Consider the following 72,089-nt stretch of genomic DNA (forward strand, 5'->3'; position numbering starts at 1 on the left):
TGGCTTAAATCAACAGGGCTTCTTCAAAATCCTGAGTCCAGGTTTTTTTCGATTGTGTGCAGAGGAGATACATGAAACCGAACGTGGTTAGCCTCGCATTGTTGCGATGAGCAGTTTACCACCAACCGTCCTCACCTCAAATGTGCTCACCATGTGTGTGTGTTTGTGTGTGTGTGTGTGTGTGTGTGTGTGTGTGTGTCTACAGTGCCCTGTTTAGCAAACTAAACCTTGTGGTCCTGATTTCATTTTGCTCTAAATCCCAGACGGGCCCGGGTTATTTGTTATGGTTACGCGGTCAGCATTATTAAAAGTGGCGGGGAAAAGGGGAACATGTAAATATTATTACCTGCAGGATTTAGTGTGTAATGCTTGGAACATAAACAAATATGTACAGCATTATGGAGCCTGCTCTGCCCTGCTCACCAAAAGATATTGTGTGTGTAATTTCATCAAATCCCTAAATGGCCTAAACGGCCTCCTGACAACCAGATTTGCCTGTTTTTCCCCAAATGAAAGTTGGGAATGTTTCTATATACATAAAATAAGCGATGTAGTGGTGACTGATCATTATTTTACACAAAATGTGGATGAAAAGGATTAAAATTGCCGTTGATAATCAGTCCTTTTGAAATTGAGCTTTCACTTGTTAAACATTTTGAAATTTTATTTGAAAAGGGATCAGTTCTCGTGGAATAAACAACAACTATATGAAGTATTTACAATATACATGAAACCTCCACCAGCTACAAATGTAAAATGCTTTTTAGGTTCATGAAATACTTTGAATTGTTCCATTTTGCCTGTTTCATTTTGAGTGTCTTTCCTTTTTCTATACTTGAAGGAGATGTTGCTGATAGTGAATATAGAAATGGCATGATCTCTTTTCGCAATGGAGTATTATGCTTTAGTTTTATTTATTTATTTGTTATTTGAGTTGGATGAGAAAATAAATACCACCATCATCTGTGTGCATTGAATGTATGGCTGCAGTTTTTGCCGCCAGTTGAAGTAGCACAAAGACTGCATTCACTTGGCTCTTGTATATCCTTACAAAAAAGATATAGGGCGGAGCAAGACCTGCCATGTCATATCGTTCAAATTATAATCATGTGCAACAGAAAGGGAAATAACGTTAAAGACAGGGTCTGAGCTGTAATTCCTCTTCTGACATTTGGGGAACTTGTACTGACACGATCTCTATGACTTGGTGAAACGAACTAAAAACAAAGACGCAAACTGTTCTCAGAATGGCTGTTATTGTGCCACCACTGGCACTGACATCAAAACAAAAACCCAGTATTATCAGTTCATTTTCATTCAAATTTGTCATTTGTGTCTTTGTGTCTTGTTTCGTAAATATATCACATAGGAATGCAAAGCAACAAAAGTAATTCAGGCTGATCTGTTTGTGACAAGATTAGCGCCAAGGCCAATCACAACAACGTCTTAACACTTAAAAGTTGGCTGACTTTGCGCGGATGCAGCTAAACTAACCATCCCGATGGCTGCAGCTGCATATAAGCGCATTTCCCACGACGTCAGACTACTCCTTTAAGAGAAGATCTCAAATTCTCGCGTTTGTTACTGTACCATTAATTCGCCGACCTAGTTTTACCCCGGCATGTCCTTCACAGCGCTGTTATCTGAGAGCCTGCAGCTCCGGGCCCAGAGCTAACGCGGCGGCGTCTGAGATCGAGGGGCAGGGAGGTCACCGCGGATACGGCGACGACAGCTCAAGTCAGAGGCCTTACTCCTGAGGGGTTCGCCCAGTCTGTCTGCCATGGGGCCCGAGGCACACAAGGAAGTGCGGAAGGTGAACGAGTGAGTGCTGAGAGCAAAGAATGTGACCACTTTGCTCTCTGAGGCTCCGGGTCCATACTTAGACTCGCGACGCGGGGCCTATCTCATTTGTTTTTTTGTAAACAGCAAAGTCTGTGGAAAGACGTGCAGCGTGATCTAATTCATTAATTTCATTTATTGACTCATACCCGTAAAAAGGATCAAATGAAACAGGCCTTTAGGTGAATACATTTTTGTCGTACTTGTGTTTTTCTTTTCTTGCGCTCACCTCCCCACTAAGTGCTCCGCACGGCGCTCGTGTGCGGCACTGACAGCGTTAAAAAAGCCCTCCGCCACAGTCTCCACCTTTTTTATGCAAATGCCAGCGTGAGTGAAGTGGGGACCCGTGCGCAGGGAGACAGCCCTGTGAATGGTGGCGGTGGCCGTGTCGGTGGCGGAGGAGAACACAAAAAGGGGAGGGGGGCGGGGGAGTTGCCTTCACGGACGCGTCGCTGCGCTCACTAGACGGGAGGCGTGGGGTCTCTCGTCTTCTCCCCTAGTCCTTTTTTTTTTTTTTTTTTTTTTTGTGCATCTTTGTGCGTCGGAGGAGAGGAGCGACAGAAAGTGTTCGGGAGTGGGGGGTGGGGGGAGTGGTCCGCCTTTCCGATGCGAACGTGTGCGCTCATGTCACGACCGAGCGCCGCGCCGCGCCACGGGAGCGTCCTGAGTGATCCACACCGGCGATGATAAGCGGACTCTGAAGGAATAAAACAATGGGTGGCCAGATAACGCGAAATGCCTTCTACGGTAAGGTTTTTCTGGTTGAGGTTTTATTTAAAGGGGGGGTTGGGGGGTTATTAAATTGTATACACTGTGCATGATTGGGCCTATGATGTCCGGCTGTGTTTATCATTCGGTTTCGTCTGTGCGTCTCATCCATTGACGTCCTGCTAGAGCTGCGCTCCCGGTCCAGGCTGTGGATCAGGTACCATACACTGATGCTGTAGCCTATTCTTCGGTCACACTTACGTCACCGTGGTAACGACAACCAGGGGGTCGCGAGACCCACTGGTCCTCTGATTATAACGCGCCGCCGCAACAAACGGGACGTCACCATCCACCTCCTCCTCCCCGCGCGCCTACGACGCGGCCGCGTCCCATATTAAAACAGTTATGGACTGTTTACATTGTGTGCGTGTGTGTGTGTGTGTGTGAGTGTGAAGGGTGGGAACTTGCCGGGGTTTCCCCTCTGCCCCCCCCCATTAATAAAGAGGCGCTCCGGGAAAATCGATACACTCGCCCGTCCACTTGCCTCCTCCTCCTGTAGTAGGCCAACGCTGAGGCCGGGCGCATCCATCTCACATGACGTTGCTCTGCAGGGCTGTGAGCGAAACAAAACGGCCAACTGGGTATTTTGCATAATGTCCTTTGTGTCCGAGATTCTGTGCGTGAACACAACACTGTGTTTTCTCTCTCTCCTCGTGCATCTCTGACCCCAGAGCTGCAGGACCCAGACCTCTCACTATTATTATTATTATTATTAATAACAACAACATAATTGTAATTTTATATATCAGTCTGGGAGAGATTGAAGCGGCAGTTGTACAACTGGCCTCTCTCTCTCTTCTCCCCTCCTGTCTGTCCTCTCTTCCCCATTTCTCTCCTCACCCCAACCGGTCGAGGCAGATGTTCCGCCCGCAACTGAGTCCGGTTCTGTTCAGAGATTTCTTCCTGGTGAAAGGCAGTTTTTTTCCCTACGCCGTCGCCAAGTGCTTTTTCTCTGGTGGGATTTGTTGGGTATTCCCTGTAATATTGTAATTATTGGCCTCACTATGTAAAGTGCCTCGAGACAATGTATTTTGTGATTTGGCGCCATACAAATAAAATTGAATTCAATTGAATTGAACACTGTAAATGCTGTGAGCTCCGTGATGGCTTTACTATCCGTGTGCTGCCAACCAGTAGCTACTCTGTAGGTCCACGCAGCTTCTGGCCTTGTGTGTCTCCTGTTTCATGCTCCTTGTGTTGAACCTTACGAACAGTGCCAATCGAATGACCCCTGAGCTCGCTCCATAACTCTGCAGAATCATCATTAAGCATGCTATTGTGATCTTATACAAGTGAACCTATGTACGTCCAGTCCCATGCTCCCACAAGCCTCTCCCCGGTGTTGACCACCTGATCGTTCTAATTAAAGCCCCGACATTAATCCAATTAGTCAAAGAGGGACAGGCTAAGAGAGCAGGAAGTGTGTCTACAGCACCTTCCCTCCGGGATCAAGGTCAAACACCTCGTGAATTTACTTTTTTTTGTAAGGTGCGCATTCGGTACACAGCAATACCTGATCCATTACCTGATGGCTCTCCCCCATGTACGCAATATTAAACCACAGAGGTATTTGCTAATGTAGCCAACAGGACGTGGCTGCAAAGCGATATGACTGCGTGATAAGCGCTGCATGCTCACATTCAGGAAAGCATTGTTTACAAGTGACGAGAAAAGAGTCTGTCACCGGTCCAAATGGGAGGAGGGGTTCAACAGAATCTTATATTACAAAAGTACAAAGTGTTGCTATGGTGACCCTACGGCCGTTGACTGAAAGCTTTTTGATTGCCTTTGCTGCTTCTTTCCTTCCTTTGGTTAGCTGTAAATTTAAGATACAAGAGGATCATATTCCAACACTTCCACTACGGCCGTGCGATGTGACCAAAGTCTGCCCAAAAGGATGAAAAATACGCAGCGAAATAAACAAGAAAGCATAATATGAAACAACAGTTTATTCTACTGTCACACCATATGTATGTCATGTTAAAGCCCCATATATTTCACTTAATTTGTGTGTTTTGGGGAAAATGCAGCTTTCAAAGAACTAAACATTCCTAAATTGGAAGCTGTTACCCAGAAAACTGCCGCCATTACTTACTCACCATTAAGAACGGTGTCAGTTACCAAGGAACAGCTTATGCCTTCTAAAGTTGCACCTCTGCAGGCTGTTGTTTTCAGGTGGGAAGCACCGGAGCACGTCCCAGCAGTGTGTTTGCATGGGCTGGTTGCATAATTGAGTCTGCCGAGTGTGTGGGAGCTCCGCTCCTGAGCTCCCAATTGACGGAAAGTGGGCCGGCGTCTGCGACTGCACAGGCCGAAGCGTTGGAGCGTCTGGCTCGAATTCGAACAGAACTGGATTCAGTATCTACCAAACAAAGAGACTAGATGAATATGCACTAGTGTGCAAGCCACCATCCCAGCCTAAAATATTCCCCTATTTATTCTTCATCTATCTCTTTTCGTTCTGTTTGTGTGAAGTAAAACAAAGGCTAAGAGGACAGAGCTGAAGAACTGTTGCTGTGGACTGACAGAAACATATGTTTCAGGGTCAGGTGGCCGAGTTAAGAGTGTGTGTCAGTGTCATCCATGTGATTGTTACTTTCTCTGACTCTGTTGAGGCAAAACCTTCTTTGACGACAGTCTGGCACCTATGAGTGCATTTTTCCAGCAAGCCTGTAAAATATGTATGTGTGTGTGTGTGTGTGTGTGTGTGTGTGTGTGTCTGTGTGTCTACAGAAGCTCCTTCCCTCCGCATCCTCACGACAGGTCCCCTTCAAGACAAGCGCCCACACAATGACTTCCAGCCAGTAATGAATAGCATCTTGGCCGCGTTCAGTCAATACACACTGCATATCATTACGCCTCTCCAGCAGCCTGCTCTCCTCCACTGCCAGAGAAGTGTCACCGGATTCCTTTGTGCATCATTGTACGAGGCCTGGCAATATTATTACTTATTGATCACCATTGTGTAATCAAGAGAGCGTGTGGTTCGTACGGGGGGGGGGGCAAGACGGACTAGTGGGCCGTTATGGGCTGTACGTGGGCCAGACGCCATCATCTCCGCTGTCTCACCTTTCACTGCCGGGTCATCACGTTGTGAATCATTGATAGCAGGGCTTCTCCACTGTAGGTTAAGCCCGGGATAGAAAACTCAAGCATATACTAGACTATTTTGTTTGTTAATGCAAACATGCGTCCATATACCGTAGAGGTCGGAAAGTAGAGTATTAACAGTAGAGTTGAAATGATTCGAGAATGAATCAACAAGGATTGTAATATTCATTTAATCTTTTGAATGTGAGTGTGAATGACTGTTTGTCTCTGTATGTGGCCCTGTGATGTTCCGGCGACCTGTCCAGGGTCAGCTGCGATTGGCTCCAAAACGTTGAACACATGACAATATAGTGAAAATATGAATTATTAACAGCCCTGCTTCAAAATCCAACAGTTGCACTTGTAGCTCAGTGCCAAACCTCTGAATCATCGCTAATATCTCTGAACTGTTCGGCAATTCCAATAGGTCATGGAGACGTCATCGTATTACATCATTTAATGTTCAAACAGCGGCTTTATTTACCCAAATGATAATTGATTATTTACCTTTATTCAGACTTTTGTTCCTAAATTCTTTATTAAGATCTATTTTTGTCATTTGCCCTGATCACTTTAGAATCATGTTGTTCTCTCCCTCCTTTTATTCTATTATATTTCTCTCCTCTAACATAAATACTTCCAATTATTCTACCTGCTCATTTCCTCAATCCAAGCTAAACTGAGGCGTACACAATTTAACACTTCCTGCACATTTTTCACTTTAATAGTCCTCCATTTGTCCTCGCCATGTTACAGACTGTTATGTTACAGGCTAAAGGTATTTTCAGTCCCCTCAAGGCTTTTACTTTATGAGCAACCCTTTTTTAAGATAATTTTTTTCAGGTAGCTATCATCATCCTTGAAAAAGCCACAGGAAATTGGATGGAGATTGGTGCGGCTGCACAGGCAGCAGATTTTATTTTCGGGAAAAAAAACAGCGACCCTTTAATCACCATATTGCTTTCCGTGTTTGCGGAAATCTGAAAGTTAACTGTCCCCATAACCCCCCACTGCAGTCTCTGCACCGCTGTCAAGGATACCAGCGGGAGAGAAACACCTCGCACTACTGAGCACCAACATAAACACCATGGGTTAATGGGTAAAGTAAAAAAAAAAGGGCAATTCAGTCTAATTATGTGTCAGTTACAATGTACCACAAGGCAAAAAAGCAGCCAACACACAGCATATCCCATTTAATCCGGAGTCGAGAGTTTTAAATTACGGGGTCACCTGACTGGTTTTCATTATGGAAAGACCCGCCGTGCAACATTACCACGGATACGAGTCATCTCTCCGCACATCAACGCTGAACCAATAGATTAGTCGTGATGTTGCCTAGCAGCGCGCCAGGCCCCTTCGGTTGCCACCAACACAATGAGCGGAGAGTCGGCGACGGGCTGCAGGTACGTGTCCCGAGGTGGAGTAGCAGCCGGAGATACAGTTACGGTCACTGCCACAACAGTAGTGGTCTCCCTTTGTCACCGAGCCACGCACTGACTATTGGGTTTCCACACACGCCGCCTGTGTCTGTGTAGCATCTGTCACACGTGAATAAAAATGCACATGTAAGGAACTTTGGAGATGAGCACGGCAGGGAAATGTAATACCCTGCGAACTGCACGCGCACAAGCGCATACAAGCGCATAAAGCCATCGTGGCTGAGCTGTGGCTTTAAGCGTCTAAGCCTTGAATGATCATGTGTGTAATTAATCGCCGCTTCTATTGTGTGTGATTCATTTCACAGTTGGTGTTTCATGTCAGGCCGACGCGCTTTCCTTGGTCACGAGTCGGTGGGAATGAATACATCATCCGCACGCTGCTATGTAAACATCATTAAGATATTGTTTGCCTCTTTCCCCCGAGGGCTTGTTGGCAGCGTTTGTAAAAGGCGGCGTCAGAGGAGCTGCCGAGAGCAAAATCAACTAGACGAGTTAAGCAGGAAGAGTAACTTTTTGGCGCCGGTAACCTCAGTGAAAGAGCAGCTTAAACAAAAAAGAAAAAGGGATGAAATAGGGTCAAAGAATAACACTCCGCTTGATGTGGAACTAACGCAAAGTAGGTTTTCTCAACAGATTGCCTTGTTGATGGATCCAAAGTACGGCGGCGCGCTCACAATACGTCACACTGAGGGCTACATCTGCTCGCTGTGATGGGTTCCGCTCGAAATGCCAACGCGGAAGAATTTGTCGGTTTTCATATGTCACACCCTGCAGCAGGTCTGCACGCTTGCTCTTTCTCACGACCGCCAGCGGCTGGAAGGTTTTACCACGCGAGGCCGTCGCAGGTCGACACGGGCTGTGTTCGCGCGCCGGCGCGCCCCTGTTTTCCGCCAGGCCTCGCATGCGGCAACAAGTGGAGGGAGTGGGTCTGCGCGTGCGCTGTACCTGTGCTTCATGAGCGCTGGTGGGCTATTGGGACTGAATGCTACAGACTCATCGCGTTTCCATGGTGCTAAAATTAGACATCAGGCTTAGACGCGGCGGTTATCTGGGTCAACGGTATCGGCAAATATATCCAGCGTGCACCTAGGAGACAGGTGGGCGGGATTTTTCCGCTCGGAGCAGTAAAGCGTGACAAATATTTGCATCGGCAGCGAAACACAAAAGCAGTTCAATACACTTTATCTGCACAACTCATCATCTAATTTTCTTGGGGGTGGGGAAAAACAAAATACCGCGCGCGCCGTCCACCCTGTTTGTCTGAGAACCATATGGTATAATTCAAGCTTTTTGCAGTTGTTTCCCTAGAACCAGGAAGTCATTTGCCTACCAAATGCTGAGCCAATACTTGAATGCTTCTCTCCCTCCTATAAAAATCCTGTTTGCACAGTAAAAACCGCTTAGCCGATGGCCGAGGAGGAGGAACACAAGTCCTCAGAGCGAACACACACTGCACAGAAACTGTCGTTCACACAAACACACAAACACACACACAAACACACACACACACACACACACACACACACACACACACACACACAAACAGCTCGATCACCTCTCGCTCACCGTCGTCAGCCGAAAATTTAATGGTGAGAGACTAGCTCAGCGCTCCACAGAGATGTGCAGCGGGGTGTGACAGGTATTAGTCACAAACAAGCCTGTGTATTGTGATGAGGAATTGGAAGTGTGTGTGTGTGTGTGTGTGTGTTTGTTGTTATTTAATGGTATAAAGACCTCAACCCTCCGGCGCCGAGGAACACAAGCCTTTCACACTGTTTGTTCATAATAAAGCATCCTTGACCTTTGGCAAAATGGCTCCTGCGAGGCTGTTAAAAAAAATGCTTCAGCCCCGAGATAACGCGGGCATAAAGTTGTGTGCACAAACGGGGGCTTTATGAGAGGCAGCTGTCAAATTGACGTCAACTAGTCTCAAACGGTCGCCATCGGGGAGTCACATCTCCGACTCGGAGGACACGAGCACACTCCAGGATTTGTGCGGCAGAGAGGTGATTAGAGGACGTCGGGCCCGAGGCGGCTTTGGTCCTGTCTAATCACTTGAAAACGGCAACGCGGGATTTAAGAGTTCTTTCTGACTCTGAATGTGTGTGCGGCGAAATTGTTCTCCCACCTCACAGAGCGCAAACAAAACAGCTAGCAGCTGAAGTCTTGTGCCCGTTCAGCGTTAGACTGCTCATCGCTGAGCAAACGAGCACGGTCTGAGCGTTGACTGCCGTTTCACAATATTCATATTGGGTTGTGTGGAGAAACAGTATCGACACGAACAATGTTCAATCCATCAGCGTTGCTCGCACAGACGCTAGAAGACTAGGATTGAACGGAGTTGAAGAGCACACACAAGTGGCGTGGCAGAAAGCAACAAGCCGAGACTATAAATATCACTTTATTGTGTCCCGAGTAAACAAAGGGCATCTGTCGTATCCTAGCCGATTGCCACGGATGGTGTTGATCAGGACCTTAAAATTCTAGGGGTTGCTAAGGAACGTTGAATTCACACACTGCCTGGTTCCCTCTGCAGCAGCTGCGCCTCTTTAGAGCCCCGGTAATGCATTCAGCTCAATCTGCCGAGGACCACGTGCGCCACATTCAACAACGGCTTCTCTGCGCCTAAGACAAAAGGCCTCGACGACGCTCTGAGGCTGGGGCCAGATTGAACGGGAGACACGCTCACGGGGCGAAAAAACCCGGAAGGGTTATAACGAGTTAAACGCAGGCGAGGGGGGGGGGGGGGGGGGGGGGGGCGCTGGGGGCAAAGAAAAGAGAGAACATAAAGCGCGCTCTTATCAGGGACTCCACAGGACATCTGCTGCTGTGTTCGGTTGTTTACACGAATCGGCTTTGTTAAAATCAGACAGAGCCCAAAGCCCCCGCAAACTAAATATTATTAGGCATAATTTCACTTTGACATTTTAAATTGTGGCCATTTTTTTTTTTTTTCCGTGAGCAGGCGACAGACTAATGGAAGGTCTGATGAAAATCGCGACACTGGAACGCTTTTAGAAGCAGAAATGCCAATGACGTTTCAGCTCGTTGATGTTTGTCTGAATTTTTCTTATCGCCGTAGATAGGTGGTGTTCGAATGTGTCCAGCTTAGATGACTGGAGTTTGATTGGAAGAAAAAAAAAAGGTAAGAAATAAACTAACACGTCGTGGGTTAACATTACTGTAGGTTCTGATGATGTGAGATACATCGTTCTTGGTAGAAAATCATACAGGGAGAAATCAGTGAACGAAGAGGGAGACTCGCTCATTTCTCCATGGACAGTAGCCTGAACAGTTAATAAAGCATCACAGCTGTGAGACATGCAGTACTTTGGGTCGGGAATGGAAGCCCGGGCCTCTCTCTGAACCTTTTGTCGCGAGCATCATTGCTTTTCTGGGCCTACAAGACGTAAGACCCAGCTGGAATTGCGAAATATCCTGGTGAGGGGTCTGTGGGAAATGTGGACCACTAACTGATGTTTAAAACCCCCCAGAAACAAACGACACATTAAACCGATCCAAACACGAACACCGAAAAAAAACCCTGGAAATCATTTACCACTCGAGAACGATAATACACCGGAGGAGTATCGGATTGTGGCCTCTCTTTTTTTGCGTTTCTCTGTCAAAGCCCAAATATTCATACTCGGTTCGACTTCAGAATAGTGATGTAGTCATTTCTATCTGGCGTTTACCAGCTCTGAAGAATCCGTGAAAAAGCTTGTTGTTTCTAGTGGCCGCTCAAGTGCTGTGGCCGCACCGCCCTCGGACACTCTCACCCAGACGACGTTCAGACACTTTTTACTGCCCGTGCATGTAATCATCAAGTCTGTCAAGCCCTCCTCTGCATGTCTTCTTCACTCTTGGCAAGCGGCCACAGAGCTGCCGGGTTTTTTTCGGGATGACACACATGACACGGCGTAATATGTGTTGTTTAGTCTTGTTAGGACCTTGTGATTGGATTGTCTGAGCGGGTTGGTATTTAGTGGGCCGCTTTTTCTTTTCTATGCAGGGATTATGTCTTGCTCTCGATTCGAATTCGGCCAAATAATGGATCGTGTTATTATGCGTTATGTAATACCGCCGAAACTACTCTTCCAGCCAGCACGTGGCTTTTGCTGAGGACTTGCGGTGACTGATGCCCCCCGCTTGCCTCCAAAGAGGTTCACAGAAGACGTGGGCCGACTTACCACATCCATTGGATTTTGTAAAGGGCTGTTTGTCTGCGAACGTTCGTAACCCGAGGAGCATGGTTCCTGTTGCAGTCACGACCTGCATGGAGGTTTGACTTTCACCCCGCAGGGGCCCGATGTGATTATAGCTGATAAGCTTATTAATCCACCGCTCGCGAATCATCAACACGCACCCAAATACAAGAACTCAGAAATCTTAGATTATGCAATAATATCCAATGGTATTTTTCTGTGATGCAATGCTTTTCATTCAATTTGAAACGAAAGCACTGATTATAGAGCTTGGAACCCAAACCTCCGGCTTCTTATTGACAAATGTTATATTACAGAGAAACTCATCTTTCTTTGTGTTCTTTTTTTCTTCTCCCTCTGGCTCACTTTGCCTCAGACTCCCTCGGTGGCCCGTTCCCATCCACATCACACCGATGCCACCACAAACCCAAGAGGTGCCTGCAGATCCAGTGTGGCGGTGTGAGTGGGCCCCTTCCCGTCAGCCCACTTCTCTTCCATCCGAATGCCAAGGGCTCCCAGATTGTCATGGACCTTGCCCAGAAGACAGTGAAGAGGCAGGCCAGCTTCTGCAACGCCATCACCTTCAGCAACAGGCCCATCGTGCTGTACGAGCAAGTCCGCCTCAAGGTATTTTGTTCTGTCAGGGAGGATCACTTGATCTCTTAAGAGTCTGAGAGCTTTTAAACTGTCAAAACGATTGGACGCTTTTTATCTTAGGTTGACACTCAAGGCCTTTACACACGGGGGGGAGGGGTTTTGTTTTGTGCAATTCATTGCATGTCAGTGTATTTTTAGAACTTCTTTCTAAAAATTCTTTCCCACAACTGGAAAAGTTATTGGTGAAAAATCGACTCTTTTTTTTTCGAAGGAGGTCGATTTCTGAGCTTTTGCACCGTATGAGTGAAGGGCATCAACCAAACCAATCACAGTGCACTATTGTAGTTTAGGTTATGCACCAACTCACCTCTGACAAATGCTAGACACTGCTCTGGGTAAATAGGACCCAGGTACGGCCCTTTGCCTCCTCAGATGTTTCTCCTATAACATCCTAAAATATGGGACTTCAGCTCAACTGTCCTTCTCACTGTCTACCTCCTTTAATCAAGTGACGAGGAGGAAAAGATCATCTTCATTGGATGAAACTGAAGTCATCATTTTTAATCTAAAGAACAAGTTTGGCTTAAATCTTTTCGAAACTTTTTTATCAAAAAAGTGTTGCCGTCTCTGATTTGTATCACGGCCGGGATGAATAATTTTGAGGCTGAATAGTAAAGACAGGTTTGCATTTCCATGACATTAATTTGTCAAGCCCCGGGTGTGTGAAGGCCTTGGAAATGATGATTATACTCCAATATACTGTCTGTATCAGAGTAAAATTGATATAGAGTCCAATAGGGAGTAGAATTTGGGAGTTTTGGGGGATTGAAAGTCCATTCTTCAAATATCAATCAGCTCTGCTTTCAAGGAATCTTTTTTTTTTTTTAATATTTCAAGTAAACCCACCTTGGCTCCTCTCTCCACAGATCACTAAAAAGCAGTGCTGCTGGAGCGGGGCTCTGCGTCTGGGGTTCACCATGAAAGACCCTTCCAGGATAAACCCCGACAACCTGCCTAAGTACGCCTGCCCCGACCTGGTGTCCCAGACTGGCTTCTGGGCCAAGGCCCTGCCTGAGGAGTTTGCCAACGAGGGCAACGTCATCGCCTTCTGGGTCGACAAGAAGGGCAGAGTGTTCTACCGCATAAACGAGTCCAGCCCCATGCTGTTCTTCAGCGGGGTCCGCACAGCCGAGCCCCTGTGGGCCCTCATTGACGTTTATGGGCTGACCCGTGGAGTGCAGCTGCTAGGTAAGATGGTTAGAGTTCAAATTGAAAATGGGAGACTGTTAGCTGATGGTTATTTGATCGACTGATGAATTTAAACTGTTTGGGAAGAGAAAAGTTTAAAGTATAACTATATGATAGAGAATATAATAGAATATGGCTTCTTGACTGGGTGTAGGTACTCCCTGGAGTCTCCTGTGATTGGCTTATAATCTTGTGGTGACTCACTGCTTCCAACCTCATCACAGTCCAGTGACTGCTCCGTAAAGCATTATCTTCTAGTTTTTACCCTTTGGGTTTTGTTTGGATCCAACAAACATGTTCATTAGCAAACATGTTAATGAGCAAACATGTTAATGAGCAAACATTCTAATGAGAGGGTGTTGTTTGTGGGTTAATTCGGCCCTTAAAAAAGTATTTTTGCAAAAGACACATTGGAGGCTTTCTTACAGAGAACCACCCCCATTTAAACAAAAAAAAAAATCCTGTCTCCAATTCTATCCCTGTTTTGGTTACATCTTCTTCGAGTCACTCTTCTTGTCACACGATTTAGTGCTTTCACTTTCCACACTTCTGTGGATGGCAAAGCGGATGTCCTTAGTGTCTTTGTGTTTACTGTTAACAGGTCTATTCTAAAGGTTGCCTCCCTCTCCCTGTGTACAGTAAAGCCCTTCCATGAAGTAATGGAATAGCAGTGAACAAAAGCTATCTTTATCTGACCAATATCTGCCCCCCCCCCCCCCCCCCCATGTTTACACCAAAGCAGCACGGGGCGGCGACGGCACACTGTGGGTTATGATCACGGTATGTCAGGTAGCTTAGCATACATACCATAAAGAATTGGACAGGGTAGTACGAGGCCAAGGCTTTGCAGGCAGAGAATGTATACACATACTTCTTTTCCCTGGAGATGCAGTGCTGTCATCCCCTCTGCTGTTGTAAAAATAGACCAGGGGTCAAATGTCCCAGAGATAGCACCTTTGATTGTAATTGTGAAACCGGTTGATTGACGGCGGTATCTCCAGGCTGGTGTAGGTTGATATTTCACAGTGTTAACTTTGGCGACTGGTTTTGACTTCAGTTTCAGCCTTTTGACGAAAATGTGTTTTAGCCGTGGTTTAGTCATTTGAATTTTTTGTTAGTTTTAGTCAAAAGACGTTTCTGTGCAGTGAGTTTCCATCAGGGGCATGTTGGTCTCTTGGTCTATTACCTCTTATGTCCAAAGCGCTTTTTAAGACTCCTGCTGTCGTAACAGTCCAGGTATAGCATTTCCAAACTGAACAAAACTGCTCTCTCTAAACTAGAACTAAAAAATAATGAAAATAACTCCCAAGCCACAGCACTTACAATACCATACCTTTGTATAAATGCTGTGCTGCCTGCACGTTTTTGTAGTTTGTCTCAGCTCTTTTGTTGCTGCTGTATTTCTCAATGGATTGTAAATGAATTTAGTCCTTTACGCTGTGAGGTGACAGATAACATCACTGACAGATAAATAACTTTGCCAAGGTGTTTCTGATCAGAGCAACAGGTCTGTGTGATTACACAGATTGTTAAATAAGTGCATTAACACTTGTCCATTCATCCATCTTCCAAATTACCCTTAAGTTTTTATTTGTTGATGAAAAATGGAATACTTTCACTCACAGTTTTTGTTTTCAAAGGTTACTTTTTCTTTGTTTTAATGATTTAGTTATTTTTGTCATGAAAAAGTAGGTTGTCAAAGAATATTTTTCATCGTAGTTTTCATTATTGAAATCAACACCGATATTAAGGGGCTTGTGCATGAGGGAAACCATATTCTTATTTTTTTTCCCCCACTTGCTGTGTTTGCCGCTCCGTTGAGGCATCTTAATTCAAAGTCCTGTTGCCATTTTCAACATGCTCTGTCTCAATACATTACTGTTTGCAGAGGGGGCGAAAAAAAGAGTGGGGACATGCAGAAAAATGGTTCAAGTATCAAATAGCAGAGGACTTGGGTTTTGTGAAGCCTCTGTAATGCATCTTTCTGAAGCTTCTGTAATGCATCTTTCTGAAAAAAGGCCTGACCCCTTTGAAACCCAGCTTCAAGCACCATTTCGATCAAAAGCCCCGCTCAAGTCATATCTACTGTCTCTTTACATTCAGACCATATGCGGGGCTGCCTACAGAGCAGGGGCTCCTGTTCCTGAGGGGACCGACTGACTGACATCTGGCCCCACAAACGGGGGCCTGTTCAGAGGGGTGGAACGCTACCGAAGGTCAAGATAGAAATACGTCATCTAGACTAGACGCGGCACTTTGTGACGCTCAATAGCCAATTGTGTCGGCTCTGTGCATCACATTTCTGCGCTCAACGCTCCATGAACCTTTCCCCTTCCTTGGATACGCCTTTGGGCTTTCACATCCGAGGCCTTTCCCCTCGCTTTCACTCCTTATTTTATCTGGCATTTGAGAAGCTGTTGTGTGTTTTTTTTCCAGGCTTGGATTCTCAATTAGACCCGTAGCTCGGGACGCAACAGATAGAAGTGGTAAAAAGCCAGGTTTTTTCTTCATTTCTCCTTATTCCTTCTAAACCTCTAAATATGTAAATACCCCTCTTAAAACTAATTTTGTTTGAGTTGTGGCTGAAAAATGTTTTGTCCAATTGTAAGCCCCTTCTTTACTTTCATTCATATCCTGGATCACATACGCAAAAACCCCAAGTCTCTCCAGCCCACACCATTCTCCATTCTTTGTGGCTTTGATGTCCAAATTTCCCCTTCCAGGATCAATAACATTTACAGCTGGCCATATTCTCTCCATTTTCGGCATTCCTCAGCGGCGAGTGACATTATTCATTGTGTCTGCTTGGAAATACTATAATCCTCGCTACATAAGGATTGAATTAAAATTCTATGGTGGATTAAGTTTTTTTGCTCCGAGGCATTTTGTACAGCTTGTGTATGTAGCCCCTCCGTAATGTAAATTAGCAGGGGGCCTCTGGCAGTGTCTCCAGTGTTTCCATTCAGCTGGGATATTGCTACACACACACAATCAAGCCTACGCCTCCAGAAGCGGTTCCCAATGCCTATTCAAATCAGCTGTTTTCGTAGCACTTCATATGATTCTCCTTCCAGCTGTTGCATTGTGTTTTGTTCATTTTTTGTCACCCATTTTTTTTTATGGCTCACTGTACTCACTGTCAGTATATATTTGGAGAAGGGTTTTTCTTTTTTTTTTTCACGAAGACTTAGATGGTTGTTTTGCTTTATCACGACTAATGGTTAAACAAGTGGAAGGCAGGCAGGGCTCGTCACATGAGCTCACAGGGTGTTTTCCGCTCAGCGTTTCCACCTCCTGATCTAACAATCCACGCACCCTATGGTACGCGTTTAAATACATAAAGCCCATTTTAGATGATTACTCGGTTGTGGAAACAATCAGTATTAACAACACTAACATATTATTTCCATTTAAGCAAGCCGTTGCCTGCTTTTCCCCACCTGATATGTAGTCATAAGTTCAATATCAACTGTCCTTTTAGCAAAATTTTTGGCCTCCATTAACTTCTTAACTGAAAAAAAATCATCCTATCCCATTTACATACACATGGCCATTTTACCAATTGTCGATAAGAATATTGATCAGCGCATCTTTAGATCGTCAGCGCCGTGAATATTGAGTAAGTACAGTCATGTAAGACCCTTTTTACATAAATCGTAGCCAATTTATTTTTAAAGATTTCTCTGCACATGTTCAGAGTGACTGCCTACATGTGCTCTTGTGTCTTGAGATATGTCATCTGTTCGCCGTCCTGAGGCTGTTCTGAGGTCAGCGCCGAAGTAGAAGAGCAAAGGATGACCCCCGGGCGACATTTTGAATGCCTTTGATGTAGAAAGATTGAAATAGAAGCCGTATCATGTGATAATCCGCCCCGCAGGAATCGCCGCTGGGATGCATCATACATACCATGAACAAAGGGGCGCAGAGCTGATTTTATGGTTTTCACACCTCTGTAGGCATGGTGGCAGCAATTTCAGATTTTCATGTTGCACCTTCCAGCGAGCTAATGAAGCTGAGAGAGGACAAGGGATTAGATGTATACAGTACAACCCCTGCTATGAATCTTAAATCATACAAACAAATCCGCGGACACCTATTTATTAAGGCGAGTCGTGCATGCATACGGATGGTGAAGGCGATGTTCGCATGTATGCGACGCTCATGCAATTTTGTCATAGGATGGAATTCCTCCCGCTGCGTATTGTTTTGCTGTGATATAGCTCACCTGTAAACACATCCATAATTCAAAGGCTTCTGCTACAGAGGCAATGTGTGAGATACGGTGACACCTCTGTTTAGTTGCCCGCGGCAGCAGGTGATTGACTGTGCCTGGCCTTGAACTGGGCAAATACAATATTAAGGGTGAGGGTTGGCAGGATAATCTTTGGCGCAGACTGAAGCTGTTCCCATTAGGTCTTGAACCCCCCAAATCCCGAAAGTTTGTTTGACATATACCTACTGAATATAAAGGGGTCCCACGGTTAGCTTTCACGCCCACGTGCACCGAAGGACCTTACTTGACATCGGGAAAGATGCTGAGTAACTGAGTAATCCCAGCTGTCGTGAAGCCTGCAGGAGCTGTGACTGACTCGGTGGGACTTCCCTGAAGGACAAGAGAATGGAGTCTGATTGCGGCGCCTGGCGGCTGCTAACACCTCTCCACCGGGCTGACTCAGAGAGGCAGTGGGCCAATCTAGCTGTCACCCCAAAGAGGCAAATCAGCAACACAAGTGTCCTGGAAGAGAGAGGCTAATCTCTGTAGTCCATCAGGAAAATGCGCTTGCGCTCGGCGGTGGAAACGCCGAAGAGCCTCTGACATCTGCAGTGCTACGAGAGACCGTCCTCGGGTGGTGGCTTGAATTACACGGTAGCTGTCCAGCAGAGAATGAGGTCTCATTGTCCCGTCGTCCCATCGGAGAGCGACAAGGTTTGCGGTCACTCTAGATGACTGGCAGAGCAGCTGCTGCGATGAATGGAGATTTTGACATTATTGTGTTTTCTTGCTTTTCAATTGGCCCCGTTTTGACTCCCAAAGTGTTTTGAATGACATTAGGACTGAGGAGAGGGCTACCTTCTCCGTTTACTGGCCAATGCCTTCTAGCTGTCTAGCTGCTGGTTAAGAACATGTGTGTGGTTATTATTTCCACTTACGCAGTTGTCCTACGTGGACTGATGACACAAGTGCGTGTACACTACTAGCTATTTGTTTCTTACAGCCATGAATAACGCAGCTTATACCGCCACCTTCCGATAACACTACGCCGCCCTAGTTTGTTCACTCCGAACCATTTGATGGATACGCGTTTTACAATTATATTGAAACACAAGTGATTGAACCCTGCTGGCGAGTAAACTGACGTGTGAAGGTTTGATGGGTGAAGATGTGTCAGGCCTTGGCTCTTTTATTTTGCGTCTCGAACAAGCTGTGTCGCAAGAGCTAAGCTTATCTGTGACAGCGTGTCATCTCACCTTCGACAGCATGTCCGGGGTTGACGAGGCAAAAATAAAGGGTGCCACCTCGGACGGAAATAGCATCCCTCGTGTTCTCCCGTAGCTCTCCAGCTTGTTTGGTACAGTAGGCTGCAGGTGGAAGACTGGTTTCAACACCTTCATGTGCTCCAAGGTTTTTATCCTTCCACTGCACTTCACAGGTGCAGGAAATGGTGATAAAGCACGTCTTTGTCTTGGCGTCAAAATAAAGTGCAGGCCTTGTCTGGAAGCATTTAGTGCCACAAGTGTTGGAGCCTGATGGCAATAAATGATCTTGTATCTTAGTTTAACAACCGTCAGGAGAAAGGACAGATAAAGGTGGGGGAGTTTCAAACAAATATACAATAGAAGATGAATGTCGAGGACTGTACTGTATGTCTCAAAGGAGCTCATGTTGAAGAGTGGGTTAGAAGAGAGCGGTGTGTGTGTGTGTGTGTGTGTGTGAGAGAGAGTTAGTGATGAGAGAAGTGGGTGGGAAGCAGAAACCTTCATCAGTGGTGTAACTGAGTTTGCTTCCTCTCCCACATCACTTGACAATGATTTCCTTTGCCGATGGCTAGTAGAGACTAATTAACATGAGAAACTTATCACACATCTAATTTGAGTCAAATTTAAAATTCAGACTTAATTATAAAATTTCAGAGAAACAAGTGTTCAGAGAATCAAACACTTTTTAAATGCGTCTGCGTACTAAGAAATCAAAAAATATTTTTCTCTTTCTCTCTGGTGTGATACAACTAATAGATAGCTAACTAATAACTTCTGAAATACATCATTGTTTTTGCACTTTTGGTTGCTGACTGTACTCGCGCTCACTGTGCCCTGGCTTTGCCCCCAGAGCTCCACTCACATGAAGTCATCCGATATGACAAAAGTGACACATGTGTTGTGTTATCCGGCACCGACAGCGAGTGAGAGAGACAGAGAGAGATGGATGAGGGGTTCCCGTACTTTGGGGAGAAATGATCATTTGATTATTGCGAGCACTCGTCTGACACTGGTGTTTGACTTGGCAGGACTCGGCCTCCCAGTTAATGGCAGCACTTACAAATCCTGAGGCTTCACACAGACCCCTCCAACAAAAATACACAAAGGCAGAGAAGACGGTGCAAAAATCCAACTGCCTTGGACTTGTGTCTGAAACGTAGTGGGGTTAAGTGTTGTAAATTCCTGTGGCCGTCGGGGCACAGCAAACGCAGCAACGTTATGATTCTTGGCTCGAGGTTTGTCCATACAATTTATGAAGGCGAGAGAGCTCGAAAAGGCCAAGACGAACAAACCGAATTTGTGTGATTTGGCGCTTAGAATCCGTTTTAAATTACCGTACCTTGGCTGGGTACACCAGTGCACTCATTCCCTCTTCAAAGAGACAGATAAGCCATTTTTTTCCGACAATAATTCCATTTTGTACTTCGCCGGCAGTGAGACATTGAACAGAAAACGTTTAACACGGGTAAACCAGAGGTAGCCTGTCATGGTTTATGTGGAGTTTCTTGTTTTCGCTCAACTCCGTGTGAGTTTCCTGTGCTCAAATGAGGTGCCTTCACCCATACTGTTCATGGTTCGGAGCATGAGGTTTTTCTGAAGAGCTTCTGAAAGGCCCAGCAGCTCTGAAGCAGCCGCACGGGAATCAACACCGTATTTACTGCACACTTCTTTTATGTGAGGGGTCGCGGGATTTATGAATGTCCCTCTGTATGACACGGTTCAAGCAAGTGGAGGACCATCAGTGAGCTGGGTCAGAAATAATATTCTAAAACTAGACATCCACGCTTGTCATGTGCCGTGACTATGCTCCTGGGGGGTGTCAGTCGTCTCCCAGTAATAAATAATTAGCCCAGTATCAGCCTCCCTGAATGCTCGGGGCACAGGAATAAAACAGGGGGCTTTCACATAAGAACCTTACGATGGAGGTTATTAATGCATCGGTATTGGCATGCTGATTGGCAGAGACGGGGCGGCACGCGCATTGCATTCTGCCGATGACCTCAGGGACGGGGCCTGTTGTGACTTACCAGGCATTTCGCCCGGCTCTTTGTTTTGACCATGTGTCGCCCTGGGAGCTTGCTGATCTTTCCAAAAGCCCCTGGGTTCAAGGCCGCCCAGACCGATCGTGGACTGGGGATTGGGCCCGTGCCAGGGAATAAAGAACATCCCAAACATCTAGCACAAAGACCGCCCGACTCCATCCCTCTCTTCTACGATCTCTCACTCTCTCTCTCTCTCTCTCTCTCAGTTGTTTTATATCTCTGTCTCCGACTCACTTGACCTGTCAGCCTTCGTTTCCTAATCCCCGGGTCAGTCACTGAGCTGTACGCTCTCTCCCTTAAAGACCCAGTGTTGTTTCCCCGACTCTCTGCTTTATCCATCTCTCCCCTTCTTCCTTTGTAGCTGATCCCAGCTGACCAGTTACCTTTACATCTACCGTACATGTGCCCCCCCCCCCCATGTCCTCCCCTTTTCCTACACTCCTCATCCTTTCTCCTCTCATCCTTTTTCTCTTCCTAGTTCCAGCTCTCCCTTCACCTTCGCTGACATCAGATGAAACCCCTCCAGAGAGTATGGATAGAGATAAGCCCTGTGAGATAGAATGTGTGCGTGAGAGAGAGAGAGAGAGAGAGAGAGCAAATCCTCCGCCCGACCCCACCCCTCCTCCTCCGACGCTGGCTCAAACGCTTTCCACGTTCCATCTGCTCAGGCTAGCAAAGCCACTAAGCCAGCCTCTCCCTCCATCCACCTCCCCATACTCAGCATTAGCCAACCTGCTTTGCGGCTATTCCCTAATCAAAAACATTGACGGCGTGAGCCAAAGCCTATGTGGGCCAACATGGACACGCTGCCATTCTCCCTCCCATCGCCCGCCGCGCTTGTCCCCAAATTTATTGCGGATTAGCCCGACAGGTGCCTAATTATTCTAATTAGGAATGGCCAAAGGAGGAACCGAGGGAAGGGACATGCAAATGCCGAATGGGTTTTGGCTTTTTAAAAAGTCCAATCAAAGAGGTGGCCAGTAACTTTCACGCTTCCATTGCGTTGAATTGATTAATGGTTCGGTCCAAAAGGTGCCGCATTTGGTTTGAAATCCAGTCAAAATGAGGAGTCAGGTGATGAAACCCCCTCCTCAGCCCCTCCAGGCTCACAGTGTCCGCAGCTGCATCTTCCATGGCCCTGTTACAGTGTCACACACACACACACACACACACACACACAAACACATACACAAACACGAGCGCGCACACAGTTAGATGCTGTTTTCCAAGTGCAAAATTTGGGCCTCGTCCAATGGGAGAGCATTTGTGAGTTGTGGATTTGAAAGGGACCAATAGGACAAAGGGACTGTATCCGCTAAAAAACGCAGGTGCACCATGCTAAGCCAGCGGCAGCTGGTGCGGTCACCAATACACATTAACACATTGAGTGCACAAACACACAAACACACACACCCACACACAAGCTTTTTGAAATGGTGGACGTCCGACAGTCCTTTTCATTCCTCCCTCTGTCCTCCAAGCGAACAAGAGGCCTTAGGAGCACACGCGGTACGGCAGAGCCTCCGTCTCACCGGCCTTTGATGAATAAAGGGGCAAAAAAATAAGAATACGCGGCACACAAAGCTGGTATGGGTTTGAAATGACTTCTCTTTGAAAAAGTGAGCGAGGCAGCGGAAGACGGCGAGGATATGAAAGGGAACATAAACCCTCAGAGAAGCTTTTTTTAAAAATAGCCGATAAAAGACTCGATCTTTTAGAGGAATCAATTTACCGTGTGTATGCGTTTGTGTTCACACACTCTGCGTTTGAGTTAGAGTCGGAGTGACAGAGGGAGCGAGCGCGTACCGAGATGATTTACGGCTCTTTGGAAGCCTCCGCCGACTCCTTTCAACATAAATCCAGCGTTGTCACGGGCGGCCGTGCCTGCCATCCGCGCCTTTACCGCTCCCCTCTGTTATTCCAACGTTGCTCCCCCCGGGGGACATGTCGTCATCCTCTCCGCAGCGCCAGGTCCCCCTGCATGTTGCCGAGGTCTTAAGACAAAGTCTGGCACAGCGTAATCCAATTCTTTGGATGGAAGTGATGGGCAGCGGAGACCAGGCCGGCTCCCGGGGACACACGCACGCACACGATTTTTGTTTTGGCGATGTCATTCAAATCCCTCGGCAATGCGGAACAAGTGGGCCCTTGACAGCTTGGCACCGCGATCGGTTTGTGGTCGAGCAGTTGGCGTGCCTGCTCCTCACTGCGTGGCCAAAGGAGAGGCCTTCCCCAATCCTCAAAGAGAGCAAACTTTAAGGCTCCAGCCACATTGAGGCTTCTGCACGCCATTAAAGTTTCTCCCTTCAGCAGATTGAGCTGTTCAATTACAACCGAAAGAGCCGTGCATTGACAGGCCCTCTGTTCATTTCCACCGCCTGTCCCCTGAGTTCCGCTAAGGCTTTTTTTTCCCCGTGCAGGCCGTGAGTCCATCACCGCGAACCGATGGCGGCGGAAACGGCAGATGAAATCCGAGCCGGCATCCTGGTCGTCTTCAGCCAGCCTCGGGGACGCGCGGGTAACCGCTGCACACTTGCGAGCCGAGAGGTGCTTAACGGCTGATTAGCAGTCTTCGGGAGCCCGTCTTCGTGCACCGAAGGCATCGTCCTCTCCAATTTACGCCTCTCTGAATATCAGCATAATTACATGGCGCCTAACTCCCATTAAACATGAATCACAAAGCGTCGCGTTTCCGCGTCGGCGGCTGACATCAATTGACGGCTGACGGCGCTTTGAGGGAGCGGCGGTGCGCTTGTCCGCATCGCACAGCGTTCTCTGTGATGACGTGGAAAATCAGACGCGTCGCTCTCAGGGGGATCAAACGCTGAGCAGATCGCTGTCGTCTCCAGTTCGGCTCAAATTCGTCGGCAGCGGGAAACCCGACGTCAGCCGCTGTCTCAGCAGATGGCTTACTTTTATTTCATAGAGGTGCGTTTCAGTTCAAATGTGCTGCTGGATCTCGGGTCCCCCGGGATGGAGTATCCAGCGGCTGTCCATCAGTAGGACTGGACAACGCAGCTTACCGAACAAAATGAATAGGCATTGACCGGTCGCTTTATCGCTGCCTTTGGGGAGCAAAATATTGTGCCACGTTTGCTGAATTCATCCAAAAGTGACCCAGAATTTCAAAAATGGAACTGATTTGAGAGGAATAATGTGTTATCAGGTTTTCTAACCAATGTAATCTTTGGCTTCAGTGAACCTTTGACATGTGAATACATCTGAGGCAGAATCTGGAAGTCAAGTGCGGGATTTGCAGTGTCGTGGTTTAATCAAGGTCAACCACTGCAAGTGTTGCTCACAACAGAATTTAAAAGAGCAACGTAGCACCCAGTGAATCTTGTCTAACTTCTCCGTAGTGGTGGACAGGTGTACTTGGGCTTAAGTTCCTCTTTAAGCCGAAGGATTTAGATTTTCCTTGCTGAAGTGCACCTTGGGGGGTGACAGTCGACTACCCTGCAGATGTACACAAACTTGTAGCTTGTAGAATCAGATATTTTTTTTTTTCCGAGCCTTTACTTATTTATTGACCATCGAAGCCTTGGAAGTAAAATTCATGAGCCCTTTTTTTTTTTCATTATTACTTAGCAACACCATCCAGTCAAATCTACAGTGCGAAGCAAAAACACAAAGATATCCAACCATTCCTATTCCAGCCAGCAAAGCCTGCCGTCTTTAGTGCTATCATGGATCTATCTTTCTTTGGCCTGCGTCCCTTTCAGCTGTGGGACGGCATCAAAAGAGGCTTGGTCGCTCAGTTTTCACCGCCGCTCAGTTTGCAGCAGGCGGCCTGTCCCACAGCCCCGGGTAATTGAAGCTAAGAGGGTTATCTGGAGTCGGGCTCTCAGGTCGTGGTCCGATAGAGGGCCCCCCCCCCCCACCAGACCCTGCACTCACTCCTCCACTCTCTAATGTGACTGTGGAGGGTCCCTCAGTATCTTCATAACCTGTCTCTTGTTTCCTCTGCCTCTCAGACCTACAAATATACACGAGCATACGTCACCCACAAACACCAGCACACAGAGAAACTGGGGTCTCTGTCTCTCTCTCTCTCTCTGTCTCTCAGGACACTAGGCTAATTTTACCCCTGCCAGCGGACTGGGAGGGGGGGACGGAGGACGGGGCACATTTAGAGGTGTTATTTTGAGCAGCCGCGTCGAAGCGTAGGATGAGACTTTAAGCAACCCGAAGGCAGCTTATCAGAGGCGGGGTCGTATTTGTGTGCATGTGACCTACTACTCGTGCTATTAAAGGCGCGTGCGGTCACTGCAGTGATACTCCACGATGGACTGCAACGAATACACTGCCACACTACGACAAGGAATACAAGCAACGTTCCTTTTTAAAAAAACATACGCCCAAATGTACGTCCACTCAGACACGTATATAAAATATAATAATATGATATAAAGACACCATGCAGGATTTACCTCTTGTATAGAAGAAGATGATTTGGCGCTTTGCAGACACAGGGGCAACAGACCACTAGCTTTAATTTCAACAGAAAATGAGAATTATTATTACTTTACATTGCAGATTTGAGCAACTGAAGTTCAATTTCTTGCTTTTTCAAATCTCGATGTGAGACTAGTTGCAGATTCTGCCCTCCTTAGCACTGTATGCTCACAAGCAGGGTTCAGCTGACTGTAAACCTATTGCCCCAGGCCTCATGCAAATTGTGAAACGAGGCAAAACGGAGTAAGTGCACCGTTAACCGCTGTCATCTCTATTCGCCCCTTTCCAGGCAGCGAGATCGTTCCTCCCGACTGCCTGCGCCCGCGCTCCTTCACCACCGTGCGCTCCTCCTCGCTGCGACGCGAGGCAGACGACTCCCGCCTGTCCGTCAGCCTGTGCGACCTCAACCTGCAGCAGGAGGAGGGCGGCAACGCCCACAACCACGCCCATCACCACACCCTCCACCTGGCCTCGGCCTCCTCCTCCTCCACCTGCCCCATCCCCCAGAACTCCCTCAACTCCCAGCAGTCCTCCCTGCTGCCGCCCGGCCTGGAGAGCGACCTCCACTTCCACCAGCTGCGCGGCGCCCACATTAAGACGCTGGACGAGCAGACGGTGGCGCGATCTGAGCATGCGCGCGAGGAGCGCACGCTGGTCTTCACCAACCGGCCCCTGCGCACCGGCGAGACCGTCTTCATCAAAGTCACCAAGTCCAGCCCGGCGCGCTCCGGCTCCTTGTCCTACGGCGTGACGTCCTGTGACCCAGCCGTGCTGCGCCCCAGCGACCTGCCCTACAACCCCGAGGCTCTGGTGGACAGGAAGGAGTTCTGGGCGGTGTGTCGGGTGCCCACCCCTCTCCAGAGCAGTGACATTCTGGGCTTCCTGGTCAACCAGGAGGGGGAGGTCATCCTCAGCCACAACGGCACCAACGTGGGCATGCAGGTGTGCGTGGACAACTCCCGTCCCCTCTGGATGTTCTTCGGTCTGCATGGGGCTGTGACTCAGCTAAGGATTCTGGGTAAGTGAGCACTGCGTGAAGTCACTTCACATCATTGGGGGGTAGACTCAATGATGGGAAAACAATCTGAAAGGGGACTTAAAGGGGTTATCTGATGGATCCCTATCAAGGACGATTGTTTATAGTTTGTATGTGCATTCAGTTTGTATATCGTGAATATATAAACTGTGATTTATATCCGTATCAATAACAATCAATATAAATAAGGAAACAAAATAGTAATGGGCTCAGGTTTACTTTTAAGACATATAGATTTGTAGCTTCCAAGCCCACCCGGGAGATGATACCCCTGAGGACCTCTTCGGGGGTCATTTTCTCAGACAGAAGACATTTTACAACTGTTTTCACAGGCGAAAATGAAAACCGACGGGCAAACCGATCTCCTGATCACCTGGAGTGGCCCTTTAAACTTTGAAGGAGCTCACCCCAAAAACGAAGAACTGAAAAAAAAAACCAACTGAAGATGACTCCACTGTTGTTTACATCAAGGGAAATATACGCCAATGAGACACATGCAAGCACACATTCCTGGGTGTAAGAGGACACCGCAGCTCAGCTGTTTATTTAGGAGACAGAAGGTAACGATTTTCACCATTTTAACTTTCCCCAGTTAAAAAAGTCTCACAGGGACATTTAAACCACCGCGCGGTGTTAGGGTTTTTCTGCTCAGACTGGACTTCCTCTGCAGCATTTCTTCTTCGCAGGAGGACGCCCGCGTAAAAACACACTGCCGTCTTTTCATGCACTTTTGGTCTGAACGCAGCTTTACGATACAAACGACGCCTAATTCCCCATTAAACATTCATAAGTAATGCAGACAAACATCCAATACCTAGTTTATAATGTAGTTGTGGGTATATTTTAGACTTTAATAATATTTATGTCAACAACTCCTCCTGTGGGACCCATTAAGTGGAGGCTGCTGTGTAAACGGATGTTACACAGTTGTAATTCATGAATGTAGACACTGCCGGTGGACGATCCCATTATATTAAAATGATTTATTTCACACTTGCATTAATACTTATTAGTGAGTTTTACTAATAAGTATTAATACAAGTGTAAAATAAATCGTTTAAATACTTATTAGTAAAACTCACTTTGAATGGTTTGTTTAATTAAAGGAACATATATATATGCCTTCGTTTCTCTTGTGGTGCGCTGCTCTGTTCTTATATTATTTTAGCGCCACAAATCACATTTCTCCTTCCTGTAAACAAAACAAAAAAACTAACTATCGAAATACTAACAAAACCGCTCTAGCTTGTCTCGAAAAAAATGCCCGCGAATATCGACTTGTCCGTGTGTATTTTCACCATTTTCCAATGGCTTTTGACAAAAAATTGGCGAAATAGAGCAAAGAAGAGAGCGAAGGCTGAGACGTGTTGCTGCTGCGAGAAGCGCAGTGCATACTGGTATATATTGCTCGGTTAGTGACCATCGGTTGTCCACTACCTTTCACCATGCATTCTGGGATACAATCAGTGCACTATATAGGGTATATGAAATTTCACAAAGAATTCGGACACCACTACAAAGTGGCGAAGGCACTATTAAGTGCACTATATAGTAGTTAGGGGGTGATTTCGGACACAGCCTGTGACTCACACAGGTTGATATGATGCTAAATGTGGGGGTTGAAATAAAGTGTAACCAATTTGGCAGCAGCTTAATCAAAGTGTGTCAAGGGGATCAGCGTCCAAAAAATCACGACAGCCAATGTCAGACACCGATAAAACTGGAAGTGTTAACAATTTAAATCACAGCCGCGGGATCATGGCGGACGGTGTGTATATGAATCTGCCCATTTCACTTTGCAGTTGTTGTTGTTGTTGTTGTTCTGTAGTTCACTAAAAACTTTTGAACAACATGAACATTATTGTATCTTCCTCCTGTCAGTGGAGTAATGAGTGCCGTATGTTATTTGACCACTTCCTTTTTGTAGTTAATAATCCCACTCGGAAACAACCAGTGACGTGTCCGTAGGGAATTTACAGATATAGACAGGACTGGGTATTGATCATCATTTGTCTGGGTACAACGCGGCTGGTATGAGCAATGAGCTCCATGCCCAACTCCACGAGGTTGAAATGTATTTTGCACTAAGTGTTCAAGGCTCTTGACAGTATGCCAATTTAGGCAAACCACGTCTCTCTCGTTTGCAAATCACAGCCACAGTCGTGACTGGTGCCAGAGGTCCAGGAGAGAGAGAGCGAGCGAGCACATTTGTTACGTTGTATGTCACAACAGACGTTCCAGGAGATGATAAACAGGAAGCGAGCATGCAGAGGTGGACAGAGAGAGAGAGGGAGGGAGGGGCTGCGGGAGGGGGGGGGGGGGGACTGTGACCTGCATGCAGCAGGGACGACATAATGTCTCCGCGGGGAGGACACTTTGTCCTCCTGGTGGTGTGCCGGGACACCTGAGGTTTGTTTTACCCATTTTTCTAAAAGCTGATAATGACAGGAGCCTGAGAGGTGCGTGGCAGTTCTGGCCCAGCACTTAATATTGCCGTGCCCGGCGTACTGGCTCCCCACGGTGGGTGGGGTGCGGTGGCGTGGGGGGGGCCTGCACTCAAGAGCATGAATAGCGGAAGACAGCTCTGCGAGTGGCTGTCTTTGTGAACGCCACTCCGCGTGGCATTCGCTCCCGCAGCTGCCAGGGGAAAGACTCTGAAGCCGTCATTGCTCACAGCAGGCTATCGCCCCGCATCCGCCCAGGTACCGCACCGGCTCGACAGTAAGAGTGCAACCTCGATGTCAGCCGCACAATGCAGACCCGGAGCGTGTCGCAGTAAAAGGTTTTGGTCCCGTTAACGTGGCGGTTAGGAGGTGTAGCGGCAGCGGCCCTTCCCAAGGTGTCACAAGTGTTTGTCTGTGGGGGAAGACGCGTCTAAAAATACGAGCTGCCTTCCGCCAGTGACAGCAGCGGAAAAGGAAGCAGAGGTTAAACGAGGTTAGAGGGGGGAACAGCCTCGGCTGCGGCTGTGGACATGCGAGAGAGAGAGACAGAGAGAGAGAGAGAACCGAGTGTATGGTTTATACCTGTCTCTCCTCAAAAAGTTTCACTCTCCTACCAATGAATTTACTTTGTCCCTCAAGCAACCTCCTTGCATGTTGAGCCTCGGGCTCGCCATGCTCAGTGCGGAATACTGTCGTAGGTTGACCCACTTACCGTCAGCGGACAGCAAAGTCCCCGCGACAGCCATGTCAATACAGACCACAGCGGGCTGGGGTAAAGCTCTGAGCGTGTTCTTCGAGGGTATCACGGATCAATCCAGAGAACACTCACTTTACCCTCTTTAACTTTGGCCGGTTTTCAGTGGGTAGCTTGTATTCATGTTTCCCCACTGCATAAAAATGCAAAAAAGCCTGGATGGCACAGCAAAGCAGATCCTGTGTTACCACGCAGAGATATCCCTCACTCTACCAAATCAATGGCATTTGGGCCTGGCTGCTGTGCACCATCTGGTTTCCCTGTGCGCATTTGCCGACAGCGGAGAGCCTTGGCAGCACAACAAAACAGGAATAGCAGGACGATGAAGCCGGTCCGAGGCACATCTCCTTACCAGAGCAGATCTTGGAACTCCCGCTGAGGTGTGAATCATCTGTACCTTCCCGCTGCTTGGAATTGGGAAGCGACTGTTATCTCGCCGCTGCAACATCCCCCTTGATCTATTGCTCCGCGTTGACCGCAGAGCAATTGAGCTCTCCGCTGAGCTGAATTCGAGCCATGCCTCCGACTTGGGAGCGAGGGGTGTTTAACCCAGAAGCTCGGCTACTCCCAGGGGGCTCGCGCTCCGCGGGATGGCTAGATGAAGCAGTCATCACAGCGATCCCCTCGTGGAAACCTTCTAATGGCAGCCGACATGCTCAAACAAATACACCAGGGCGGCCGGCGTCGGCCGAGAGCGCTGGGACAGGGTGATGACACTTCGTGGAACTGAGACTAACAGTAGTTAATGGCAGTGGACATACAAAATAAAAACACTGCATCGCACGAAATGAACACCCAAAATCTTCATATTTATTTATTAGTAATTTGTGCAGCACCTGCACATGCACGATGATGATCATCAAAATGATAGGAGCTGTTGTCGACAGTCGTCTTGACAACAATTAGCAGCTCACGTTCATTTCAGTCCATGTCCAGATATTACCCTCTTATGTCTTTTAATCTTTCTGTGCGTCTGTGCTGGCAACAGCCACAAGCCAGAGGTGTTTATGTTTCCAGTTTGGCCCCATAAGCTCATGGGGCAGGCAGCCCTTCACATGCACACGTGAAGGATGAACTGATTAGATATTGGTAGTCAGAGGGCAAAGGTCAAGGTCACTACTGTGACCTGGCACAGGGGGCCATAACTGAATAATTCACAAGCTTTTGATGACAACATTCGACACAAATGTCTCATACCATATCACGACGAAGTGAATGACGTCTACATGCAAAAGGTCAAAGGTCAACCCCACTGTGACATAATGTTGTCGAGCGAAAAAACATTTTCAGACTATTACTCAAGATTCATAACTCGGGAACAGAGGTGGGCATTGTGAACAACAATTTCATGAGACTTAGAACCACGAGTTCGGCATGAAACGGTGTGAATAGGCGCTGCACCGCGGGGGGAAAAAAAACTTTGTGTTTGGCGGGCCATCTGTTTTAAGACAGATCTGTTTTTATTTACGTGAGTCTCCACGTCTATGCGTGAGAGTTGTAAGCCCTGGGGTGGATTCAGATTGTCCGTCCCATCGTCTTTTCCTATCTGCTATTCCTTGACCTCAATGGGAAACGTCATGAGGTCAAGGAAAGGTATGAAGGAGAACTCATACAACTTAGGAAAAGCCGACAGCGTAGCTCAGAGAATCCGACTCTACTTCCCCTATACGACGTAATATTATGCGACGGCGGATGTTATCGACGTGCGTCTGCCGTGGTGAAACTACGAATTTCCGAAGATGGAGGGCAAAAAACGCAGCGGCTCCATCCAGCGTTTCTCAGTGTGTATTTCCACCGTGTGACAAAAGATGTAAATGCTTCATAGGTGACGGTAACTTACATGCTGACGTGCGTCTCTACTCGGTCATATTCATACTCTCCTACTTCTACTTCTTCGGATTGAATCGTTTACGTTTGTGGGTGGCGCGTCACATTTAATATTTCTGCCGCAATGAATTGTGGTGTGTCTATTACTCCTTTCCTTTCTCGTAGGAAAGTCCAGTGGGCCCTGTGCTGAAGGAGAAGGGAAAGGAAACATTGAAGCTCCTTTCCTATGCATTTAGAGAATCCGAACAGCTCTTATCACGGCCGCCGCTGAAATACTTCCGGGTGATTTCAGGATTTAGGAAACTTCCTGAGCAATTTTGACAATTGGAACGTACCCTTGGTCTATCCCTTGTCTTGCAGAGATATAGCATTTCATCCTAAACCATGGTGTTGGGCTGACAGACTGACTGAATGACCATGCCGAGACACGTCACATACACTTTTACCAACCGGGATACTCCAACCTATAGACTTGCATGTCACCACAGCATTTTTTCACTGCCATCCAAACACTACTAGGTTGATTATATCAACAACAAACAAAAAAAAGGCCAGAAAACCGAGCAGTTGACAGTTGAAAAGAGAGATATCGAGGAGGCCTTGTGCCTCGTGGCGTGGAAATAGGACACCCATCCAGTGACCCACTTCACATGTATTATAGATTCCATTAAAATGTCAGCTCGCCCGTGCTCAAGTGAAGCGTCTCGCCACCCACATCCTCGTGCACTGCAGCTGCCGCGCTCCGTTCTCCTCGTCTCCGGTCGTCTTAGCTGGCCTCTTCTCCTTCTTCTCTTTGTTTTAATTCAGTTAACACACTAACATACCAGACGCATGGACACACACACACACACACACACACACACACACACACTCTCTCTCTCTCTCTCTCTCTCTCTCTATAGGAAAAATAGTGAACGTGTTAATATATTTCCATCAGTGAATGCATTCATGGTAAAACATGAAACTTAAAATAACGTGGATAAACAGAACATATTTTAATAACTCCCCTCTCCTGTATTTTGGATTTTGGCAGCTGAATATTGCAAAAGATTCTATATGTAAAAACTGGAATATTAGGTCTTTAATAACAGGTCTTACCCCCATCATTCAAAAAAACGAACGTTGAACTCAGATATTACCTGAATCAGTACTAAGGTTTAATTAACTGCACACCCCTGCAACACACTGGCAGACCGTATAGAAGAGAGGATCCATCTTTCGCTCTCTGGCTGTTGATTTCTGAAGATGATATTTCTGGTTTCATTATTTGTTAGCGCTGCGATTTGTGAGGAGTGGGCTAAGGACAGAATTCAGGATGAAAGTGAGAATAAAGAAACCATTTTTTTAAGAGCCCAGTCTCGCTGCTTCAACCTTTTCATCCCTCCATCTTTTTAGGCAAAGTGCACAATTTCTTCCCAATTTACCTGGTCGAGACAAACAGTTCAGGGATGCACGACTGTGTCCTCCCTCCAAATCAGTTTTTTTTTTTTATCTCTTCAGATAATATCTCTCCGCCATAGACAAAAACACACTAAACTTCTGATGCAGCAGGGAAGCTGCGGCCTCAGACTAATACCTCCTATGAGCTGCTTTTCCTCTCATCCAATCTAAACGCGCGCGCACACACACACACACACACACACACACAGCACACACACACGCACACACACACACGCACACACACACACAGCACACACACACGCACACACACACACACACACACGCACACACACATACAGCACACACAACAACACAGACTAAGTGCACTTTTGTCGTGACAGAACAAGAGATTCTCTGCGACTAAATGAACAGCCACCCATTTTGAGAAGCTTTTTCAGGTTGCGTTGTAAACCGTGACGAAAAATCTGTGACTCACACGGGGCCTGCAATGCTGTCGAGGGGGGATGCTTACACACACCAACATGCCCAACCCCCTGCCCTCCCACCTTCCTCCTCATCGCCGGCCCCACCCATCTCCCCTGTCACATACTCTGCATAGCTCCCGTGCTTTAGAGGAAGAGCCTCCCTCCGTAGATGTGCTGGGTATGCGCCAAAGATGGCTAGGACGGTCGGATGATTTCGATGAATGGGTGGAAGTAGATAGCAGCGGGGACGTGGCCCGCAAAGTTGCAGCGCAGCTCTCACAGCTGTTTCGCCCAGGTCGGTTTAATCTGGTGGCGAACAGGCGGGATCAGGGCTGGGCACCACAGATCCTGCCTCAGCTGCCCAGAGTGGGAGGTGCCCGCCTGCCAGAGGGATTAACAGGGAGAGATGGACAGGGGGAAGAAGGGAAGGTGGGGGGGGGGAATCAGTTCCACAGCACCGCACGGTGATCAGGCTCGAGTATTTTCAGCCTTTCCGTAGCTCGTTGCACATGCAATTGCTGAGGCTTGTGTCTAGCTCCTATGCTTTCTTCTAACTGTGCTCGTTCATAGCTGCTATTATCCACCTGCGCATCACCTCCCAAAACAAGCCTTCGAGGTGCAGACGCTCCTCAAATCTCTCTTTTCTTTCGTAGTAAATGACTGGATAATTTAATATTCCCAGGATTCAAGAAAAGACATTCCAATCAAAAATCTGTATTTGGTGGAAATGGAATAAACTAGAAGCCATGTGCGCCAAGCGATGAGGAAGGGCTGGATACCAAATTACATTGGCCCAAAATCCAGGATTATAAGTTAGAAAGAAAATGTATCACCATGAAAATAATATTTGAAAAAAAAACCCAACAAAAAACGCAAAATGCTGTAAAATATGACAGTTCAGTCGGTGCAGAGCTGGGGAGTGATGCTCTTAGACCATAGCATTTTACCTACAACGCATTCATATTCATTATCTGCAATGTCATTGACATGAGTTGAGTTTATAACCCTAAGAGCATTTGTCTCTGTCAACATGTTTTGCTGGATGCTAATGTTCCAGGCTACCGTGTTTTTAAAGGAAAACCTTGGGTCTGCTACAACTCGCCAGCATCTCGGGTACATGGTGATATCACTAAACATCTGTTCCGACGGTCGGAACAAGAATGCAGATTTATTTGGGAGAGAGAAATGAAGACGAGCGGGAAACGTGCAACCCAAACCGTCCAGCGTAAACACCCATCACATATTAACTCTGCTCCGACTTCAGTCCAGCACTGTCGCTGTAGTTACCGCATGTGCACCGTCGGTTTGACCGGTGCATCTCCATGGGTGTGTGTGTTTACTGTAAGTTTTCCCCTCCAATTAGAGCTGTTTAGATGACCTGGAAAAACCTTATGAAGCACATCTCCTCATAAACAACACTTTATTTAGACATTGTTTGGTCTCGACATGGAATCAGGGTAGTTTGGAAGGTATGTGAAAGTCATAGACAAAAGAAAACTGTGGCTTTTGCTCATCATGTAGTAAAGATCTGTCAGCGAGGTTTCCAGCCTTGTGCGCATTGTTTATTCATACAAGCTACAGCCGGCGTTGTATCTATACATAGACAATGGGTTGACCATCTCACGCACACTGTCTGGATAAGGACAGCCCCCCCCCCCCCTGCTAAAAATGTATTCACTCAGTCACGATGCCAGAACTGACCTGTTACATCACGCTACACATATCATGTACATACAGTGCATACACATTTCAAGGCGCCGAGGGGCTCGGGAGCACCAGGGCAACCCCTGGTATGCAAAACAAAAGAGATTCTTGACTAACCCACCCCTCTATCTGAAATGCCACATCAAACCCGTCCTGATATAGAGTTGAGAGCAGCGGTGACACGATGGCACATCAACACCGACAAAAACACTGGTGCAGTTTATGACCCGGCACACACGGGGCAGTTTCGCTAAATTCCAATGACCCATTTTTCGGTGTGGTCCTAAAGTGCCACGGGCCTCTGTGTGTTGGCCCCGGGCATCGGCCGGGTCGATCAGAGAGATGCAGACGGCTGGGACATTGTAAGCGGGGGGGGGGCGGCATTTGGGTGGTACTGGTCAGTGCTCACTATGACTCTCCCACAGCGGATGATTCTGGTTTTCATTTTTTTTTCTCTCCTGTTTTTGTCATTTTTTGTAGAGAGCAGACAGATCAGGGAATTGAACTCAGTGAAGCTGCTTTCAGACATTCACTGAAGTCGGGACATTGTCCTGAACCCCTCCAGAGGGGCTGTATGAGAGAACGCAAATGTCCACATGCTGTTGCTCCGGATTTTCTAGCCCCCTAGAATAATCTCAGGAGAATGTCCGAGTGAGCCCACGTGATGTCGATGGCTCGAAACAAAAACCCTGTTCTCTGCTGTGTCCTGCTGCTGATCCGAACTTTATCCTGGTGTTGTGAACGCATCTGCAGCCCTGTCACAATAATTTTTTTTTTGTTGCACGGTATATTATCCCAAAAATGATTGCGATAAACAATATTATCGTCACTTTGAGACCATCATGTGATGTTGCGCGTGCAACATGTCCTACACCGTTTTGTGAGAAACGTTATCCAAAGTTTAGGCCTCAGACTAAACCAGCAATTTGAAGACGTGGTGCCTTTAGAAAAACACTAAGAAATACATATTTTCTGACATTGTATAGTCCAAACCAGTAATCGATTAATCATACGACGAGAACAGATGAGAGGATAGATGCGGCGAGATTTGCCTGACTGTTGTCGATATTCATTCTTATGTCAACAAACATGCATGTAGCCAAACAATTGAGGTCAATAAAAATCATTGAGTTCATATTCATGTATCGTACAATAAGTCGATAACGTAATTATCGTGACAGGCCCATGCGTCTGACCGGGGCAGTCTCCTGCTGCGATTGTGACTTGTGAACGGCGGTTCAGCTTAAGATTCACCTCATGGGATCAAAATGATATTTCTAGGGAAAAAAACAGGTCCTGAGATCTGATTGTGAAACATCTAACAGTCGCTGATATCTGATGCGACTGTCAGTGCGCTTTTTTTTTGGACCAAAAGCTTCAGGGGAAGGTAATTAAAGTAATCTGCATTTTGAGATGCAGCAGAGCATTTGATGGGAACTCTTTGTGGATGATTACATGCTTGCTCTGCAAGAGAGCTCATTTGCATCTTAATTTGTTGTGTTTTTGAGTGTCTCTGCAGTTACCTGTGATAGTGAACTATTACTTATTAGAAATGACAGAGCGTGGCGATAAGATATAAGTTTGACATGGCCCGCAGGGAGCCCCCTCACCAAGCACTTGTATTTTATCATTCTATAAAATCTACTGATACTGCATTTTGGATAAAATGGAAATTTCAAAGCTAATGAGTTTTGCTTTTTTTTAAATTTTTCTTTGGCATGTCAGCAAAAATGTACTTATTTACACATCCAAAAGTAACTACTTTTTTAGCTTTGTCTTCTCTTTACACAAGAGATAAATATATGTCTCTTTAGCTGCTAGATGTTCAAGTTTTATTTTAATAACAGTTAGCCACTAACTGTCTGCTGTTTAATTTTTTACTTTTCCTTTTTTAAAACAGCTCTGTGCTGCAGCTAGAACCAGGTTTGGTAAGAGCAGAGTTCGGAGGATGTACAACCAAAACAAGGAGCCAGAGGCTGAAAAGCAGAAAGCTCTGTTTAAGTCTGAACCACAATGTTTAACATTACACACATAGATTTTTCCATTGCTGAACGAAAAACACACTGATTAAATGTATTGTCATTACCGCCGCAGACTTGAACATTTGCGGCGGTAATGACTTTAAATCCAGTTTGTCATGTCAGTCGTGTGGTGGCCTCCGACAGCCTGACCTGTCTTTCTAGGCATCAGTGGCATTCTGACACATGTTCCCTAAACTTGTACTCTGAATTCCCATTTGTCTCTCTGAGCGCCATGTAAAGATAGCACGTGGAAAGCAGGGAGGATACCTCCCTTTTGAAATACTCGTTCTCAAAACAGAAGAGGGCTGAGCTCCTCTCTTCGGCCACGAATCTGTGCACACTAATGGAATGAGTGTGTTCTCATGGATTGGAGTGATCACTCTGCTCCTGATGACTTTGAATGTGAAAACGCCTGTAAAGCAGGAAAAAAGGCAAACTCCTGCTCAACTACACCATTGTGTGTACTACTGAAGAATCAACCAGAGACTGCTGCTCGTGTCTTGTGCTCTTTTTATATCTGATGCTATGCTTAAATGCCACTGGTTACAGTCGTTTGACTCTCTACAGATGAGTAAACAAAATGAACTGTGGCAGTATTTCAAATAGTTGGAAAAAAACGGTTTCGTTTTTCTATGGTTCCCAGTTTTAAAAACATTATAAAATATTTTTATAAACTAGCCAACGGCAAGCACAATTTCTGAGAAACCACGTACAGACACCTAAAGGATTAATAAAGGAACCCTTCACCACAACAATGCCTGGTTTTTGGATCTATTCTCTGTAAAGGCAAACCCAGAGTTCTTACCGGAAGGACTCTCCACAGCGATTCGAATTATCCAACCAGCACACAACGCGTGCACTATTTTTAGTTTGTCCTTCGAGCCAGATCGCCGATCACTGTGGAAAGATGCAAAACCCTGAGCCAGATGGTGTGGTCCCCAGACCCCCAAGACAGGCAACAGTCCCCTGCCACCGGTCGGAGAATGACCTAACAGGACCAGGGTCCAAAGAAGCGGTTCCATACCCAATTTCCACGAACCACTCAAGAAGCGGAGGAGGCATTATTCGGGCCAAATTGGCTGACTGAGATTAGAGCCCCTCTCAAACCTATACGCCTACGGCAGACACCTTCACGTCCACACCTACCACCTAACACAGACAAGGGTGGGCAAGAGAGATATCACTCACCGCTGGCCCAGATCCAATATACAGGGCATCCTCTTGGTCGCAGAGAAACATACTTCTCCCCACCCGGTCCTGTCGAGGTGTCAGCAGAAGATTTCCTCCGCCTCATCGGACTCTCTCTGAAGACCCGCCATTCACTCGAGAGTATGGTTACAGAGGGCCCAAGCCATCCATCCCGCACCTGACGTCACCAGATCTGAGACGATTCTCAAGGATGAAGATTGAGCTTGAGTTCATCCATCCGAATGACACCAAGGAGCGATTCCGGGTGCTGGCCCTCACTGAGATGTACGGAGAGCCACAAATTCTGGTGTTGCGACGCATTACAGAGTTGATGGATGGCCCAGATATCCATAGTGGTGATGTGAAAGCCTTTCGTTTGTTTTGCCCTCCGTGTATGCTCACTGTTGGGCATGAAGGAACAGTTGGGGACGCAAGGTCAAGATGAGCTGGAGTGTGGTTCCCATGTATCCATGTTACTTGGTAAGGTACCCCACGACCTCACTGCCAGCTTCAAGAGGTTATTCCACACCATGAGACTAGCAATACCCACACTCAAGGACTTGTCGGTGTCGCTGGAATATGAGCATCGGGTGCAGGAGGATAGTGCGAAGGCCGCCAGCTACAGGAGAGAGGAGTCCTCCAATGGGAGGAAAGAAAACAGGAGGGAATCAAAGCCAATAACAAGACCAGCACCATCCGACTGGGCACAGGGAAGGCAGCCGGGACAAGTACCCCAGCGCCCCTACCCACTTCAAAGCCTCCACCCAACCACCAGAGTAAGACGGAGGAGATGGGGAAGGCCTTCTGTCCACACTGTGGCAACAGCAGCCACTATCTGAACAACTGTGCCAACTTTTCAAGACCTCCTTTCTCATTTGCCCTCTTTGCAGTACAGTGTTTGATCATGTCATACAAGAACCATGTGAGCGTGTCTGTATTTTCATGATCAATAAAGGTGACGGGATCACAGTTCCACTCTTTGTGCTGTAACTGGCTACTGAAGTAGTTCCAGAACCATCTAACCCTCTACTCCCCGTCTTACTAGGTTCAACTCATCTTGGGGACCCGCGGGCCACATCCAACCCCAGCTCGCCCTCCTCCTCCCCGCACACCCCCAGCGCCCTGGGCAGTGGGAGCTCCGATCCAGTCCTGAATGGAGGCCTGTGCTCCGCCGCTTACTGCAGCTCAGCAGGGGGTAGGTACACCCTGACACTGAGGTAGAGAATCAATCACCCCGCAGGGGACTGAATGGAAGACATTATGGGATGGAGAGCAGATGTCATCTTGCAGTAGTTGGGAACAATGGCCAGCACTGCACAGTCGTGCCGCTGCCGCAGCTGGATGGAGGAAAATGTTTGGCACGTGCTGTTATGTCACATAGCCCTGTCATGTAAATGGTGCAATGTGGCTCTCCTCTGTGAGGAAATAAACCTGTCTTTGACGCCTGCTAATCAGAATGAATTGCTATTTAGTTTGACTTTAGCTTCACTTCATTTATTCCACTGGATCATGTTTTTTCATGCTAATTCAATTCCCGTTGGCGGAGGGATATTTTCGTATCTAAAATGTGCTAAAGAAGAACTGAATTCTTTTGAAGATGATGGAAGTGGGATAAAAGTCACTTGCTAAGTCCTGAAGCAGGTAACAAAGCCACCATGCAGACTTCAAAAAGTCAACATTGTTCGCTGATGGAAGCGAACAATTTAACTCCCACTAAAGCAAAAAAATGTGTTGATAAATATCTTGAGTAGTTTTCTGTAAATTGATTTAACATCCTGTCCCTTTTTCTGACTATTTTCTGTCGTGATAGTCATGTAGGGTTATGTGTCAACAAAGTTCTGATTGGTCAGTTGTTTCTGCTGAAAAACAGAAATGTAAAAAACATACCAAAAAAATTAACTCTACTATACTATACAAATATAGCCTCTGCTAATACTACTGATATTAATGTTGTAATTTCTTTCCATTTTCAGATGCGTAAAAACATCAGGTTTTACTTCATTTGTCTTTTATTTCTGTTCTGCCACAGATACGACCCCAAATTCACCCGCCAGCCTCCCCAAGTCTCCCACGTTCCCAGCAGGCCGTGGGCCTTGGTCCGACGAGTGCTCTATCTGTTACGAGAACGCGGTGGACACGGTCATCTACGCCTGCGGCCACATGTGTCTGTGCTACGCGTGCGGCCTCAAACTCAAGAAGATGTCCAACGCCTGCTGTCCCATCTGCAGACGACAGATCAAAGACATCATCAAGACCTACCGCAGCACGTAAGGGCGGGCGACGGCAAACGGACGGACGGCCTCCGCAAAATCCCACGGTCAGGGGAAGGAAATGCCTACGTTCGGTGAAAAATGATCTCCGGTACTATTTTCATACAATTATTGGCGGTTGGTTTCCTCTCGTGACCTTTTCCAAAGCCCGGTACCACCGCTTCGTTTGGGAAGGTCTCCCTCACTTTAGAGTCGTCGCCACAGCCTCCCTGCAGAGGCGGCACTTGAAGTGGCAGGGGGTTCCGCTAACAACTTTGTTCTCGCCAGAAGTGTTTGCTCTCTCCGGGGGGGGGGGGACTTGAAATACTTTGAAGGAGAAAGGAGGAAAAAAAACCACACGAATCAATTCCAAAATTCTTTCCTTTGTCGAGCCACGTTGTAAGAATTAGGGACTAACACCCGTTTGCACCAAAGCAAATGAGTCACTTTGGGGGCTGAATGTCTCGATAATAGCTCTTTTTAAGATCCTTTTTAAGAGGATGACTGAAGGTCTGAAATATGACGTGGACCCTGATGGCTATTTCGGACTCAACCAGTCAATAAAAAAAGAAGCACACGTAATCAGCTCAGTACGTCACAACTTGTGTCTGTGTGTTACTGAGCACTGGAAAAAGACAAGTCGGCGAGAGTGATGGGTTCGCGTAATCGTCGTGGTGATTAACAGTGAGTGATGTGTTTAGAGATGCAGGGCGGCGCCGAGTATATTAAGTAGGATTGTAACACCTGTTGTTCCTCGTATATATAATCTGATGTACCTTCACGGTAGTTGTAATGCAAACGTCAGTGGTTGCTATGTCGTTGTGCTAGCTGGCTGCTTGCTCTGCAGTGTGGTGTGTTGCACCGAAATCAGCGTTGTCCTCTCAGATATGCCCCCGAACACCGTCACAGGACGGAGACATTCACCAGGTCAAACAATCTACACAGAAGGAAACCGGAAGTCATTTGGATTCTCCTCAGGGCCCGAGCGTATTTTTTCAACGAGAATATTTTCCCGAACTCTACCTACAACCATGCCTAGCACACTGTGAGCATCGTGACGAATTGACAGGATCTTCGGACAAAAACAGCTCACACAACAACGCAAGCAGTCAAAGGATCGTCGCCATGGTATCGAGAAGCCACAACAGATACAGCTCAGCCTCCTGCCTTAACGCACGGAAGCGCCGTTTGCCGCATTGCAAATGGATCACATTCTGTGTTTTTTCCTGCCGTTATCCAAACCCCCCCCCCCCGACAAATTACCAAATAACGCTGTTACGTGTCGCAAAATGTTCACTCAGAGGAGAAAAAAAAGCACACAAAATTTAAAGCTATTTTTGTAATACAAATCCATGACATTTCAGATGTTGAACTATTGAAGTGTATAAGATGTTTGTAACAGGACGTTCACCAGCAGCAGAGATCCTTTTACAGAAATCATTTCAGGGGCAGGGGTACAAAAAAGCCCAGATTTTGAATAAAGGTATGATTCCTATCCTATTAGTATGATCCCTGATTTCAATACAAAAGACGTCCTCATCCATCCCCCACAAATTTCACCTGTAAATACCACAGCTCAGCAGTAAGCCACGGCTTATGACACAATACCGTGCGAAGCTGAGAGCCCATTCTTTTTTTTTAAATTGTCATCGTTCTTCATTTTGTAGATAATCAACAAACGGGGCTCAAACCTATGCTGCTATGGTATCTGCCAGCTGCCCTTTCTAGGCAAACGCAGACGGTGATGGTTCACACATCCCCCGCTCCCCCATTACAGTTCGATTTACGCTACTGCTTGAAGTGTTAATTCACATTTTTTTGAATGTTAACTTATGTATTTAGGGGAGATAGATGATTTTTTATCAGTGTGCTTGAATTTGAAAAAAACAAAACCCCGCAAAAAGAAAAGTTTTGTCTGTGTTTTTATGATTTAATTTTCAGTTCGTTTGGCGCGATAATCACCATTCTAAGATTAGTTTGTGTCTTGTTTATCCAAAAGCATGAGGATCTTCTCTTGTTTTCTAAAAGTGAGTAGATAGAGGGTTTCTTGTTCCTTGCAGCGATAAGAGATATTGCAGTACACAATCAAAACCGCATTGCTTTTGGGTGCAAGATATAAACTTGTTTTGTTTTATTATTACAATCCATGAATTTCAGGTGTTTTGGTTTCTTTTGTAATTCATCATCTTTGTGTGTGAGCCCACGTTAGGGAGCCCTACTACCCACTTCTGTGTTTATAGCTCCTACGGTTATATAGTCAGACAGCCATCGCTGTATGGTAATGATAAATGTCACTTTATAAAGCTACTGATTGTAATCTTGTAAATGTTTAGGCCAGCGTTGCTCTCTGAGATTCAACCGCGGCATGTTTTTATTTTTGTGCAGACACTCCGACCAAATGGAAAAATCTCTTTGTTTTTTAATACATCGTAAAAAATGTAATTCTTCTCTGTAATTCTTCAGGGTTTTGCACATCCTTGTGCAAAACCCTGTATTTATTAGGGCCTCGTTTTCTTTTCTTTTTTTTTTTTTTTTACAGTTACAGTACATCCATCGGTTTTTTTTTAACCTGAGATCTGTGAACACACATGAACAGTTCATACCAAGCTACGGTAAATAACCATTTCTCTTTGGATGAAGGTGTAAATTATTTCATTAAAACATTTTAATGAAGGCCTCTGTGCCAATTCTTGCTTTCTTTTGCATCCAGAACACTCCCACAGGCTCCTTGAATGTTACTGATCCTGTCATGTAGTATTTATTTGCCCATCACTGATGTATGGACTAAATTCCTCCAAACCTGCTTTTCTTCTTTGTGCGTTTTGTTTCTCTGCGACGGCTCCTCCGTGTCTGGCCAATCACACAGCAGCACATTGAGACTATTCTTTCTGTAGATCCCCCCCCCCCCGTCATGCACGTCATCTGTCCGCGCGGCGTGAACATCAGGACCAACAGCGGCCGGTGTTCGTTTAGACGAGGAAGCGGTCATGACACAGCGGCTGAAGAACTTCGCAATCCTGTTATTTCTTTCTTCTTTCTTTTCTTTTTTTCAGTTGAAACATGTGATTGTTTGTGAGCTCTGTTCAGTGTGTGTCGGACGATTGTGGTTAATAAAACTTTCCAGATGTGTTTGAGCAAATCGCGTTTGCCTCGTAATAGAAATCACATTTACACACACACACACACACACACCTGCTAAATTATCATCGCAATGAAGTTGTTATAACAAAACCGCTGATTATTGGTAGTTCACATTATCACGAGCTGAGATGATTTGTTATCTTGATGATGTGAAAATATTGAGCATTCAACACGAGTGTTGAAATGATAACATGGACAAACTATCACTATACAAATGCGGTGAAATATTTTAGAAATGATTGATTGACAGTTATCGAGTGATTGGTCAGCTCATTTGATAACATAAAAATATGGGTTACTGCAGCTTTCGTCTTAAGAAAAAGATTTTTGTTTTTCGCCCTGCAGTGACTCATTGTAAAGTGGTCATCAGCTGCACTTGTACTTAACAGGATGAAGCTGGAACAACACCTCATCACGCAGACATCTTTAAATGGCCATTGAAGCTTCAGTCGCTGCGGGGAAAAAGACAGAACAGAACAGATTTTGCACCTCAGATGTGGTGAGGACCAGGGTGGCAGCATGCTGGAGAAACAAACCTGTCCCGCTGACGGAGGGCAGCTTAGTCGCACCCTTCTGCATGGGAGTCAAGGCTTTGGAGCACATCTGAATCTGACCTGCGTTACTACCTCACTCAAACTGAAGGAGTTAGGAAACTGAAAAGAATGCGTCAAGCTCAACTAAAAGCCTTTGCTTTTTAAAAAAAAACGCAGTACCTTCTTGTGGGACTCTACGGCTGCGGCACGGTGCGCAGAGGTCTCTGTTTGCAGCCTCGCTTTCCACTTCGCTTCACATTAGGGTCTTCTTTGTTCGAGCCGGGCGTTGATCGTGCACTTGACCTTTGACACTGAGGCCTGAAGAGACTGAAATGTAAAGTTAGCCCTGTAAATCAGACGTAGCCCGTCCTTCCCTTCGAGGCGCGGGTGACGCCTGATGTTAAAGGGGCAGTAAGCGATTTTTAAACCAATTCCCCTTTTTTGCAAAAAAATCTAGCCGTCGGTTGTGCCGTGGCGGTTCTCTCGGCGCAGCCCAGGCCCTGTAAATTGAAGCACGTCGGTCTCCCATACTCGAGGCTGCGGGATGGAAGCCCCGTCAGTGCAGTAAAATCTCAACAGCAACAAAGTGAAAGAGACAAGCTTCCTCCAAAATTGCGTACTACCCCTTTAAGTGATCTGCGGGCCCTGGTCCACTGTTACATCATGTGCCACGGCTGAGCTCAACCACAGCTGCTGGGGGGGGGGGGGAGGCTTCACGGTGACAGGTAGATCAGGAGATCAGTGGAAACATTTGCACCCCAAAAAAAAATTAATAAAAAATGTTCTCTTACTAAAATGACTGCACTCTATATTCATGAAGCAGCTCATCCAGATGTCTCCTCGGCGGTGTGACAGCCATCTGTCGATCTGTAACTGCAGCAGACTGATTTACAACATCTCCAGACAAAAGAACTGAACAATGGAGATGAGCAATATGAGAAAAATAATCGCACTGAAAGAATAATCTAGAAAAAAGTGCATCTACCGCTCATCACAGTTCAACCGAGCATTCGTAACTCCACATCCTCTTTCAATGGTATTACTCGTGCTGCATGAAACGGGCAAAAGGGCCGGTAATAATTGAATTTCATTCAAACGCTCAACGTCGGTGTACACATTGAGTTTGTAATGTGAAGGTGTCTTCATATGAGGCTGTCTGAGCTGGTGACGCTGCCTGCAGGAGGCCTGGAGCCTGGTTCAAGACAGCCATCTAGTGGACATGTACTGCCACGGTGCAGCGTGTGTGTGTGTGTGTGTGTGGGGGGGGTCATTCAGAACCTTCACTTCACACAAACAAACAAGCAGAGATGAATCGTGGGAAGAAAAGCGTTTCAGCACTTTTATATTAATTTCCAATAAGTGTCCATCGATGTAATTTGGAGCAAATTATAGATATAGAGACGGTGTGCAATTGTTACATTTCCAAACGATTCATTCCAGGAGTAAGTTACTGATCGAGTACGTGTACCGGAGTTTAAATGGAGCAGTGCTCACAATGAAATTAGATCAAATTACATCTTAGGTCGTTTTGCGAAAAACGGTCTGTTTGCGCTGAGCTTTTTATCGGGCTTTCAACCACATCCTACAATATGTATTTGCTCAGTTGTCATCACACAGTTGATGCGAACAAACACTTGCAACTTCCCGCCAGGATATGACAACCTCTCATCAAGTGACTGAAGTTCCATAATCAGGGCGTGTGACAAGCTGTCTTCTGACAATATCTGCTGAGGAAGACTGTGAGCAACAGGGCAGGCAAAGCAAGCAATGGCCGGGGGTCCCCGAGCTGACAGGGGCCACCCCCAAAAAACGTCTGATGACAGCAGCTTACAGCGATGCCAATTTTGTCAACGACACTATGCTTGGAACCATTAACGAGACCCCCAAGCCACCGGCTCTCTGCCCAAAGCTTCGCACATTTAGAGACTGGGTTGAAGACTAAAATGTCTAAACTGGGTGTGGGTGGTGGAGGTTTGAACTTCAACTTTACTAGTAATTTTTTATGTGTATGCACAATCTGCACTCTGTTTAGAATTTTGAATCATTTGCAGATTGAAATGATGTAGTTGGGTATCAAGTGTTTCTTTGTGGGGGTGGGGTTTCAGTTTGGTTCAATGTGGGGCCCCCAAGGTCCTTTGAAAGGCTCCTGACCATGAGAGGCAGTTTAGAGCTGGTTAATTATATGAAGTTGAGACTTTTATCTAACTCAACTTAATTCCTCGATGTCCCTTAAATATTCAATATTTGCAACATCCAACTGTGTTAAAAATCCCATGACTCCACCCTACCTGCAGCCAGCCCCTCCTAATTTGACCACACCCCTAGAACTATGAAAGCCGGCCCTGCGGGCCTGCCAACCCTCTTTTTCCCTCCCAAACAATTCGGGCAGAACAAAGGAATCAACGGACGTGAGTTCAGTGCGACCTTTCACCTTCAAAATGTCTATTTAGTAGAATATGGCATATATTGTTTGAAGTTAACATTGTTTTGTGTTCAATTAGATTCCAGAGTTTAATCCTGATAATTGAGAGAAAATGTGCCATGCCATAGTGTGGATGCATTAATGATGATTAACTTACCCCAAAAAATCATAAACTGTTTAAAGCTGCACCCACTCATATTTTCATATCGACAATAGGTCACATGACTCGGTGACAAAGCATAACCATAGATTGCATAAAAAAGAGGACGTAGTCATCGGGTCCGTAAAAGTGAAGCCAATTCGGAAGAGCCAGAGACCCGTATTCTCCGGAATCACCAGCAGAGGGCGGTTGCACAAAAAAGTCCGATATCGAAGTCTATGAGAAAGTTATCCGATTCATTACTCGATTTATGACGTCAGGAAACATTTCGCTATGGTCTCTCTCGTTTGAAGTCTTCTTCAATACAGTGTGGTGTTCATTTAGCAGATATAGATGATCAAGCACGGTATGCACTGGGGCTTGGAAACGTGATTGACACAAGCCCCGGGTGTTTCGCTCAGCCTTGAAGCAAATAAGTCATGCTGGCCACTCGTGGTACTGCAGCGAAAAATCCAATGCGGCCCAAAAAGGATTTTGGAGAGTCGCCTGTAAAACTGTCAACAGGACATCCCCATGGTCCTTTTTGTATTGTATATCTTGAAGTCATGGAGTTCTAATCTTTGTAAATCTTCGTGCTCAGGTTACGGCAAACGTAGTACGAGTGCGGGTCGGATTTGACGGCTAGTACCCTCCGATAGGTCCGTGGCTGTAGTTGTGGGTGGACGTGCAGTGGACGAGCTCTCAGCCAGGCCTACTGCGCCGCTCCTCCAAATATTACTTCTGGTTTCAAAAGAACAAGATGGCGGTGTCATCAACCTCGTCCCCGGCACCAGGGACTAAACACTTAACCCTTTAAGGGTTGAACATTTGTCGCGCCAAATTTCATCAAACTTCCGACACAAGTGATAAATCTCTCCACACACATTTGGATACCGGAGAGAGAGAGAGAGAGATAAAGATCCTTGTCTCTGCTGCTAATCCGCGGGACCGGTGCTGCGAGAGCTCGTTCGTCTTCATTCATCTGGGACTGGGGGAGGTCGTTGCCCCCCCCCAGTCCCGCTCGCGATACGTCCAGACGACAGAATGTGTGACGGTAATATTACAGATTGAGACATTAATCTTTATCCGCCTTATAGTGTGGGGCCAGATTAAGTGAGTTTAGATGCAGGGGGAGGGGGGAGGGCGAACAACGCTTCCGGTTATAAATAGCAAGGTGAGTTATGTGAGGGAGGTGCGAGGAGGTTGAGAGCGATGAATGAAGACGAACGAGCTCTCGCAGCACCGGTCCCGCGGATTAGCAGCAGAGACAAGGATCTTTATCTCTCTCTCTCTCTCTCCGGTATCCAAATGTGTGTGGAGAGATTTATCACTTGTGTCGGAAGTTTGATGAAATTTGGCGCGACAAATGTTCAACCCTTAAAGGGTTAAGTGTTTAGTCCCTGGTGCCGGGGACGAGGTTGATGACACCGCCATCTTGTTCTTCTGAAACCAGAAGTAATATTTGGAGGAGCGGTGCAGTAGGCCTGGCTGAGAGCTCGTCCACTGCACCTATCGGAGGGTACTAGCCGTCAAATCCGACAGTCCCGCCGCTGCCGCAGCTGGATGGAGGGAAATGTTTGGCACGTGCTGTTATGTCACATAGCCCTGTCATGTAAATGGTGCAATGTGGCTCTCCTCTGTGAGGAAATAAACCTGTCTTTGACGCCTGCTAATCAGAATGGATTGCTATTTAGTTTGACTTTAGCTTCACTTCATTTATTCCACAGGATCATGTTTTTTCATGCTAATTCAATTCCCGTTGGCGGAGGGATATTTTTCGTATCTAAAATGTGCTAACGAAGAACTGAATTCTATTGAAGATGACGGAAGTGGGATAAAAGTCACTTGCTAAGGCCTGAAGCAGGTAACAAAGCCACCATGCAGACTTCAAAAAGTCAACAATGTTCGCTGATGGAAGCGGTTAACTCCCACTAAAGCAAAAAAATGTGTTGATAAATAGTAGAGTAGTTTTCTGCAAATTGATTTAACATCCTGTCCCTTACCGTCACACATTCTGTCGTCTGGACGTATCGCGAGCGGGACCGGGGGAGGTCGTTGCCCCCCCCCCCCCCATCGTTTTCTGCAGGAGCGAGAAACGAATGGAGAAGACAAAAAGGGGAGCCGGTGTAAAACAACAAAGATAATACATTTAATATTGTTTCTCTTTTTGGGCAATGCGAGATACAATGTAAACATGTACAAGATACAAAAAAAGAAAAAGGAACAAGACTTTTCCAAAAAATGAAACGGTCGATTAAGAAAAAATGCCCCCGTTTTTCAAAAAGCAATACACATGTGCAGAAAGCCTCCGGTCGGGGAAAAGGGGGAATTTGTGTGGTCGCCGGCGCACGCACGGCCTCGTGCCCGTTGGAGGAGTCGTCCGGATGTTCGAAGCCTCCTGAGCCTTCTCGCGGGCACATCTTCTGAAAACGGGGAGTCTGCAAGAGCTAAAACACAATCTGCATAACAACAATGGCAATGAGAAACAGAGCGAAACCAGAAAAAAACAAAAAAACAAAACCCTAAACTAAAAGAATAGCAACTCCTTTGGTCCGACTCGGAGGCCCCCCCCCCCCCCCCCCGCGGTGGTGTCCTGCGTTTCCGAGTGTGGCTGTCACGCTGGTAACGGACTGCCTTTTTTGTCCGAATTTTTACGGAGCAAGAGCTCGACGGCGGCTGCACGGTGGCGTAGTGGTTAGCACCTTCGCCTCACGGCAAGAAGGTTCTGGGTTCGAATCCCGGTTTCAACCGGGGCCTTTCTGTGTGGAGTTTGCATGTTCTCCCCGTGTATGCGTGGGTTCTCTCCGGGTTCTCCGGCTTCCTCCCACAGTCCAGAGACATGCAGAATGGAGTTAGGTTCATTGGAGACTCTAAATGGACCGTAGGTGTGAATGTGAGAGTGAATGGTTGTCCGTCTCTGTATGTGGCCCTGTGATAGGCTGGCGACCTGTCCAGGGTGTACCCCGCCTCTCGCCCCATGTCAGCTGGGATTGGCTCCAGCGACCCCCCCGCGACCCTTAAATGGATAAAGCGGTGGACGATGGATGAATGAATGAAGAGCTCGACGGCGTCGAGGTCCTTTGGCACGCCGCTTTTCTCTCCACAGCGGGGTGGTGTCGAATCCAATTCTATAAATGCATCACTGGAGGCTGGAAACCAGGCCTCCACCTTCCCACGGAGCCACGTCGGCTGTCACTCGGCATCACTCACTCCCTGACAGCCCGCGCCTCCGCCGCCAGAGAAATAATGGCTGGGCTTCCCGCGCAGAATCCCGCTGATGGGAGCCGCCGTCGGCGCCGGAAATACCGCCTGACTGGCCGAGGGTTTAATTAAGACACACCGTTGCGCTAATTAGAAACGGGGATTCAAAACCGGGAGACAAAGAAGAAGCACCGCAGAGAGAACACACACACACACACACACACACAGCGGCGCGCCTCGTTCCTCAACACAGCCTCCTCCCCTCCGGAGCTGGGAGACGGCCTCGAAACGGCTCTGATTCGGCGAGGAGGTTTTTTCCAGAATGACATGAATAATCAGCGTTGCCTCACTCACAGGGCCTGTTTTTCTTCCTTTAATTTCTTTCCTCCCCCCCCCCCCCCGTACCCCGACTGCTTGAGAAAAAAGCCCCGCAGCTTCACTCGTTCTTCATCTTTCTTCTCCCTTGCACTCAAACAAAGACTAGGTATTAATTAGAAAAAACCTACTAAATCAACCCCCCCCCCCAAATACCTCCCACCTGCTCCCAAACACACGTACTAAAAACTTTCCCATCACACCTGCCAGCGCTCCCATCAAACAACTGCCTCCATCGACTCTGCACTCTTCTGTCTCTCCTTTCCATCACTGAATTAAAGTTCGTTTCATTACGTGGGAACGAAACCCCTTCAAAACCCCCCGGTTGCACTTTTTTTTCTTCCTCAGCCAGAAAAAAGCGCAAAGGGAACCGAGGCGGCCACAAGGAATCCACCATCTTTTTTTTTCCTGTCTTAACTTTTTTCCATCACCCAGCTCAACTCTCTCACCCTCAGGGCCACACGAGATCTGAAGACGCCGTCAGTAAAAGAAGCTCGAAAACCAGCCGCTCTGAAGTCTTTTCTTCTTCTTCTTCTTCTTCCCGTGGACTGAGAGTGAGGCCCAGAGACGCCGCCGAACGCTGTGCGCCCGCTCGCCTCGCGGTTGTCTCGTCGAAGAGCTGCAATTAAAACCCTAGTTTGGAAAGAATTGGAATTCGGACCCGGGGGTTAGTCGCGGGGAGCAGCTAGGCCTCGAGGGGGGGGGGTTTCAGAAAGGTCGGTGAAGGGGGTTTGGACAGAATGGGCCCGAATCCCTGTTGGGAAGGAATTATGACTTTTTTCCAGATTTCTTTTACGGAGGGGAGGCGGCGCACACCGGCCTTTAATCTCTCCCTCGCGTCGAAGGCCGGGCTCCTCTCGCCTCACTCTCACCCCCGACATCTCCGACAATCCAACACCGGATCCGTCTCGTGTCTCCCTGCATACCTGCTCACGCAAACACCCCCCCCCCCCCATCTCCATTACCTCCTCTCCTCCCGAGCACACCTTCACACAATCCATCTCATCGTGCAAAAAACACACACACAGACGCAAACAACTCCGACCCCCCCCCAAACCCCTACTACAGTAGATCCTGCAAACGTTTCGGCGGGAATAGACTGCCGGGGGCTGTGTTGAGGAAGGAGAGAGGCGGATGAATGCGGCGAGGGCAGAGAGATCAAGACGTGGGGAGCAGAAAAATGAGGCCGCGGCAGCAGCCGGCGTCCGGGAGTGCAGAGCTTAAGGCGCTTCACGCCCCGAGAGGTGCCGTCCATTTGTTCAAATGAGAAAAGAGGAGCGAGGGATAACACGGGGCCGTCTCACCCGCCTGACCTCCGGGAACATGTCGGGAGACCCCCTTCATATTTCCTCGGGAGGCGTGAACAATTCCTCATCACCTTGGGCGTGCGTCGGCGCGTGCAAAAAGCATTACCATCCGATAAATTTCACTTCCATTCTGACCCGGCGTGGCGGACTGAAACAGGCAATATGTCACGGTAAATAATAATCTTATGTTTGGGATATATGTTCATCCGTTCTGTTGCCGAGAGTTACGAGAGTAGATTGATACCACACATGTGGCGTCTGTATGCTAAATGTGAAGCTATACAGGCAGGAGAGTTAGCTTAGCTTAGCATAAGGGCTGATCCCGACTCTGTCTGAAGGTAAAACGATGTGCCGGGGCACCTCTGAAGCGCACTGAGGAATACATTCCCTCACATTTGTTCAATCTGCACCCAAACTGTGTAAAAGTGACAAGTTGCGGCACCATTTCTTGTTCCGCTCCCCTCGAAAGTGTGTCCGTAGTGTCAAATATGGCTTCCAGTTCAGTTCACCAATTTAAAATTCTTAAATTTACATCCACGAAATCTCCCCCATTGAAAAGGGGAAAAAAAATCTGAAATATTTTCCAAATGAAAGATTTAACAGTTAACAGGCTGTTTAAGTTATTTCCCCAAAAATACTGGACTATTCGTTTGAAGGTGGAGTTTAACTGCAAACTCAAGGATCCAAGGACGCAAGCCCCGTGACAAGACGGGGAACTGGATCTCTTGAGCACAATGACGTGTTCACCTGTAGCACCTGTATAAGGCCTGCTGGGGCTCAGCATAGAGAACAGTAAGGTTTGTTTTTCTTTCTTTCTATTTTTGGCGTACATCCTGGAAGTTGATGGATCGAAAACTGAAACTGGCCCAAAGGAGCGTTCGTCCTCCCCCGGGCCGCTTGTGTTCACCGCCGAGACTCTCCTGTCGGTTCCAAATGTCCCCTCCGCCGCGGGGATTGGAGGGGGAGAGAGTCTGACTTTGTTTGACGAGGGTGGGGCGGATGTCAAGAGTGGCAACATGAAGAAACATGAAGGGGAAAACAACGACACGAAAAACAAGAAAATATCAAAACTCCATTCAGGCACAAACGTGACAGCTCAGAGCGGGGCCGCCCGGGGGGCCCCTGACGATGGGCCCGGGACTCTCTCCATCTGTGACCCCCCCCCGTCCAGGTGGCTGTAGTGTCAGTACAGAATTGGGTCAGTGGGTCTCCGCCCCACGCCATTCACAAATCACTGTCCACGTGCTGATGCGAGGCAGGAGGAGCAGAGATCCTCACGCGAGTTCTAAAAGTCTTATCACGTCGGGAGATGACGAAGAGTCACGCGCGGCTGCTTTGGTCCAATGAGTGTTCCGATGCTTCTAGAGCCGCTCACGTCCCGCTTCTGTCCGACAGACTACAGTATGACTGTGAATCACGGGGGACAGCCCGTGAATGGCAACATCGACTCCCCACAGACACAATGGCATCGTCCACGTTTTTCTAGACCTGCGGTCATTTTTTCCTCTCGTTGAAACATGATGCATTTTCTTTTTCTTTTTTTTTCATCTATTGCACATTTCCTCGCAGGTAACATTTCAGAATTTGACAACATGGGGGGCATAAGAGGAAATAACAATGAAAACAAAAGCATGAATAAAGATAGATGCTAAAACAAACTAAATGTATCTTCCAACACAGAACGATTCCCTTGCAAGTGAGTTCAGCTCGATCAAACAAAGCGATATGCAAATAATAATAATAATATGTGCTGGAGCAAAAATGTTAAAAGTGATGCAACACATTTACATAATGCCTTCGTCTGGAAGGGATGGAGGGCTTTTTGCCACACAGCGAATATCAACTGACTACTTTTTTTAACTTTATAGTTTATGGGTCTTTAATTATTGCATGTTAAATTAAATGCAAGTACCTCACATAATCAACTAAATTATAATATTTTTGAATTTTTCATTTTGCACATTATTAGAGACTGTGGACCCATTGATTAAACAATAACATCTGTATAGAAGCATACAGTAATTTTTTGGTGATTGTCCAACCATGATAAGATATAAAACTATCCATAATAAATATATTTTTAAAATCCGGCATTATGTAACGCACAATAAAGACGAAGGAAGTGCCCATGATTCGCTAAAGTTGCAGCACACAGCATAGAGAAAAAAGGGAACTTTTTTGAATATTCAAAAAATAAAATTATTCCCCAATAAAAAACACGTGCTACAAAAATATTTTTAGCTGCACTGAGATTTTTAAAAAAAGAAGAGAAAACATTAATTTTCTGTACAGTTTTTGGGGAGACTCACTGACCAGTAGTGCATTTCTTATTGCACTGAGGTAAGACGGCCGATACATAAGCCTGGCAGATTGCATGAAAATAAAAATCGTGTTGTAGTACCTTTGACATTCCACAAGAGGTCTCTGTTTCTCAAATTCTACTCAAAAAGACTGAAAGTTTCACCTCATCTGAAGTCAGGGAGAAAAAAATAATTATAAAGAGACATTAAATAATTACAAAAAAATTATCAAATAAATAATATGCTGAGGAGTTACTGCATCTTCACATCAGTGCACCATAAGATCAATTTTTAAAGTGCACTAATTCACAAAACTTGAACCACTTCGTTCCTCATTATTGCCACTGTGTGATCACAAAGTAACAGACAAACAAAAAACAAATATGATTTGGCTAAAATAGATAACTGCGATCTAGCAGGTACTGTACTTAGTTTAAAATATCATACTGTCCAGCAGGAACATAATCAAAAGTTAAGTGTTCAGTCTCGCGACGCCGTTCGTTAGAAAATGTATTTCAGCAGTCTTGAACATCAGCCATTCGAATTTTGAAAGTTGGATTTCAGCTCGGAATTTCACATTTGCAAATGTAACGAGGTCTTTATTTCTTAGTGGCAGCTGAGTTTAATTTAAATATTAAATTACGTGAGTTGAAACCTAACAAATTTAGGAAATGGAGAAAAAAAAAAGCCAAAACTTTGAAAGAAGATAATAAACTATGTTGTTGTCTATTTGATGTCAAAACTATGACTATAGTTTACTTGTCAACGCCTTTTTTCAAATGGATCAATATTTGAGAAAATGTATCAAGTGCTTCCAGGCACTGACAGGAAAACGTTTACAGTTCAGAAACCTTGTTTTTGTACCATAAATAAATATACAGAGAGAGAAAAAAAAGAAAAAGCCAATGAAAAGATATTTCTCTTTGGTTTGATCACATTTTGGGCTAAACGCTATACAAATATTCCCTGGGATTCGATTAGTTCACTGCATTTCCAGTATTTATCTAATACAACTCCGCAACAGCAGTAAAATTATATGAATACAAGACAAAATATATATACAAGATCAATTGTTCCAAACACTACACTAAACCTATGCTAATTGTAAACTGATTATTTTCATTTTTAAAAGGGTATTTACTACCCACACATATGAGGTGGTTTGGTTCTGGAGAAGCTGCATTGATCTTCCAGGAAATAAATGTTATTTTCAAGTTTCACAGGTTTTGTTGGGTTTTTGTGTTATCCCAGATAGATAGTTACATCTTATATTAATATATAAACATATTTTGTCAAAACTACGCCTAACTGGAGCACCTACTGCGCTGCCAGTGTCAGATGGTTTCACGACGGTAGACCGGAGCTTCCACTCTTCCATTTCAAGGCTGTTGGTGTACAAACAGATGTCACAAGAAAGCAGAAATATTTCCCTAAAGAAGACATTAGAGAACATGACGTATGAAACTAAATAAAAATGACTGACGAAGAGACTCAGATGTTGTTCTTGTTTGGTTGATGATTTAAAAAAAAAAAACCAATAAGTTCTCTGGTGAACCGAGGTTTCTTTCATCTGTGTGTTGAAAACCAATTAGACCGCTTCAGACTGAACCGCTGCACTTCATCGTGCAGCTCCGTCTCGGCCATGCGAACACTATCGGTGGTGTTCATAGGCCTATGGCACTCTGAAGAGATTTGGTTGATGTCATGTTTTGCCGTCCACCGTTTGGAGCCTCCATTGATCCGGTAATCGGATACAAAAGGCACTTATTGGCCATCATAGTCAGCGATGGGCAGGCATAGGCGTTGCCATTACCCTGCTCAACGTCTGTATCGCATGATGCAGACCTCTTTGAGAGGTTATCAACTCATTCCATACCTCAAAGACACTGTCCTCGAACTTCCTCCCACCAGGGTGAACAATCCCGCAACTCTGTCTCCCACTGCGACCCGGGCAAAAACATCTAAACTCTTTAAAACTTCTCCTTGAATACATTTTAGTAAACCAGCACTAAAGGTGTCCTTTTTCTCATCAGATTAAAACATCTTTCTTTTTTTACACAGTCTTTTTTTTCATAAATGTACATTGTCGAGGACATATTGCTTACAGGAGATTGCGGGGTAACATTCAAGGAGGAGCGATGTCAACCGTGTCCCTTGGAGACATCGTGAAAAGGGGGAGGTGGGACGGCGGGTGAGGGGGAAGGATGGAGGGTGGGCTTTACTTCTTCCGCTCTAGGTAGTTGGATGGGACCCAGCCCTTGCGGGGAAGCAGGCTGTCCTGCACCTGGCAGTACCACCATCCGTTGGGGTTTCTCTCCAACACCTCCAGACAGGTGCCCTCGGTGAAGCCCATAGTCTCCTCGTCACCGCGATAGTCGGCGATGGACACGTACACATCCCTGCCCAGGTTGTTGTGGATCAGCTGGCTCTTCTCTATCGGCTTGGGCCGGACGGTGGACACGGGGATGCCGTTGCGCTGGCCGACCCTGCTGAGGGCTTCCTGGACGTTGCTCGCGCTGAACGCGCTCCCCGAGGACCCCAGGCTGGAGCGCTCGGCGGGCCGCGTCTGGCTTTCCACGACCACATGTGGCCGCACGGTGCTGAAGGAGGCATTCCGCCGGACTCCGAGGGTGGCCGAACCGGATCTGTAGTGATCGCTTCGGCCGAGCGATTCGTTTCGCCTCAGGGACCCCGTCATGTAGTGCGCGTCCTTTGGGGTCTGTGTCGTCGTCACGAACACGGACTGCGGCCTCACCGCCACCTGGCGCACGCCGTTCCTCATCCGCACGCCTCCGTTGACCATCCCAGAGGGCTTCGAGAAGCCCCCGGGAGGCTTGGAAGGAATCGGTGGGGTATTCCTCCTCAGGCCTTGGTGCTGCGGCGTCAGACCCTGAATGTTGATGCTATTGAGGGCCAAGACGTGCTGCTCGTTCTTCTCCAGGCTGTTGGACTTACTGCCGCCGCTCCCGTGTCCGTCTGAGTCCATCCCGCTGGCGTCGCCCGCGTGTCTGACGGGTTCCAGGTAGTAGGAGGGAGCCCAGCCCTCCTCCGAGCCCCAACGGATGTACCACCAGCCGCTCCCCTGCTTCTCCAGGACCTCCACCTCCACTCCGGCTGGGAAGCTGATCTCAGAGTCTTGGACCTTCTTGTAGACGTCCAGCGAGCGGTAGAGAGTGGGGCCCTCCACGTCTGAGTCGCCCCGGCTCCCTTTGGAGTAAACAGAGGAGAGATCCGAGGTGCTGCGCGAACACACGGAGTCCTCCGATGAGATAACCGAGGCCGTTTCGGAGTCGTCCCCGCGAGAGGGTTTGACGCTGTGGCGATACTGACTCGTGGGCCTCAGCTGCCGTCTCAGAGAACTGATGTCCATCCTTTCAGGACTCTGCGGCTCTGACTTGGTCAGGAGGGGTTTGGGCCTGACGGAAGGCTTGGGTCTGGTGGAGGGGCTCTGACCTATTCTCTGCTCCACGTCCCGGGCGAAAGCCGGGCTTCTCTTGGGGCCTCTGCTCAATTCATCTGATGAAGAGAGGGGGCTGCTGTCCTGAGACCTGCGGCCGACATCCACGTGTCTGCCCAGAGTCTGACTCCTACGATTCATCTCGGGCGTCATCGTCTTCACGGGCCTGCCGGCCAGAGGCGAGGATCCAGAGGGCTTTCGTGGGACGGTGGAGGAGTGGTAACTCTTCGGGGAGTTGGGCTCACTGGAACCTTTGGCCGAGGTCCGCTCAGCGCCACCGCTTTGCCTGAAGCCATCGTTCTCGTAAATACACTCTTCTTTGGCAACCTCCTCCACTGACCTGAAGGAGGCTCTCCGACGACTGAAAGCAGGAGACGCCTTGCGGACAGGAGGGGAGGCTTTGCATGAGGGAGGGGAGCTGCGGTACTTATCGCCGACCACGCTGCTGATCTTCCCGTCCAGGCAACGCTCATCCCTCAAAGAATCCGTGTCGGACTCACCTTCGCATCCAACCGCCGGAATATCATATTCAGGCTCCTCGTACACAGGCCTGTTAGGCGGCTCCGAGGCTTTGGAGGCAGAGTTCGCGGGGGGGGGGGCCTCCTCAGATTCTTGCTTTTTAACGGGCGGCGCTGGCGGCGGGACTTTGGGCCGGGTCAGGGTGCTAGTCCGTCGGCTGAGGTTGGGTTTCTTGCGTTTGTCGATGTAGGAGCACGGGGCCCAGCCCTCCGTCTCTCCGATCTGCACGTACCACCAGCCTCCAGGGTTCTTCTCGATCACCTACACAATGAGGGTAAAAAAAAAAATCGTCTTAAACATTTGTCAAACTTGCGACTGCAATGGGTTAGGCTCAGGAAAAGGACATGAAGAAAAACATGCTGAATTATTTGACTGACTAAGAGGTAACTACCGTGAATGAAAATTGATTGTTACATCACAATACAGGACTTCTTTTACAATATTTCTGACAAGGGACGGCGTATTAGGGCCATTGTAGGGAAGAAAAAAAAAACACGGAGCCGGGGGAGGGGGGTAATATTTCGAGAATAAAACACAGAATTTCCCTCATTAAAGTCGGAAATTTACGAGAGTACGAACTCGGGTATTCTCGGGGAAAAAAAGTTGCAAAGCTATGAGAAAAAAACTCACAAATCTACGAGATTAAAGGAATTGTCAAGGAACTACATCGCTTTTTTAGTAGAGAAGCGATATTTCAATCTGCTCTGTCTGCACGTAGTCTCTCGTTCACCTCCGCTGTCAGACACAAACACAGTGCGCCACTCTGCAAAAAGCTAATTGTTACAAACAAGTTCAAACGAAAGCTGTCAAATTTCAATCAAATTTGGCCAAGTCTTGTAAATGTAGCTGCTGGCGAAACAAAGCAGCCCCCCCGTCTCTGCCGAACGTAAATCCACATGGCTAATTATTATGCAAGGACGTCATCGGACCTTGTACGCGTTCTTCGTTCTTTCTAAATTTCACTCAGTATTTTCATGTAAGAATTAAGCATATTAAGTGAAAAGAGCCCCTCCCACCACCAACTCTTGGTCACAAAACAATAGGACATACATTTTATAGATTGCAGATTAGTTGTATAAAACAATGAGGCCGATTAAAGCACAGCTTTCCGACATTTTCCTGGAAAATTTAGTCTTTCTCTCAGAATATTACCCCCCTCCCCCTGCCCCGGCTCCATATTTTTTCCACTGCAATGGTCCTTATACGCCGTCGTAGATAACACATCGTCTCGAGGTCTTTTTTTACTAAAAGAAAACCTCAGAGAGTCTATGTTGTCAACTCCACCTGAGTCTCCGCAGAGACCTTTCTCTCTACTTCATCATGTTCAAACACAACTTCCAAGGTCGTGTCTCCGTTGCCTCGGCTTCCCTGTGCATCTGGGGACATACATATTCAATATGCAACGGGGAGAGACTGCCTCATCTCAGTGGCAACCATGTCGATCGAGCCTCTTACATCAGCCTTTTGTCCTCCACGGAAACTGATGCCATCCGAGATCGAGGACTGGAAATCTGCTATGGTGTAATACTCGGCTTCCACAGCAGGGGGCTCCGGTGGCTTAGGTAACTGGAATCCCTGTACAGCAAAAAAGAAGGTCAGACGAGCCGCCACAATGAGCTGACACAAAGAACACACAGTCAGTTATTACAAGATATGAGATATGACTGCACACGGTAATAATGTCACAGTCTGTAGAATATATAAAGTATGCGCTGTAATAGATTCAAGTAAAGAAATAAAAGATGAAATTGTACTTGTTACTGTCCTTTAGTGGTTGCTTGGGTTTCACATTATGGTAATATCACTGTTTCACAGTAAACAGTATTTTACGATTAGTATTATCATCAATTTTTAAAGTTGCATTTTTTTGTTCTTTTAGTTTGCATCTTAGCAGCAGTGATACTTTACTAAATATACCACACTGTATAGTCCTGCATTGAAAACGTGAAGTAAAGGTAGATAGATAAATACTTTATTCATCCCAAGCTGGGAAATTCTGGTATAAATATGCAAGTATTACAACAAAAAGAAATTCAAGTTAGTGAGACGTTTCTAGTCTTATATGTCATATCATTAGATCATTCCTACTCCTGCATTAATGTACAAGCAGGATTTCACCGTTGCACTACACTAAGGTGGTGTTCTTTTGGTGTACTTTGTATCCATCTGCAAAATATTATTGCGTATTTCAATTATTGATTAATCTGCTGATTCATTCCTTCACGAATCAATAGACTGTCTGATTTGTAAAGACTATCTGTAGGTGCGAGAGTCACTCTCACACACTCGCTCACACTCACAGCCCTGTGAGCTGCAACGGTTTGTGTGTGTGTTGTCTTTATGGGGTCAGAGGTTACTGACAACGTGGATGTAACCAGTATCAGTGGTGCGGGAATTAATTTTGATAGATTTAAGTTCTAAACAGGGCACACGCTCTAGGATCTAATCTGCACGGAGAGATGGTGCTCTCCGAGATGGGAGTTCACCATCCTGGTGTTCCCTTCGTTGGCCAATGTCCGTGTTCATGTTTGGGATGCGCAGGTGAGATTTTTTTTCCAATATTGGTAATAAGTACATTGTATGATGGTTGCAATGACAACTTTCTTTTCATTTGTTTGCTCTTATTCGCTATGAACTTGTTTTGGGGGAAAGAGAAAAAAAAATCTGCCGGAACCAGTGTTGGAAATGTGCAAGAACATTCTTTTGATTCGTCTGTGACGCTCCTTTTGTCTGTTGAACAACACGGTGACATTAAAGAACGTTCTCTTGGGTATTTGCAGGAAGCGGTGGCTTGTGAAGTGTCTTACCAAGTTGGTGTCTCTCCTTGGGGGAGGTTTTTGTCTCAGATTTGGAGACCCTGACAAACAAAATGACAGCTCGTTACGGTGTAATGACACTTTGACGTGCTCCATCCTTCACAATGCTGGAAACACAAACGGGTCATGACAGTATGTGAGTGGATTCACACGGCAAACAATTCTAACATCCCATGTTAAGCGGCCTCACAGGCTAGCGTGCCAAGTGTTATTATTACATCATCACCACCATCATTAGACACTCAGGCCATGTAGCTTACCTACAGCATCGAAGCCTACACAAATGAGAAATGACATGATCTTAATGTCTCATAAAAAAATCCTCCTCCCTTTTTACCTACGGGGCATTTATGCATTCCCCGGGGCAGGAAGCTCGACTGTCTCGTAGCGCACCGCAAACACTCACCGATCTCCACTCTGTGCGGCGCCACCCTCGCAACAGCCGGGGAGCCGGGCTCGCCTCTCCCTTTGCTCTCGTTCAGCGCGGCGCTCGCTGCGATTCCCAGACACGGGCTGTTGGTGTCCCGGCCCGCGCTCAGCCTGCGGCCCGTCTCGGCGTTGATCTCGGAGCTGAAGGGCATCGGCAGGCTGATCTCGCACTTGGAGATGTGGCGCTCCGGCGTGGTGCTGCCCTCGCCGTCCGTCTGAATGTCCTTCTCGCTCACCGACTTCTTTTGCAGGAGGTTGCTGATTTCCATGATGTTGCCGATGATCTCCACGGGGCCGGTCAGGGTCTTCTTGCGCGGGGAGAAGTCCTCCTTCAGCTTTTTCAAGTATGAGGCCGGGGCCCAGCCCTCTTTCCCTAAGTATCTGCAATGCATTAAGAAGGAATGATTAATATTGTAGTTTGCGGACCTGCTCCTTCCATGTTCTCCCATGATTTACACCATTCTTAAGGGGAATTGCACCAATTTTACACGGAAGAGTTTACTCCTCTTGAAGTGTCATTAGTGATCAATTCGATTGAATTCAATTTTCTTTGTATATCGCCAGATCACAACATACATCGTCTCAAGGCACTCACTACATAGTGAGGTCAATATTACCGGGAAAACCCAACAAATCCCACGATGAGCAAGCACTGGGCGACTGTGGGTGAGAAAAAAAACTCCTGAGCTGTTATCATGGGCTTGAACATGACAGGAGAAAGCCTAGATTTATAATCTGGGCGTGTGGCGTTTGAAAGCTGGCATGGGCCATCTGAAAACCAAATCAAACCCAAGTGTGCTTTTGGTTGTGTTCTGTGAAATGTCGGCCCGCACTTGGGGATAAAAATCAAGAAATCTCAGCCTCTCTCGTGTGATTTTGTCTGTTCTGTGTACCGAGTAGCCCTTTCAGACAGCGCAATGAATTTGTCGGAACTATAATCAACGGCAAAAAGAAAGAAACAACTTCAATTGCATTAGACAATGTAATACACCGAGTGAGTTTGCCGCGTATTGGAGAAAAAAAGGAAAGAGAGAGACACTATTCTAATTCTAGCGAGGCTTGAGGCCGCCGGAGGCAAGTAAGCAGACGGCGTAATATATGCAAGGAGACACTGCTTCCCCACATTTCAACATTTGTTGTTATGCTAAATGAGTCGTTTTAGAGTGCTTAGTGAAACAATAAGCAATGTTCCTAATGCAACAGAGTCATTTGCCTCTGGGTGTGGACCATTTCCTGCTCACAAAAGAGTTGTGATCGCACAGGCACTCCAACTGCGACCACGAGGAGTCCCCCTAACTAAAAAACAAAACAAGCAAAACAAAAGAAAATGCTCCATGCTTGGTCTTGGCTGCACAAAAAAAACCCAGTGCCCAGTGAGAGGAGCATGACTCAGAAATACATCTGGAGGATTACTTCTCGTCGGACAACGCGCTCCGAGACGATTGGCTGTGCGTCGACGGTGACGGCCGAGGAGCGGACGAGCTGTTCGTTCGGACTGCAGTATCAGTTTGTGTATGCATGTTGGCCATCTACCACAAATATCACACCATATATACATGCGTGTGTATACATATATATATATATATATATATATATGCATGCACACTATTAACTTGCATTTGCATGTATATGTGCGATGCCACGAGGAAGCATGTGATAGCAATCTGCTGTGCAGTGGAGCTCCACTCTTATTCCCCCGGGGATACAGGGATCAAGCAACTGCCAGGAAATACACACTGGCTGGGTAAACAACACAAACACACGTACGCGCTGGAAGTCCCAGGAAGAACAGCCAGTCGATCTGTGGAGAGCGCCATATGTTAATGGTTTCTTCTCAAAGCCATTACGCAAATGAGAGCTGCAGGAAACCGCTGTCTTGATCACGGCACTAAGCGACGACTCTCCCTCCGAGGACTCGTTCGCTTTGGAACGGGATGAAATGAAACAGATTCCATTTCTCTCTCTCTCTCTCTCGTGCAGCCCACTGCGAGGACTGTGCGGGGGATCGTAAGCGTTTGCTCACCTGATGTACCACCAGCCCTCCAGGTTCTTTTGGATGACCTCCACGGTGACCCCCTTCTCAAAGCTGACTTCATCCTTCCCTTGACTGGCGTGCGGCTGTATCGTCACATACTTCTCTTCTGGAGAGGAGGAGGGGTGCGGGGGGGGGGGGGGAATAGGCAAAGTGAGTGAAATGTTATCGTAACAGTCTTGTTCGTTTGAACAAAAAAACTAAATCTTTATGAGAGGAAAAAGGGTGAGTGTGACCTACTTAGAATACTCTAAGTCTCCTGACCAACACAAACACAACCCCTCTCCCCCTTGTCCTGCACAATAATATCAAACAGCTCCCTCTACGGGCTGAACCTCCCCCTTGCCATGGCCTCATTCAAGCTGATGATAATAATAACAACGTGCTTTATATCAGTAACAGTTAGAGATGGTGTCTCAGACGTACGGATGCATGCTTTCCATAGGCGGGGCACGTCCAGACGGCGAGTTCCTCTACCGCCGACCCCTTTCGGAGCAGCTGAGGTCAATAATTTGGAGCGGAGTGGAATGTCTGGCCCTAAACCTGAGCTTGCAATGCATGTAGTGTAGAGAAGTGTGTGTGTGTGTGTGTGTGTGTGTGTGTGTGTGTGTGTGTGTGTGTGTGTGTGTGTGTGTGTGTGTGTGGAGGTTGGGGTGAGGACTTGCAGACGGACAGGGAATAACAAATGGGATGGCTCGCTTACAGAGGAATCTGGAACGTTTTCCAGAACGTGCATGCTGGTTGTAGAAAATCATGTTGTTGCATCTCATTCCCGAAGGAGCGGAATAAAGAAAATGAAAGATGTAATTAATCACATTTATTAATCACATCTGTTTCGGCTCTGTCATGGGCCGTACACGTGCCTCTATCAGTGTGTGTGTGTGTGTGTTGGCGCCGGCGTCACACTGCAGGGACCGAGCAGTGAGTTGAGCGGGCGGTCAGCGGGACTCCATAAATCAGATTAGGGACCCGCTGGAAATGATCGCACTCGGTGACTGCTGCGAGCACAACGGAGGGAGGAAGGCTCGTATCGAGCGACGGGGCGCGAGGCACCGATCCCGCCGAGGTACACGGTGAGGTCACTTCACCGTCGGCTGCCGGAGAGGTCAAGACACCCTGACCTGGCTTTGTGTCAGCGCGACCACAGAAGAAGTTCTGTACTTAAATCTGAGTCGAGAAAGTGCCCTTGTTTTACTGTCCGGATCTCGGGATCACGTCCTCGTCCTCTCCATGAACGCGTCAAACACAAGGCAGAGGAATCCGTGTGAGCAAACGGGCGGCGGATTGTACGACTGCCTTCTTCCATTAACAAATGACATCCTCCGAGAACATAAATCCTACGGCCTTTGGTTCTGTCCTGCGCCGGCGCTACTAAATCAAGCTGTATCTGGAGTGTCTGCGCGGAGCTGTAAAACCTCACTCACCCCGCTTCTTATCACCGGCTCAGCGATGCATTATCGGGCCGGGACAGCGGTGCCTCCGTTCACAAGGCAAAGAGAGAGGGATGGAGGACGACAAACGAGTGTGGAGGATGAGGGGGAAATGTGGAAATGAACTGAATGAATTTGGTGTCGGTCAAATACTTCCTAGTCAGTCAGACTAGTATTTAGGGCTGCGACTAACGATTATTTTCATAAATGATTAAACTGTCGATTATTTTCTCGACTAATCGATAAGTTGTTTGGTCCCTAAAATGTCATAAATGGTGAAATTGATGGTTTTATGGAAATGGTTTCCCAAACCCCAAGATGATGTTTTGTTTTGGCCACGCACCAAAGATATTCAGTTTACTCTCATAGAGGAGCAAAGAAACCAGAAAATAATCACATTTCAGGAGCTGAAATCAGAGAATTTGGACTTTTCCCCCCAAATAAAAAATACTTGAACTGATTAATCGATTATTAAAATAGCTGGCGATTAATTTAGTAATAGATTACTAATCGATTAACTGTTGCAGCTCTACTAGTTTTACACACTTTCCTCTGGGTGTTTTATCTTTACGGCCCCCGAGGCCTCTGGTGCACCAAAAATACTCCACACAAACCACTACCTGTGGTGAAAGTGATTCTTTAGTTATGCTATGATTTACCTATTCCTCGCGTCTCTGTTTTAGTTGAGTTACCTTTTGTTACCCCATGTGTGTTGTTTTATAGTGAGTTTGGTGTCTACCCGTGTGGTTTTGACATGTGCGTCCTCTTCCCCAGTCTCTTGTTGTCGGCCATTTTACTTCTTGTGTTTCCCGCTTCTGTGATTGCCTGCCCCGCCCTAATGTGTTTCACCTGGCGCAATTGTCTCCACTTCAAATGTAACTGCTTCATATGTAACAGTAATTTACATGATGACGTGCGTCTCTTCTACTTCTTCTACTTCTACTTCGGATTGAATCGTTTACGTTTCGGGCATCAGGGCGTCACGTTAAATATCGCTGCCGCAATGAATTGTGGGGCGTCTATATCTCCAGTGAACCCTACGCTAAAGGAGATAGGAAAGGAAGCATTGAAGTTCTCTTCGTACGCATTTAGAGAATCCGAACAGCTGCCATCATGTCCGCCGATGAAATACTGGGGTCCGGGTCACGTCAACATTTAGGAAACTTCCTAAGCCAATTTCACAAGTCCCCCCATGTTCCCCAGTCTCTTGTTGTCGGCCATTTTACTTCTTGTGTTTCCCGCTTCTGTGATTGTCTGCCCCGCCCTAATGTGTTTCACCTGGTGCAATCATCTCCACTCCTCTTGTGTGTGTGTGTGTGTGTGTGTGTGTGTGTATATATATATATATATATATGTTTTCTGGTTTTTCTTTGTAATTTTTGTTCCTGATTACCTCAGTTGGATTCAACTTTTATTAAATGCACCATTTCCCACCCCCCCTTCATTCTGCGTTAGGGTCCTACTTCAGCTGTCACAAGCGCCACAACATGCGCACGCCGGTGTTTGTTCCAGGTCCGACCGAAGCACAGCTGAACAGACGGCGATGTGGTCACTAGGCGAAGAGCGGCGGTGAATGAAAAGATGGAAAAAAATCCTCAGCAGCTGAGTTTGACGTGACCCAAGTCAGCAGCAGCTGCAGCTGCAGTCTTCCCAGTGAGGCTATTTTCAATGGTGGAGAAAAAAAGAAAGCTACTGGTCCGGGAGCTCTTCGCTTGTGTGCAATGTAGCCAGTAACACTCGCTGCCATGTGGAACTCTTCTGTCCTTCTGTCCTCTCTAACCTTACATGAGCGTTTATGTTCCCTTCAGCCAATAAATCACAGAGGTTCAATGCAGTGTCTCTAAATCCCTAGCCAGGCTAAATCCAGTCAGCCTTTCTAAATATGGCACACATTAGTACATCAAAATAAAAAATAAAAAATATATATATAAGTCCTGCTCACAGGAATAGCAATTAGCTGTACATTTTGCCCACGCCCTGTGAACAGCACCGGGAACTTTTATACGAACGATCATTCGTCCATTTAGTAAATGGCGGTCTCATTTAGGTTTAACGGATGACGAAGCACCGTAGCGCGGAGACCGCGGGATTGACAGCTGGTCCGTCCAGGTGCATGGTCGCGGGGGGAAGGCGGCCGCGGAGTGGACCAGCTCTCAGTCAGACCGCCCCCCAACATGGCGCTGAAACTTGAGGCTGCAAAACGGCAGTTCACAGACCCAACGGGTGACGGAACTGTGAAAAAAAGTGTTTCATGCCCTCGGTGTCTGTCGGTGACTCATCGGCGCTCGGCGAATGGTTGAGGTCTGTGTGATTAGAACCAGTCAGCGGATCGGGCCGCTGGCCCACCTTCACACTTTTCCCCCACTGGCCCATTTGGGGCCAAGTCCCACTGTTCTGCGAGACGCAGTCTCGTTAGGTGACATTCCGACCGGCCTGGATGACACTGCTCCCCTGGCCTGATATAAGACATCGTGCTTCATAGCCTTTGATTCCAGTCCATGAATGATGCCAATACTGTAAAATGGTAACGCTTTAATCTTTACACCATAGTCGCTTAAACCTGTGAGTTCTGAATAGCTAAATGAGCGACGTGGGGGGAGTGAATGAGTAATGGTCCCCAGACTGCCGTGCCCCACAAAACCAAAAGGAACGAGCCAACGTGGATGTGTGAAACTTACCCCGCATCAGCTGCCTACTGTACAATAATATCTCTTTTTACACTGTTTACGTGTGTTTTTTTTTAAAAAAGGGCCCAGGGTGTATTCCTCCTCCGGTACACTGCGTTCGTCACTGTGTGCTCTCCAGAGCAGAAGCAAAACACCAATTGACCGGAGTTCGAACCCTTTCCATCTCCTCTGATTGCTCACAACTCCACAGTAGGACAAGCCTAGCCGCCCGGTGGTCTGGGAGAAGGGAAAAGGCGGCAACACGAGCCAGTCCAGCCCGGGCTATATTATAATAATAATAATAATGATAACAGGGAGCCAAGATTGTTGTTTGAGCATTTACAGAGGTTCCGCAGGTCCAGGAACAGCTTCCCATGAACAAGGTGAAACTACTGACTACTCCTGGAACCAGGCAGGTGCATAACGGACCGTCTGAGAAGTCCGGATTGGAAAGTGCCGACTTTCCCCCCTCGAAGGGAAGTGACTGTTTTTTTCCAGACGTAGACTCATGTCTGTCTCTCTCTCTGTCAGCATTAGAGCAACAGCGACTCGACTGAACCACGAGTCGTTTGCCAAACGCAGAAATGAATAGCAGACGAGAACATCTTCGGGGTGGAAGAAAAAAAGAATGAAAGCAAGCAAAAGGTCATTATAAGCAGTTTTCAACTATTTTTTAAGCAGCAACGCTGTCACACAGTCGGTTATCCCTATCGGGCTCAGCGGCCAAATCTGTCCGAGGCAGGCCAATTGCTTGGTTGCTCAGTGTGATGCTGAAGAGTGTCCAAGTGTGATGGAGAGAGAGATTCGAGACCGTGAGAGCTGACTCGTGGCCACCCAACATGCTGCTCCCGTCCGGTGGACGTCCGGGGCCCGTTGTTGTTGTTGGCTGACCGGAAGACGGTGTGAATGAGGTTGTTTACCATGCGGGCGGAAAACATGTGAACGCACAGCAGGGTGGGGGCCACAGGAGGGGGGCTCTGCGACGGCACCGTGTATACGTCTTCGGTCTGTGGTGAAGTTTCAGCCACTTTATCATTATTGTCTCTTGTTTTGACACAGCACATCTGATCTCTTAGAACAACATTTTACACTCCGATCAATCTGAGGGCTTCGTCCGAGCTCCAGCTCTCAAAGTCTTACGTTACACGAGCTAACGTTTGCTCCTCTGTACATGTGTCCTTCTTTATCGTGAGTGCGAAATTGCAGGAAGTGCTCTAATGTGAGGATGCATCTCTGCCTCATGTATACATCCTAACATTTGCGCTCTCGTGAGTTACTCTGTGTGGAGAGAGAAGATGACTCAGCGTCTGATTCCTTTACGGGTGCATGCGTGGGCTTGCGCTGATGTACTGTACAGTACGTACATTCTCAGCTCTATTTCGGTGCTGGTGCAAAGTGCAGTGCGTTCAGTGGCTCGCTGTGCAGAACACAGGGTACATGATGATCCTCGGCACATCGAGGGCAGAATTCAGAAGTGAATTCAACTTTAAAGACACGTCGTCTGTCAGTGCACCATGACCGGAAGATTTCTCCATTTAAGGTGAGCTGAAGGCAACCTATATATATATATTTTTTTTTTCTGATCTATTCCTGTTTCACAGATGCGACAGTTATATATTTAAAAAAAACAACTAACAAATTGCACTTACTGGGTTCATGGAAATGGAACAAACAGATGCATGCTGTATGTGTGTGTGTGTGTGTGTGTGTGTGTGTGTGTGTGTGTGTGTGTGCGCGTGTGTGCGTGTGTGTGTGCACGCGTGCCCCTATGTTCACCTCTGCTCTGCTGACGGTTGACTATACCCCCGAGGGTCCAGCGGCGGTCCAGCCTCTTCAGATGAGCCTTGCGTCTCTTAGTAACTGATGAGGATGAGGAGCAAACAAAAGAAAAAAACAAAAACAAAGAGACAAACATGGAGTTAGTGTTAGAGGCAAGAATTAGAAATGCAAACAAAGGCAACATTTATTTTTTTTTCAAGGGCTGTTGTTAGCACAGGAGGAAAATAAAGACAAATAAACAACTTCAGTAGGTCACGTACTGTATGAAGCCAGTGTAAACAGTACACAGTTAGTGGCTGTGTAATGAAAAATGAATGTTATTTTGTATAGAGTTTACATGATGCGATACATATTTTGCAGTTTCATTCAAAGTCTTATAGACTGTATAAACTCCAAAGAAAAATCTAAGTGGCATGTGAAGGATTAATTTTGAGGGCAGCATCTTCATAACTGCCTAGCTACTACATGCGTTCTATTGTAGCATTATGGTAAATGTATTGTTGATAATATAATGTACTCTTTGGTGGATATTTATTATATTGTGTATTTATATATATATATATATTGTGCAGGGATAAGATAAAGTGTTAAACATGGGGAGACCACCACTGAAACGCTCGCCCCCCTCCTCTCCACCGGCCCACGATGAATGTGAAAAACAAAAACAGAGACCACAGCTGCCGTCAGCTGACATCGGTCGTCAGCAACTTTTTCCATATTCCTCTCCGCGCGCACATCATCGGTGTCAGATTTCACTCTGACAGGAAGGTAAGTACTCAGCCACATCATGACTTCCATTAAACACACATCTCTCTCTCCTCACAAGTCCGACAAAGTGGCAAAGAATCCCACTAATGAGGGAGGTGTTTCAGTTTGTGCAATTCCAGCCACAAACCTCTGTTAAATCAAAGGTACCCCCCCCCCCCCCCCCCCTTTTACAATTTCCCACAGTTGGCATCTTTAAATCCCTTGTTTTGTCACAGCACTACACTTTCTCTCAGCCACTCAAAGTGTTGTATATCACATGCCACATTAACACACACACACACACACACACACAGAGAGTGATGGCACAGCCATCAGGGGTCATTCATGGACAGTGTGTCGTCCAGCGACTCGCTCTACGTCCTGCGCCGCAGCCGCAATGATATCAGACAGAGAAAAGGTGCAAACACTAGTCGTGGTTTCTTCGCTTCACAACATGAATCCATAATAATTCTGAATATAAATGAGGACTTTGATTTGGGCACCCAATTAAGCATTCATATTGTCTTTCTTTCTTCTTTAAGTAAAGTTAATTATTATAATGACAATATAATCTTATGTTAAGATCCATCATCCATGTATGTATATGTATATATAAACTTAAATACCTAGAATAAATCTCCCATTGCAGATGGAATATTTCATCCTATTCCTGTATGGTTATCAGTATCTAGAAATATAAAGAATGAGGCAGGTTTTTTGCACTTTATATAAAATGTAATATTAAGTTATACTGGCTAATGATAAGTGGAAAGCGCAGATGATAACATTACTGATTCTCTACTGAAGAGATCAGATCGTATCGACCTTGACATACTGTCGAATAGATCGTATTGAAATTTTGATTCATATGTACGGTATTGTACTGGCAGTGTGCGCAGATCTGACGCCCGTGTGAGCTGAGCTCTCGACCTCTTTCACCCCTCAACAGTTCGAACTCTGTATAATAAAGTAGCCGTCGTAACACGATGAGTCATTTTCCTATCTTGGTGCATCCTCCGAGGCCACATGGAGAGCAAACAAATTAACGGGGGGAAGGAGAGACATAATCTATCTTTCCACTGCGGTAATTCAATTCCTCCTGTGTCACTCAGTTTCTCCGTCTCATGTCCCCTCTTCACCCCCTGATCCCTCCATCTTCCCCTCTGCTCCACATCCGCCCCTCTCCCTTTGTGCTCCCTTCTGCTACTTGTCATTTCCTCTCCCTTTTGATTCCCCTCCGCTTTGCATCCGTCCCGCCGAGCGCCACCCTACTCCCGATGACCTCCTAATTGAAATATCAGCGAAAGGGGAAGGCACACGGGGAAATGTTATTTTCGAGGCAATTCCAGCGGGGGCCGGGCAGCGCCTGTCGGTTCCTCTCCAGCGAGCTGAGCTGTCAGTGGAATTAAGTTACAGACCACGCGGAGATAACGAGATGTACGAGACGACAGGGAAGCGAGGCAGGGGGAGATCAGAAATGAGAAGTGACGATGTGTGCAAACACAAAGACACCGGTCCTAACGGGGGGGGGGGGGGGCGGCACTGACAGAGGGAGTATGTGTGTGTGCATGTACAGGACAGTGTGTGTGTACTTGTATGTAGCCCTGAGCTCAGGCACGACGTCCTGCATGAATTCACTTGAGGGCAGTGGTCAACAGAGAGGGAATAAAGTGAGAAAACCAAATATAATGAGCCTGGAGCTGCCAGATCCGACCAGGATTAGAGGATAATTCTGCTTCATCACAATGTGGTTTAGATAATCGAGTTTAACCCTTGACTGCTTGTGCCTTTTTGCCCCATTAGACATTTTTGTTTCAATGTTGCGTTGTCCCAAAATCTCAGCACTCCACTGATTTTGCGTTAAACTCATCTAACACTGTTGGAGTCACTATGATCGGTGAAAAAAGGATACAAAATCTATTCACCAAATCAGATATCTCGTCTTTTCTGTTCCACGCGTTCCCTTTTTGTCACACACTTTTGAGCCAGGACGTGATTTTTTTTTTTTTTTTAAGAAGAACAGCAAATAAGAGTAGGTGTGACAACTGTGTCATCATTCTAGTACAGTGTGTATGTGTGTGTGTGTGTGTGTGTGTGTGTGTGCGTGTGAGAGTGTGTCTTTCACAATGTGCAGTTCAGTGATGCAGGGTGACTTGCACATCTTTAATGGGAGACAGAAAAAATGTTTCTCAGATAATCCAGTGGAGCCTACTGCTTTTTGCAGTTGGCTGGTATTTCTGAGCACGCATGTGGCCACCGTTACATTCATCTCTATCCGAATTCGAGATCTCTGGTCTAAAACCAGAAAGAGGGGGGCTGATGACACAGTGATGAAATGCTCCACTCCAGCAGTCAGACCAAACATATATTCGGGAGGGAAAAGGGTCGCAACAAAAACGAGGCTCCTGCAAGAGCTGCAGCCTCCCGGGGGAGGTTGAAAGGAATTTTCTGTGGTGCCAAAATATTGCAAATCCTTTGGCTGCGGTCTGGTACCATTTCACCATGGTGCCGCGGCGGGTCCTCCAGGTTCCTAATATGTGACTGGAA

The 72,089-nt window shown here is 46.8% G+C and overlaps 2 protein-coding genes across 11 annotated transcripts in view; one reads left to right on the top strand and one right to left on the bottom strand.

The window, feature by feature from the left end:
* The first annotated feature begins 2,396 nt into the window (after positions 1-2,396).
* Positions 2,397-43,384, top strand: neurl1aa (neuralized E3 ubiquitin protein ligase 1Aa). Its single transcript, XM_035638175.2, has 6 exons — positions 2,397-2,586; positions 11,718-11,968; positions 12,865-13,186; positions 25,451-26,179; positions 39,046-39,195; positions 40,030-43,384. The coding sequence occupies exons 1-6, from the start codon at positions 2,553-2,555 to the stop codon at positions 40,269-40,271; spliced, it is 1,728 nt and encodes a 575-aa protein (XP_035494068.1). The 5' UTR covers positions 2,397-2,552; the 3' UTR covers positions 40,272-43,384.
* Positions 43,385-52,897: 9,513 nt separating this feature from the next.
* Positions 52,898-72,089, bottom strand: part of sh3pxd2aa (SH3 and PX domains 2Aa) — a 101,041-nt gene continuing 81,849 nt past the window's right edge. For 5 of the 10 annotated variants that reach the window (XM_047334124.1, XM_047334122.1, XM_047334128.1 and 2 more), the window contains 7 exons: positions 68,793-68,876; positions 62,912-63,029; positions 60,866-61,269; positions 60,720-60,734; positions 60,451-60,500; positions 59,099-59,218; positions 52,898-57,904 (listed from right to left, as the gene is read on the bottom strand). In XM_047334124.1, coding sequence (XP_047190080.1) covers positions 55,886-57,904; positions 59,099-59,218; positions 60,451-60,500; positions 60,720-60,734; positions 60,866-61,269; positions 62,912-63,029; positions 68,793-68,876 — 2,810 coding nt within the window. In that variant the 3' untranslated portion in view covers positions 52,898-55,885. The remainder of the gene's footprint in view (positions 57,905-59,098; positions 59,219-60,450; positions 60,501-60,719; positions 60,735-60,865; positions 61,270-62,911; positions 63,030-68,792; positions 68,877-72,089) is intronic. The other 5 variants (XM_047334127.1, XM_047334126.1, XM_047334125.1 and 2 more) reach the window with 3 other exon arrangements.

This window comes from Scophthalmus maximus, chromosome 8 (genome assembly GCF_022379125.1).
Source record: "Scophthalmus maximus strain ysfricsl-2021 chromosome 8, ASM2237912v1, whole genome shotgun sequence".
In the NCBI taxonomy this organism is placed as follows: domain Eukaryota; kingdom Metazoa; phylum Chordata; class Actinopteri; order Pleuronectiformes; family Scophthalmidae; genus Scophthalmus; species Scophthalmus maximus.

Coding starts and splice junctions, on each gene's coding strand:
- neurl1aa (XM_035638175.2), top strand. CDS start 2,553: ATGGGTGGCCAGATAACGCGAAATGCCTTCTACG. Junction 13,187..25,450: donor CCGTGGAGTGCAGCTGCTAG/GTAAGATGGTTA, acceptor GCCCCTTTCCAG/GCAGCGAGATCGTTCCTCCC. Junction 39,196..40,029: donor TTACTGCAGCTCAGCAGGGG/GTAGGTACACCC, acceptor GTTCTGCCACAG/ATACGACCCCAAATTCACCC.